General features: G+C 29.5%; 1 protein-coding gene across 1 annotated transcript; it reads left to right on the top strand.

Annotated features, from left to right (window-relative positions):
* Positions 1–3,881: 3,881 nt before the first annotated feature.
* LOC111042125 lies at positions 3,882–33,353 on the top strand. The gene is made up of 3 exons (XM_022326639.1): positions 3,882–4,091; positions 10,678–10,889; positions 31,303–33,353. Exons 1-3 carry the CDS (start codon positions 3,926–3,928, stop codon positions 32,089–32,091), a joined length of 1,167 nt encoding a protein of 388 aa, XP_022182331.1. The 5' UTR covers positions 3,882–3,925; the 3' UTR covers positions 32,092–33,353.
* The last annotated feature ends 30,009 nt before the right edge of the window (positions 33,354–63,362 follow it).

Genomic DNA, 63,362 nt, shown 5'->3' with positions numbered 1-63,362 from the left:
TGCCCCGTACACCATGGCAGACCGCTTTCTGTTTTATAATAATAATTAATGTCTAAGGTATACTTACTTGAAAATCGCAAACACAAGTGCGTATTGGCTAGGCTAATGAGTATCAACAATCAACAACTGTTATACGCGAGTATAGTCACTATAAAAGTATAAAACAAAATTCAAAACGGCAAACGCAAAGTGCAAAACACGTGGAAAAACATTATAAGACATAAGTTATAACATATACCACTCGACGGCGACACCGGTGACGATGTCGGCCAATCACAGAACGCGATCGTCTAGGATGACGGTTAGGCAGCGCCGTAGCGGTGTTATCGGCGTGCGGCGGCTGTCTTCGTGCGCCAAACTGCCAAAGCAGTGAATGCAGTATACGAAAGCATAGACATGATTTTATATTATTATGTTGCCGACAAAATAATACCAAAATAAAATGTTTTCGTTATCACTGCATCAGTAATGCGTTGATTAACGCGTTAACCGTAGGCTACGACTATATTTTACAGTATGCAATATTGCTATTCCGCCCCCCCCTCGACAAAAGCGACAAGCCTAGCCAAAGCCTTTAGCTGGCTGGCTCTCCGTCACCCGCCCACCCGTTCGTTTCCAGACCATTCTATCTTAGTATCTTGGTCCTTTTAGTCCGGATTTACCGTGATCGAGAAATGACAAAAATTGAACAATAATAATAATTATAATGCGCGACACGACAACTGGTGAGCCAAACCCCACCAGTTAGACATGGGTTTTATAATAATTATTAATAATACGCATTTATATTTTAAACGATCACAACACTCGCTACGGAGACATTGTACATATATTTTTTGAATAATTGGTTTTATTTTTGTATATTTTTAGTGTGTGTATTTATTTTTCCACGAAATAAAAATATCTCCGAACGTCCATAACAATATTTAACATTTAACATTTAACTTTCCGATGTATACAGCGCGTTCCTTCAATATACATAGTGATTGAAAAATATAAAATTATTTTTTTTCTTCAAATTAATGAACTTATTTTTAACTATAGTTTTATTTACGTTTATTTATTCTGGTGGTGGTAATTCTTGTTGGTGAACGAACTAGTGTGTACTGTGTATGTCGTATGACAGTATACTTGTAGTTCGTAAAATATTTAGTTATTGTCATATTATATAACTATATAAGTAATAATAACGATTTCACTGTCGACTGGACGACGTATTTTCGGCGAGGCGACATGGGCTACGTGCCAATTATTCTATATAGTGTTCTTATAGTGTTAAGTGTCCGCACAAATGCACTGAAAACCGCCAAACCTTTTCGATGGCCAATGAAAATAGTGTTGCTAATGCTAACCGTATTCTTCTAATATCTATTGATACACATAATATAGGTTATAATAGGCTACCTATAATATGTGTCACATATTATAGGTAGCCTATATAGTGGTTCATTACAAATAAGTTTAAAATGGAGTGGAGGGTGGAGTGATATAGCTCGGTAGTCGGTACAGTTGACTTGCCGTGTGATTCGTGTTGAGCGGGGTGGCGCGGCAAAGTGTTTGTGCTCAGCGCGCGGCGTGTCTCTTCCCAACAATTTGTCGGTCTTTGTATCCCGCGCCAAAGGAAAATTGGTGCGGCTCGTATCATCCAATCTAACAACCCGGCGGTTTTACTGTGCGCGGTTTATATCACGCTCCACACTCCACGTGCCGTGTGATCCCACCTTAACAACAATATTTGAAAATAAAAGTAACCAAAACTTTTTGGGAATGTATGACGAAAAACATTATTTGAATTTATGCATACAATATTACTTTAATATGCCTGTACAATTTTCACTGTAATATTAAAAATAAAACACAATTATAAAACTAAACTAATGTTTCAAAAAACAATATTAGTCTTATAAATATGTTAAAAAATTAAAATAACATTACATTTTAAATATTTAATTTTTAAACTAGATAGAATTTTATGAAAACATTATATGTTCCGGCATGGCTGTCTGGGTGTGAACCAGTCAGTCTATTACTAAATAGTATGGTCGGTAATGTACGAATGATACATTTGTATAAGGCACATAGCAGAGCAAAATATATTTATAGGTTTTTCCTATTGGTATAACTGTGCCATGTGGTTTTCTATATTAGTAATACAGATTTAGTTGGTAAAATTAATTGTTGACAAATATAAGCATTTGTTATATCTTTAGGCTGTATAGTTTCGTCGAATATGAGAGTAATTTTGAAGACAATTGGAGCCGAGAATTGTTGAAAAACAATATTTCGGTAATATTAATATATTATAATAACATCAATGCATAACCCTGGTTATATATGGGTCAGCGTGTGGCATTTACCGGTAAGGGATTTTTGTAGACCTTAGTGACTACCTATCGATAGCAAATTCAGCCAAAACGAGTAAACTTTGGACGATAGAATAATATCATATTCGTGTAGTATTCATAGCGGTGAAACCCTTTGCGTGTTTCACAAACCAGAACAATCGTTTACGTACACAAGTCTCCGTGTTTTCTGAATATTCTGATAGATCTATACATTTATTTATAGATTAAATATGCGAAACATCAATATTATAGATCATAAACAAAACCCAAAAGTTAATGACATACTGAATTAAATAATAAATAAGTAAAATATTTCATTCCAAAATAAAGAACAGGAAATTAGTTAGGAGAATATTTAGTGCGAAATGTATAAGCATTTTGAAACTATGTAGGTATTACATTATACAACGAAAAACAAATTGCTTTGAATGTTGCTCTGTCTTGAATTCTTATGAATAGTTTTTATTTCATTATTTCATCCATTAGTTTAGAAAACCACAATTTCTGTGTTTTCAAAAACCTTGAAGGTAGATAATACCGCAAAATTTTAAATGGTTTATATTTTCTGTAATAGTTATTCATGTGTTTTCTTAATTTTTCCAATAAAACAAACATACCTATCTAATTTTGTATAATATATAGGTTAAATGTGTTTTTTGAAGGTTCTCCTCAAATGAAGTTTATTGGATTAAAATTGACGTCACGATCATTAATTTCAGATTTAAGGATATGAAAAATTCTATTTGGTTTGAACAAAAATAAAATATTTAACACAGAACTGAATAATTTACAGTTAAGAAAAAAACGAGTTTATAAAATTACACACACAATGAAAGAATATAATTTTCCCCTTGAATAGATAATTTTTCACTACATAGCACACGACTCGATGTAAATCATCATTCCCGTCCCGAAATAACCTCTACACTAGAAAACGATATTATTGATCGATTATGTTTACAATACAACGAGGAAAATATTTTCAAGCTCTTAGTTTTTATTAGTAAAAATAAAAAATAAAAAATAATAATTGTTGGCACTACAATTTACAAAACATAATATTTTGTTACAGGAATTACAACAATTCTTTTAATTCAATTAAACAGTTATGTTAGAGATATAAAATCCTTTTTGTAATAGTAACAATCAAGCTATTATAATTATACAGTATCGTGTACTAATTCACTGTAGTTGCGTTTCAATTTTTGTGATTGGAGAAACAAAAAATATGGTTAGATTATCTGAGTTATAGTAGGTAAAAGTACACACTACAAGAAACCATTTAACATAAATCAAATAATACTCTTGACAAAACGTTGGTTGAATGTATCACATAATTTAGTTACTATTAAGGTTTTAAAGTAGTATAAGCTAATTAAGATTTCACAAACTTATTCTGCTGTGAACCTATAACAATTTTTTTCAGTGTAGTGAACAATGATTCATATTCCAGAAGTCATTCGTTTTGCTTATTCTTTAATATAATCTATGTCCTTGTCCTATGGTCCATATAATATGTGTGTTTTTATGTTATAATAAAGAACGAGTTTCTCGTTTCAGGGAAATGATTTAAGCGTAAAATGGTGGATAATGGCAACTACACGGATCCGAACTACGGTGACACACCGTATCCGGACGACGGAACTCCGTGGTTGGATACACCTACGTCCAACCAAGTGTTGGGCGTCGAAGAGACCGATGAGACGTCCACCATACCCTCAGAAATGATACCTACAGGAACCGGAGGTGAGTACCTAATGTACACGTGCCTGCTGAAAGTCGAGTGAAACGATAATAATTTTTTTTTTATAATACACTTAAACTGCAGTTTTAATAGTAAAAGGCAATTGGCAGTAGTTTTCCTGCTACAGCTACGGAATCTCTTTCCTTAGATTTTTAACTACGACACCGGTTGATATCTAAAATAATACTTTATACTCCACTGCCGTGCACGAATCAACCAACGAAGGGGTGGGAAAACCGCTCTGCTGTATACAGTGGGGCGTGTCAAGTGGGTCACTGTAATGGATATGTTAAACTAGATTTCAATGATCTATCACTGTATACGATAACCGATTTTGAGCGAAAATGGTTTGCCGACCTAGGATATATTTTTATTATATTGATATTGTTGTTAAGTAGTAGAAACAGGAACCCGGGTTGAATTAATTTTTATTGCAAAAAAAAATTGCATATGAATAACTATTATCTTAAAATAATCAATGACTTCTTTGTGACAATATGAAGTACATATTATGATTAACCCTGTATATAATTTTCCTTAAAAAAGTATGTCTAAGCACACAGAAAAACACACACATTGATCGTTCTAAAATCAATACGTCTGCTCCACTGAGAATCTAAAATACACATCCGTCTACAAGTCATCAAGGTGAATTATGGTGATCCACAATAATATTATGGTTGTAACTCTTGTATAATAATGTGCACTTTGAAATTCGAAGTGACAAATAACTGTACATTTGTCAATTGATTTGTTTTATGAAATTTTTTTTTTATTAAATCGTATCTTAGCCATGAGCCATTATTGTACGGCTTCTATCGTAGAAACATTTGCATACAGTAATTATATTATAAACAACGTCTCTTTGCCCTCTATTGATGCGTAGCAGTACCGACGGCGATGACGCAGCGTGTATAATGAGATGGGAAAACATTCAGCATATTATTATTATTATAATCTGATGAGAGGACAAGACTACTTTGTTTAATTGAACTATCGATTTTTATCTGTACACCGAGATATTTCATTATTGTTTTCAGTTTCGTCAGCAAAAAGCAGGATTATCATTTATATAAGAGCAACGCTGATTAGGTCTGTATAAGAAACATATATTTGGAAGAAACTTTAAAAATGCGTTTCTCTGTGATTGACGTCGTTACGCCACAATGATTAAATCAAAATCTCGAGGAAATCTTATGACGCACGAAAAATTATACAATAAACTAATTTTGAATTTTTACTTTTTACTTTTTTAAGGACCATCAATTACAATATTATTATTTATTACCATTTTGTACATTCGATACAATGTTTTTTTTTTTTTTAAGATAAAAGAACTTAAATCTGAATAGAATCCATAAAATATAAAAACAACTTGATAGTTATTTAAATAAAAACAAAATATTGATGAATCTTTAGTGTACAAATGTTGATTATATTACAAAGTGTACATTTTTTAAAATTAATTTATTCGTATAATATGACAAAATTTAAATTCCATTCATTGTTTTGTAATATTATTTAAAATATTGAAGGAAAAATGTAAAATATTATTTGCATTTAGCTCTCAATAGACAATAGACAATAATGCAATTAATTTAATATATCTATTTTACCAGTTTATAACCATACAATCGTTGGAATTTGGGCCTTATTTAAGTGATTTATAACTAGGTTTCCGCTTGACCAGAGATACCGAAAACAAATTTCTTCTAAATGAATGTTGATAATTATTTATATTAATTAATTACTTTTTTTTTATTCTAATGATTCGAATCAATTTAAAACAAACAAATGTATTGTCTTGTATCACATTAAAATTTATTTAAATTAAATTATTATTGTATAAAAAAAAATCATGATAGATCGTTGTTAGGAAATAAAACCGTATTGTAAAACTAAAATGTATTAATAAAGTCCAATCACTTGAATAATAGGTACATAAATCCATTCCTAACTTTGACATACTGCTTCGACACTCATGTAATGATATTTTTTAAACTCTTATAAGTTATTTGTGTGTGTCTAGTTAGACATTTTTTTAAACTAATTTAACCATTAACTAGGCAATTTTTCATTTTTATTCTTCATTTTAGATTCTGAGTGGAGCGATAAATGTTTTGATTTTATAATGATGTGTGTTTTGTATTTGTTTATTTATTATTTTTTTTTTTGTGTCTATCATCACGGTTTCACAAATTTTCGAAAACATTGATTTAACTCTAACAAAAATGACAGTAGATACACGAAATTTTCACTGAATATCCGTGTTCGCATTTTCTATACACTATACAATTTTCAAAATATTTTGATTTGTGTTGAACTATTATTAGGCATATGAAATTGTCGATTATTATTTTTTTTTTTTAACTTAAGTCGATAAAAAATGTGTAAATGTAATACAAGGTTCCTGGTAAGTTGTTGTTAGTGGAAATGAACACAATAATTTTTTACGAGCATTTAAACTTAGAATTTTTTCGAAATTCGTAAAAATCATGAAAGTTAGCAAATTATATTTAGTTGGAAATTCATAAAATATTTTCTATTTATATCTAAGATTTAAAATTTGAATACAAGATTCCTTACAAGTTTGTCTCCTTTATTAAAAAAAATGTCTACCGAAAAGTTAAATTAAATTTTTATGAGCGTTCAAACTTTAAAGTATTAAGAATACATAGTCACGATATATTTTTATAAGGATTTAAAGTTCAAATGTTGTCATGTTTCATATAAACACAATGAAGAAAGTTCATAATTTTGTTGTAATTCGGTTCCAACACTACCACATTTTACATAGTTATATTTAATATTTTTCTCACATCACTGATAATTTAAGAATAATATTAATTCAACTTACCGTCTACCGTATTAATAACAATATAAAATATACTAAACTGTCATACAGCCTATGCTCAGAATCGTTTTTTTGTATACAATGATTTGATATAATTCAATTCAAATTTAATACCATCCATTACAGTGACCTCTTAGACACCTTATGTACAGCAGAGCGACATCCACTTACTCGCTTTTTTTTTAAATTTTAATACTTAAATTAACAAAGTTTATGCATTGAAAGTCTGATGTTGCATTTCCAATTCTAAAGATATTTGATTTAATACAATTATTCGACTAAAGTAACAATATCTAAGAGAGAATATTATTTTGTAATTAAAACTTTCTTGTAGATAACATCAATGAATTGTGTTATTGGATTTTATCCAATTTACCGTACTAGTGCATTATTCTTTGCAATAATCCAAGTTATTAATGTAGATTATTTTCTATGTGTACAGTTATTTTTACTGATTCTTCTCAAGGTGATAGAATATATTATGATTTAAAATAATCTATATACAATTTTAATGTAGACTAACCATCCGAGATGCTTTATAACTTATAAGCAGTTTCCATCAACATTACAAATTGTGAAGCTTTTTATTAACACAAGTAATTAATCTCAATCATAAAAAAACGTATTACACCTATATTAAATATTTAATTATGTTTGAATTTAAGATTTTTAAATTAAGAAGATGGTAAACAATCATTTGTTCTTAAATGTGATAAATTAGTTTTTACATTTTTCATGGTATTATATTTACATTTTTAGAGATATTTTCCTAACACCAAATTGTCTATGTTTTAATTTGACAGTAATAATATTTTGTTGAAATGTATAAACGTTCATGTTTAAAATATAATATACAATATACATATACGTAGGTAATTACTAGGTACCTGTTATACATCTGTGTTAAGTATTAACACATTTCAACTGCATAAATTCAACAGAATAATATTATATTATAATAAGGTAAATACGAATCAAATACTGAACGTACGGTTAGTTTATAATGATATGTCGAGTAATACTAGCAGCAGATACAAACATCGTTTAATACTCCTTAAATATTAAACTTCGATAGTTCGATGAATGTATATTCTCGTAATATTACAAAGGAATATTCGTTCACTATTTTATATACGTACCTATGTACGATATGTATACATATCTATCTCGAGTTCTTTTGTTTCGAGTTTATTTCTTTATATTATGTAATTCTCGTTTCCACCCAATCGTATGCAAATAATGTGTAATGCAGGTACTAGCTACATTCAAATCCGCCATTGATTGGTGTGTTGCTCATAAACTGCGTTTTGTTGCCATTGTACTTGGTGGTAGCCTCAAGGAATTACCTAGTCATAGTTAGGTAGGTAATCATAACGATTAAACTCAAAGTTTCTCGATTTATCTCTAGTTGTACTCTAGAAAGTTTTCAGTGTTGTATATAGCACATAGTAGTTAATTCATCGTGAAATAGATAATTCTAATAATTATGTAATATTCAAAAATGAAATCTTGTTTTAAATGTTGATGACCCTTCCACTTAGTCCGTATAAAGGTTTTATACATTTCTTCACAGATAGTGACAATCACGTAATATTCCAGGTACTAAATTATTTTTCATTTGTTCGTATAACACTTAATTATCTTCTATACATTTGCAGTGTTTATTATTTTGTACTTATAAATATTTGTTTCCCCATAATACGATTATGATGAATAACTTATGTATTTTATATAAAATAATAAATTAATAACATATTATTAAATTTAAAAGTAAACAAATATAGTAATATTAACAATTATAGCAACTTTATAACATGTTATTTTTTTGTTTTTAATAATTGAGTCAATATACCATTAATAATTTTACAATGCTACAAAATCGATATTGAAACAATTACATAAAAAAAATCATCATTTAGTACGAGATGGAATTGAAGAAGTAGTGATGTAATCATATTTTTTTTATTTCAAAATATCTTTTGAAATTTTTTTTGCATAGACTTAACAAGTACTTATGTACTTACTAGATATTTATAATAAAATAACAAAAAATAACAGGAAATTACTCGACAGAAAATATCTGGAGACTCACTCTAAGAGACGTTTATATCATGAATCTTATATTATAGTGAGTATGTCTCTAAAGATAACTGTTGACACACCACAGCTGAAACTTCAATATTCTCTACGATACTAACATTTAATTAAATAAATATAGAAGACCGCAATGTAAGAATTTCTGTAGTAAATTTAAGTTTCATTTTAAAACCAAGCAATGCATATTATTATACAATTTAAATTATTACCATTAGGTATGTACACGTTGTTTAAATAATAACAATTCGAGTTGAATGAGGTGCCAAACGAATTTTGAACACTTACAAATAACTACACAGTTCACTACAACATGCCTAAGGCTACATCATATTAAGGAACCTCTCCATATTACTTTATACAGATAAAATTATTATTTTTTAAATTTCTTTTAAATATGTCATACCTATCGTAAAAGCATTTCGACCATTACGTCAATATTTAAGCCAAGGTTTAAAATTGTGCGCACTCTTTAAGAACGATAGAGGGTTTGTATGAATTTCTAGAAAATGTTTCACTTATGTAAAATACATCATAACATAAAGACCATAGATTCCGCGACAACGCTCATCATCTAAAATAGATAAATCCAGTAAACTACACTATAATAATATATTATAAGGTATTTATCATTTTGTTCATCGCATCATACTGGCTGATGAAAAACTTCTAAACTACCTTTTTAAAGAACAGCATCGCATTTTATTGTAATATATGTAATTAATGTTCATGTAATCAAAGTTCTGACGAATAATCTATCCTCACCTATAAAGTATGAGTTAAAGTTCAAATATATACAATACACATTACACATACAACAACTAGTTGAAGAATTTGTATTTGAGTTATTGTTTACAATTTTTAATCATTAAAATAATTTTGAAAACATAGTATATGTTAATTAATAATACCAATTATTATTGAATACTTATTTTAATAAAATGTAAGTAAAATTATAAATGAAATATGATGCTTAAAGTTTTTGTTCTGGTAATAAACTTCTAAAAAAGAGCCTTCTTGGAGATTTTAGAGAATTTTATTTTACAATTAAATAAAAGGAATATTATTAAGTGTTTTATTAATTGTATTACTATAAAAAAAAATGAATCGTTAACATAATTGTTTGAAATATTTAATAAGTGTTTTAACTTTTAATTGTACACGAGAAACTCAATAAAAAGTTATAATTAGTTAATAATTAATCACGATAGTTCACAAACATGTACATCATATACTGAATTATTTATTTCTGATGTATGTATTCTGTAAATTGGAAAAGTAGGAATCATACACCAAGCAAAAAAATACAATATTTACTTGAATTCTCTAGTTGAATAATGTGGATGGCTTGTTATGGGGGACAATTACCAATAACAGCAAACCATCTCAATATTGTCACTTATTACTGATTGATAGATGTAACTATTATTATATGTATTCATGATAGGTCTAACTTCCCACTAAGCTTATTTTATCCATTTCTATTATTCCAATAAAAATTAAAATTCAAATGATAAATTTAAACTATGAAATTTGAATAAGCCGACGGAGCGACACACTTTTTTAAAATTCTAGTTTTATATAGTGTATTATATATTTATATTGATATTGATGACAATCGAAAAACAATCGTGTTCTAGGTCCCATTGTAATACGGACAGAAGAAGCGTTCATTGTCATATGTGTGATGATACTATGGGTGGCGGCCATTGCATTGTTCTTCAACCGATGGGGCAAAATTCGAATGCTTGAACCGTACCAGCCGAAATTCCACGAAGAAGAACACCGTCCAAGCTGTCCAATGGTCGAGTTGGCTAGTGCATCGGGAATCGGCCATAGTATAACCGGAGGGGTAAGTTTAAGTTTTATTATCTGCAACGATATTTTTATTTAAGCCCCTCAAACACCAAAACATGAATAACAGTTGCGAATAACTATCATTCGCAGGTTAAATTTCTTAGGCAAATATTTGTATTATTATTATTATTATTATTATTATGGTAAGTTAAAATTGTTACTTTACTACTTTTATATTTTGAAAGAATAAAGGAGGTAGTTTCCATAAAATCACGTTTACAATATTTTTTTATCAGCCAGATTGTTAGGTTGAATACTAATATGCAAACCTCAAAGCTCTCAACGTCGTTACAAAAACGTGTTTTTCGTTAATTTGTATTTATTATTGAGTAACATATAACGTCAGTATATTATTAGAAATGAAGGCTTCGAAGATGTGTTATTGTCCATATTTACGCATTTAAATTTTAATTGTGACTTATAAAGCCAAATTAAATCAAAGGTAATTTACAGTATGTATAATAACTCAACAATGGCCAAATTCGATGATTTACATTAAAGTTACATGGAAAGATTATGAGTGACATGATTAAGAAGTAAACACGTATTGTGTACCTCATGGACTTATTAAGTTATGAAGTTATTACGAATCCCAGTGACATTGCGATGTATGATATGAAGATATATGAGAAGTTTCTAATAAATATTAAATTCCATTAACGTAGCACCTATTAGATTTATTATACAGGTATGTATATGTTGATATTTGATGTACATAATGTATATTATTGTATGTATCTTATAGTCAATAAAATATACCTATGTCTATGTATTTCAAAACTGTTTAAAATAATTGGATTGAGTTTTAGTTTAAAATTGATTTATTCAAAATAACCCCATAATATATTTATTAATAATAATTTGAAATACCTAGAAATATCAAGTATTTATATATTTTATGTTTAAAAGGGGTCAATACTATATTTTAAATTTTTTATGAGAGGACATCCCATATTTTCTTTAGGTGAAACCGTTTGTACGTTTCTTTAGATAAAATATTTTTATTAACAAGTAAAATATATTATGTTTATTGTACCTAATATCACCTAAATATTGTAAACTTGGTTTTTAAATAAATTATTAAATACCTACCTACGCTTACTTAACTAAGTAAATAAGATTATTTTTTCTTATAACTATTTTATGAAATATTTCTTGTAGACCCTGTGTTTTAGAATCATTTGAAGAATTAAAATATCAATCATGTTTGTTATAATATAATTTGTTCTCAAAAATATTTAAATATCAACCAAGGAGTGATTTATCATGACTAGGTCTAGGTTGTTTATGACTTTTACGTATATATGTTTTCTATAATCATTGCAGACCAAATTACAAATCTGTTAATTATAACACGTAATGGCTGTACGGGTAAAAAAATAATTTAATCATATATTACGGCAAAATAAGTTGTTGCAAAAACTCAAAACTAATTAACTTGTATTTTATATTGATGTACAACTAGCAGTGTTACTATTCTAGTTGAGGTTGAACAATGTTTCATATTATACTCCATTATTATGATACAGTATTGTCTACCATTCAACCCAATTACTTCATATAACAACTTGGATTTTTATTTTTTCATCAATACTATTATAGAACAGAAATGTTATTTTATGTTCATTACAAAATGTACTTTAACCATGTTTTTTAAACAAATTGTAACAATTATAACTAAGCTCTGGGACCTAACCTAACCTACTCAACCAGCAAACTATTTAGGGTAAAATTAAATTGACTTCGTCGTGTTTAAGTGTCAGACTTGACAGTTTTATAATGATATTCTGAAAATAGTGTGTACCCTCGACTTATTGGTTTGTCAAAAGTGTAGAAACTTAAAAATTTTCAGATTTATTTCTAAAAATGTAATACTATCGATAAATAAGTAAAGCATAAAACAAAACTAAAAAAAACCAACATCATATGAATGTGTTTGTTTTATAATGATGAGTGGAAATTTTCTTTGTGCCTGACGTCACCTTTAGAAGTGCTAAAATTTTTTCAATCTCCGACTTCAAGTGATATTTCTGGTAGAAAAATTTATATAGTCCATACTCTGAAAAGGTGAAAAGAGAAACATTTCTAGCACTATCAAAAAATAATAGGGAAAAGCTAAAAAATATGACAAAAAAAAGGGAATATATTTACACAACTGCAGTTGTTAACAAAATAAATTTTGTTTTTTTGCAATTCAATAATGTGTGCTTTGTAGACTATTTGAATCATTACTAGATATTAATATGAGCATTGTATGGTCATGATATAATTGCCATTTATTGTCACTTTCTGTGCTATTTATAAACATAAAGCAAAATTTTAAATGTTTATATTTGTTACCCATGTATAATAATAATAACTAATTTATGCTGATATGATAAATTATAAAATGTTAACTACCTTTTAAAAAATAGTACATATTACTTATATATTAATATAATGGTTGTTAAATTGTTTCAATCAATTAGGAAAAATAAAATGTTTTTATATTAATTATTAGTAGAAAATTGACAGTGCATTTTTTTTACTTTTAACTATCTAATCAAATTACCAAATAGATCTAATCTTGTATCATAAAAATGAAAAATGTCTTCGGACACAAAACTATAAAAAAAAAGTTCAAACCATTTCGCTAAATATCTAAAATATAAATACACAATATACAATATATTGTCTGTGAAAATGATTAAAAAGTCAATAGAATGAGTTTCAAATCGATTTTTTTGGTTGTATTATAGTAACAATGTTGCTTAAGAAAACCTGGTGATTGGTGAGTTCCAAATAACTATATAAGCTAGTAAAAAAAAGCATCAACCGACGTAATGGATGGATAAGGTTAATGGCAATAAGAGGAGTGTCATTTGATGGATGCGATCTTTTAAATGACAGGTCTTCAGTACCAACTAATCCAACGTAAATTATTACTTTATATTTTGAAGAAAGCGAATATTATGTACAGGATATAGTCTAAAATGCAATCTTTCGGCCACAAAATACAGATTTAAAGTTTTTAAAGTTGCTTTTTGAGCAAATATATAGGTGTAGTCTTTTTTTTTTGTTTTCAAAATAATAAAGTTTTAATTGTTGTAAGTATTATGTGTATACATTTATATATTTTGCAGAAGTATAATATTATAATATTTTATTGAATTTATTAAAGGTTTCACCTCAAGTGTACAAATAATAAGCTATTGTAACGATGAAGGGTTGGTTTGATTAAAAAAATAATTTAAATAACAATGCAATTGGTAAGATATTTTTTTGCCACGCCTGTAGTAGGTAAAAACACTTTAATTTTCAATGCCAGTTGACGCGTTGGACAATGACCTTTTTCTGTTCAGCTGACAGTAAAAGTCTTTCTCTGTCTGCTACAGCAGTTGGACAAGCTACTGTCTAAATCAGATTAATATACATGAACGTAACCCATTTGTCAAGTTTAATACATCAAATTCAAGCTGTTAGGGGTGGGTTATTTCTGTAATATTCTATGAAACAGTTTGGCGAATCTATATTGTAGATACCGAGAATGGCAAGCACAGTTTCATTATTACCGTAAATTCAATAATAGCGGCAAAAAAAATATTTATGATGACGTTTTTCAAAAGTTGAGGATATTTCAGTCTTGGGCTAAAAGAACATCACCCGATATTGAAATACTTCACTTTCAAGTATTTTAACTTGTCACCGAATATATTGTACTATTTGTTGAATAATTCGTTAAACTTTTAGTATGTTTATTAATCGGTATGCGTTTTTATATTGAACTTCTGAAGTCACAAATAATTTGTACGATAGGAACTGAGTTATAATCGAAAATGTCTCAAATGTTGTATCTATGTATAGTTCATGTATATTCAAAATAATACCGTATATTTTTTTCACTTTCGACTGAAAATGAGTTTTACGGACCCAGCTGTCATATAACATTTAATTAATTTTTTCAGCCATTTTTTTATTGAATTGGTTTTGTATGAAATGACATGTGCAATATATAATTGAAAACTACAAGGAGAAAAGTATGTTCTATTTGAATGGAAAATGAAAATTATGTGCCAAGAGAACCGTATCACGAGTACATCAAGAACATTAAATTCACATATTGTATAGGTGTATATTATACGGGTAAAAAAAAAAATGCTTGTGTTTTTTAATATAATATATAAACAGATTTTCTCGATGTGCTCGAATGCCAATAAAATGAGATTGCGAAAAAAGAATTATATCATGAAAACAAGAGCGAAACGATGAATATTATGTACACGCATTCTCCATAGTCTGATCGTATTCAGAAAATACGGTTAGCGAGCAATATGATATAGCGTTTAGGTAATATGGCGTTATATTGGATTTCGGATTTGACGAGTACTATTATGGTGGTGGCGACGGCTGCCGTATAGGTTTCAGAGTGCTTATTTGTGTAATTTGCACGGTTCATTTGAGAGACACCTGTGTTTCGCCATTTTGGAAATAGGATATAGTTTAGGTTACACATACAAATGATACGAAAATCAGAGCTTTGTATATCATTTACTCTGAATAGCTGTAGTATGTGGGAGGAACCCTACTCAAGGGAACACGAACGGATCGATAATTCTAAATAAATAATATTGTATACTGTTCATGAAAGGTTACTATTAGTGCACATAAGGATCGTTGGATCTGTCGTGCGTACTCGTATATCTATGACGCCCTGGTAAATTTGAACCGAGTCCAAAATACATGAAATCGCAATCGCAATATGCACCTATTTGCCCTATAGGTAATATATCGTACAATTTATAATACTGCTATTATACTCATTTACGACTGACAAGACCGAATGGAACAAAAACATCTACTGCGTTAAATATGATTAATTAGTATAGGTAGGTACTTCTGCAGGGAATGTATAAAGATAAGTTTAGGTTCTACCTTTTGCTACATAATAGTGTGCATTATACAGAGCATGGAGGAATCGATAATTCTAAATAAATAATTACTATACAAGGTGTAACAGAAAGACCTGAAAAATGAAAATAATATACTAGTTAAACGTATAAAAAAAAGTTATGAACAAATATAGATTTTTTTTTTAAATGCCCTGGGGCTTTATTATTTAAAAGACCCAAAGTTCTCTATAAATATGTTTAACAGTTATAGATATTTTACATACTATGTATATTGTATATATTATATATATTTTACACGTTCGTTGGTGGAGTCACTTCCAACGAAGTATTTTCCGCCTAAATCTAAAATCTTAAACTAAGTCGTATGATTTCGGACGTTTAAAACGTTTGATGTCCTTAGAGTTATCTGATAATTGGATGGCAAATTTATTGACATGGTAATCTAGCATTGTCTCGTGTTTTCGAGCAAATCTTTGGATTTGGTCTGCTATTGTAAAATTATGAACAAATATGGATGGAAAATAATTTAAAGTTACAAGTTATAATAATAATAATTCTTTACTATTGGAATAAATTTAAATTATAAATATTGTATGAATATGATAATTGTAGAGTTATGTAAATGTACATGCTATTTTTAAAATGATTTATTGAATAATATAATATTAAGTAACACACCTATTTAAGTAAAGATATATAATTAATTAACAAATAAAAATAATGAAAAATAGAAAATAGAAAAAACAGAAGGATATACAATTAAATTTAATCGAATAGGTATGTTTATTATAGGTATGTGTAAAAACTAACAAAAAAAATATTTTGAAAAAATGTAATTTGTATTTAATGAATAAAACAACTGAAAAAAAAATTTTTATTTGTCACGTCCTTCTGTTACACCGTATATAATAATTATACTATTATAGGGATGTTAGTTAGGTTACTAATAGTACACAAACTACGTCATAAGGATTGAATATAAGATAATCTAATATAAGATTGAACATCTATCGTTCTATATTTACGACGCCCTTGTAAATTTGATCTACGTTCAAAATACACGAAATCGAAATCGCAATGACTATATAGGTATGTAATATATCGTACAATACGTAATACTGCTATACTTGCGTACAACTAACAAGACCAAACGAAACAAAAACTTGTACCTACTGCGTTAAATATGATTAATTACTAATTGGTGGGTAGGTGAGTCCTTCTGCGGGGTGTGTAAAGGCACGTGTGGGTTCTGCTTTCTGCTGTACAGTGTCTGCTATATAGGTAGTCACAGGTAGTCCGTGTTATTGATATTATGTTAGGTTACGGAAAAATATTAGCTCTCAATAATCAATAATATACCACAGGTATACTTCTATGAAGCATGGACACACTGTTATAAAAGGTGAATGTGCACAAGAAGGACTTTTTAAAAAATAATATTCGTTTGGTGTTTATATTGATTTTGTAAATAAATTCTATTTTACATTAGTCGTAGACACTACTATTTAGTAAATATTTTCCATACAATTGCCAAGTATAATAAATAATAACATTAACACAACATATTATTATATTTTAAAACACCACTATTAAAACGTTTGTATTATACATCTATATTCGTGATAAAATATTAATCTTTATTCACTATTCATATTACATAATACATAATTCAATATTTATTCATATATATATATACAAACATTAGTTGTTAAATTTGTATTAGTTAATTATGTAAATATGATAAAATAGTCACAGTTTCATTACTTAATATTTATTTCAAATAAAACCATTTTTCATTTATTTGGAAGAGTTCGAAAGTAATCCTTATACCATTGAAAAACTCAATGTCACCACTTAAAATATGTGAACTGTACTTACATTAATCAAAACAAATTCGGCAATAAGCCAAGAAAATATCGTATTTTATTTTACCTAATTTGTCTCTTGAGACATGAAAATAGTGCATACAATATGTATAAAGTAATAAAGTAATTTAAAGTAATTATATAACAGTATAACTAGAAAAGTATACTTGTAACATATAAGAATGGAAAATATAATATCAATTTTTAATGTCGTTACAAATCATTAATATCCCGAAAACTTAATTTTATAAAATTATCCTTTGGGGAACTCTAAAAAACAAACATACTTGAAAATTGTTTGTGATCATCATAATTAAACTCTTGTTTTCATACAGAGGATAATAGTTCAGTTAATTATTATTTGTAACCTCCCCTAAAGTATATACATACAGCAGTGTATAATAAATAATAATATAATATAATAATTACACGAAATAAAAACTAATTTATTAGAGTACCTACCTATATCTATAATATAATTAGGTGCCTAATATGTAAAGGTATTTAATTATAGTTACGCTATCATATGAAATACATTGTCATAAAAATGTGTTATCTGACGATGGAGACAAACACCAGTAATAATAATTTTATTTTTATAACTTAAGGTATTAAAAAATAATTTTGTAGTTTAATGGTATAATATACGTTTTATTCATCGTAAAGTTTTATATTGAATTCGACAATACTAAGTTATTGTTTTTAGCTCAAAATATAGTAATAATTGGAGTTTAGTTATGTTTTGATGATAACGTTAACGGTCGTCAAAAATTAAAATTGTATAGTTAAATGTTTGTACTTAATTTGAAATTATTTCTCTGAAAAACAAATAATAGTATCTAATACCAAAAGTCATAACGCATTATATTCTGTTTTTTCAACTGCACTTCTTTGTTTAAAAACTGCCGCACATTACCCATGGATTTATTAACGGTTTTCTTTCTGTTCTTAAAAGTGTTCATCTTACTAAACTTTCTCATCTATCTGTTGTTCTGAATGGTTTCTTTAATGTTTAATTTGAAAAACTCGACGTCATAATATTTTTACAGATTACTTTCAGTTTTAAATCAAATTTTTTTTTTTTACAACGCTTAAACGAAAATGATATGTAATTAATTTTTTTTGTCCAAAGCATTCCAAATCGTTAGAGATTTTACCGTACCCATGATATTCATTAAAATCGTAATGACAAAATAACACCCGAACGAACACGAACAAAATATTGGTTGCACGCACAATTAAGAGGACCATTTGTAGCCTTTATCTATATCCACGCTGATTATACCAAAACAAGCCCTTAGCATTTCTCATTTCGTAATCAAACTATTATAATAATATTATAATCCACTACAGAAATTACTGATATTTTTTTTCGATTTTAAATTACGAAAGAGGCTATACAAATCATTAGGTAGTTTATTGTACACTTCAATCGATTAAAACTTAAACATATGAAAAACAATTCTGGTCAAGAGTTTTGTTTATTAATCTATCGTTCGTGGTTGAAAGATATTTTAAATACATGATAAAATTCTTAAATATGTTTATTTTTTTCTTTCTTGCGTTTACCGTTTAACTTTGATAAACCATTCAAAAGGAAAATCTTGACTTTTTTCTTGTACGATGTTTCAGTATAACACAAAACAAAAAACATAAAATAAATTAAAACGAACCAGCCTATGACGTGTCATTTGGAAAGCTACATGTAAAATAGACAAGTTATTATATTTTTACAATAAAAAATGATTCAATTGATTTCAGCCATTTATACTTCCCAGCATATATTTTATATTTAATACGTGATAAACGTTATAAAATGTAATGTTAGACAAAGTGATTAAAGATACCTCATTTATTATTTATAATAAAGAGGGGTTACTCAAAATAATATATTAAATTTGAAAAGCAATTATTTATCGATATAAAATAAATTCTTATCATTTGTAATGCACTCTTGTATTGTTTTATAATATGCATGTTTTAGGAAAATAAAAATTTAATATTCTTTGAAGAAAATAAATGTTAATGTACAAAAATTAAATTCTTTTACATAAGCTACATTCCAACAAATTAGAAAATATTATGCATATTTGAATCATTAAAAATAATTGAATAAAATAATTCAACAAATTATATTTAATTTGAAAACACGATGGTGATATTGTACAAATTTAATATTTAGCGGTGAACCGGTGAACTTGATTTCATAATATGTTTTTGATTAATTAAATTAAAGACTGTTATACGTACCTAATACATAACAAACTTTACTACATTACATAGAATTCTTTTTAACTGTTATACTAAAATATTAAGCTGTCAATATTTTCGTAATCTAACTATAAACTTCAATTCTAAAAAATGTTGTGTAATGTCTCTAAGATTTAATGGGCACTGAACTTCTTTCTACACTTTTTCTATCCATTTAGTGGTCATTGCCATACATTTGGTAGCTATGTAACAGAAGAAAAATATTTTGTTCTGCAAAAATCAAATCCTTTTTGAGATACTTTTACGAGACGTAAAAATGAAATGGTATTATTATATAATTTCAAGAGAAGTCTTTCTCCGTTATAATTTTAGACTTAGACAATATGAATTCCTTTTAGACACTATAGTGGAATTATTTTTAAATTTATTTTGATTGAAATATGTATCTAGCGGTATTGTTTACAGGGATTATCAAAACAAGTTTAATATTGTTTACAAGACCGATGTAGAATTTTAGTTACCTGTGGAATAAGCTCAATACACATAACGATGTTTAATACGTTTTTCGATATATTAAATTGATAACAATGCTTACGTTTACATACGTGCGCCGTATTTTATTCATTTTTAAGATCCTCATGAAAATATCAAATAATATTATATTCTCTAAATTTTTAAGTATTTATATCTAAGACCACAATTCTGTCTTATTAATATTAAAAAAAATAGCATGTTTTACATCACAAAATAATATGAACAACGATCAGTATGTGTACAATATCCTCTTCTAAAAAAATACACTGTATAATAGACGACAATGTTCGTTTTTTTTTTCAAACGTGTACGCAAAGTAGTTGACATTTTTGGGATTTATCGAAACAATCTCTAAGGGATTCCACAGAAACCGATAAAAAGTGGAAAACTTTCGAATCGTCGTCGTCAACCGTATAGAATATCTGTATTCTCACTATAGTACTTGATATTTCATGGTAAATTACGTGCAAACATTCTTGACAGCCTCTATCAGACTCACACGTTTAATATATGTGTGTGAGTTGTATATTTTCATATGGGCTGCTACGTTAAACTTCTTTAACGATGCAAAATCAACCGGAACAATAAACAAAAGAATTGAGGTGGGGAAAGAATGTTTTTGGAACGCGAACAACTGCATTAGGGCGTGCGCAAGCGTTTTGGGCCTACGCAGCCTGTCGAGTATATTATTATTTACTCAATATCGCAGTCTCAAAAAACACCCATTATCACGTACGCCAAAAGGGGCGTGAGCTATAAATTCCAATACTCGAATATTCCGATTGAGAGTTATACTGCACGCTCTACCCGTCTGCCAACCCCGTCGTATTGTTGGTACTATATGAGCACCGAAGGACTCGATGTCTGCTTGCACTGCTATATTATGCAGCTTCTCTGTGGCGCATCGGCGTCCTCGCTAGGTACTTAACATATTATATTATCATACCTAGTGCGTAACACACACTCACCCAAAACGATGGTTTATACTTCCCAAGAGCTCAGTGTGTGACTTGTCCTTCGCACGAAGGACAGTTCTAGTTTCTAAAAGTTCCAAAGTCCGTTGTACAGGTACAGCGTGAAGACGTTTCAACCAACTGTTTAATATATTGTATACGATTTAAAAAAAGTTTATACACATCAAAGGGACACTGTCTCGTCAATACACCAGTAAATAAAAATTCAACTACACAAACAATTACAACTTAATAACATATCAAATCCGACTTAGAATTATTATTACTTCATCATATTCATGAAAACCCTTAAGCTAATATATTTACAATTAAAGTCTGTATTTTGAGCTCTATAGACTAGACCGTTATACCAGTAGATTCCTATTGAGACTCAGGGATGGTTGGTATCTTCGTTAGCGCCATAAAGTGTCTCACACGGGCATTTTGTTTCACCTCATGGAAAACGAATATTTATTTATTTATATATATATAGGGACTTGCTACTGATTACTGATAGTAAAAATAAAAACTACAATAAGACATCTAATTTTTTTGTCGAATTGTCGTGTTAAGAATTCTGCATTGTCAGTTTGTATAACAATATATTTATTAGATTATCAATAGATTGATTCTCTGAGCAGTATATTATTAAGGCTCAACAGTCAACACTCAACAAAAATATGTTACTATATTGAAATTGTTATCCTTATTTGATCCATCTAAAATGAGAAAATAAATCTAAATGTAAGTAAGTACTTATAATAAAACAATTTAATGATGTGCTATTGTGAATTTTTGTTACTGTATTTACAAAAACAAGAATTAAAAAAATTACATAAACCGAATAAATTGACACTCATAAAAACATTGAATTTATGTGGATACCTTCCCATGTAGGAATAAAAGGAAACGAAATGGCCGACTAAGCAGCTTTATTAACACGTCTGAGTCGTCTTACCTTACCTTAAAATCTTAAATAATAATAAAAAAAATGAATTATTTTATACTTTCATAATAGTATTACGTACCTATAATACAATAACATTATCATATAGCAATACATAAACATTTTTTTAGGGGAGGGGGCGTATTTAAAGGCGTTGGTTGCCTTCTATGCATCTGTGAGTCGTGACGGCGAATAACTATATTTTTAGCCGTTTGTTTATATAATGACGCATGACAAGAACTCGTTCATTTTAAATCGGCTCGAAATCGATTCTCTTAAAATCTTTCTCTTCCTGAACGTATTATAATAAAACCACAGGTACAAAATTGTTGACGATGCATAATAATCACTCGAAATTCCGTATACTAGGAACAAGTTGAGCTTTAAGATTGTAAACTTGTAATTATTGCGTTTTAAATACCCGTGCCTCGTGGCTTAGCGTCAACTCGTTGCACAATTTATTCACTAGCTATAAAATATTACAATTTATTATTATGGTCGGCGAGACGTAACATTTTAGCGGTAGATACACTACGCAATTGAATAAAACCTATTTGCCATTTAAATGTAACAACTGGAACGACTGTTTATTGTATTATTGTTACTTATTATCAAGCAGTATGCACAATGTGCATAATATTATACGATATCGTACCATAATAAGTATTCAAAATGTTTTGTTTTTATGATATCGAGTTATTTCCTCTGAACGTTATTATTATGACTCGTAATAGTGAATTAATATCTCTCGGGATGAATAGTTACGTACATCGGTTTGTTAATTTGCGGCCGTATTAGGTATCCGAGACTTTAATAGTATGTAATATGATTCCGGCGGATGCCTGCAGTCTACGCCGAGAAACACTTATGTTTGATTATTGTTTTCTAAGAAAAGAACAACATTGTGTTGTCTACCTTGTGGTTTAACTCTTTGTAATTAACTTTGGAAGCGGCTATACAGTTGTGCTTTCGATAAATTAATTATATTACAGTAACTAAGTTATTATTATTATTTTGTCGGATGTAGGTACAGGTGAAGTGTTTGCTTTTCCTAACGATTTACACAAATAAACCGAAACGATACTGGTCATTGAGATTTGTACAATAATAATAAAAAGTAATAATATCAAGACAATCGGAAGATCGGCGAAGGAAAGAAAAACATTTGCATTTCGTTCCACTTTGTGGTTTAAGTAGTACTGCTGAATATCGCGTTATTGTGTAAATATTTTTCAATATTCAAAATGTAACATTTTATAATTTATTAATAGAATAAACTAAAACTACGTTGTATTCTTGTATTTCGAGCATTGAAAATAGGTTTTACAATTTTGATTTTATATGCGTATACGGTGTGTATGGATTATGTATAATGTATAAGTCCACAGAAAATTGTGCTACCTATATAATATTACGATACAATATAAGCAGAACCGCTTCACCGAGTATCCTATGTATTATCCCTACTAAAGTATAACAACTACAACACCAACGTCCACTGTTTTTGCTCTTTCGACCTTTTTTACGACGATTAAGTTACAAAAAATAAAAAAACCGAAACGTTTTGACTGTGGTAAGTGCAATTTTCGTTTGATCGAAAATATACAACGGGTGTGACCTTTGTAATTCACCACCAGGGAAACCGGTAGACTACCTGAAAAGGATTCTTTGTACATCAAAGATTCTAAAAATCCCTCTCGCCGTCATATTTGAAATATAATTTTATACATGTGGCGTAAAATGAAATACATCAACTTAATGCAATTACATTCATTAAACTTCTTATAGAATACATCAATAATCAAACAATATCATTCGTCTGTTACTTATTGGATGTGAAACTTGTGTGGCGATGTTTTAATGATAAAACATAATTATAATAATTACAAAGATCGTTATTTAAGGTAAAAAATAAAATAATAACGAGTCATGAAAGTTCTATACAATTAATAGTTTAACTTATCATAATTTAGTAAGATTTTATAAGTTTGTGATTCAATATTAAGTTTTGTCATTGTTGAAACTTGAAATACATATTAAAATAAACAATATAAAATAGCGACAATTAAAAGTCACAATGTAATAAACTATAATAAAACGCTTCTGCTAGAGAACCAGTTTGAAATTTTAAGTGAACAATTTCAGTATGAAAGACTTACAAGTTATAATAGGTAGTTAATTAAATATTTTTGGATTTGCAATTATTACAAACGTATTGATTTGAATCGTCAGTTATGAAACCACAACATTTTCTTCGAATATTTAAGTTCATTATTTCTAAATATTATGATCCGTTGAGCCAATTTAAGCAATTTTGTATTATGCTGTATTTTCTGCAATGCACGACATCGTCGAATACTGTAAACAGTAGGTATAAAGAAAGGAAAACTGTTTTATAACGATAAATATTTATAAAAATATCTCATCTAAAAAAATGTGCATACATATTATATGTACATATATTGTCCTACCTAAAGTATATTTTTGCAGTACTCAAATTTTTTGACGATAGGAAGTTTATTGCAGCTTAAAGTTTAATCAAAAATAAATGTCCTCAGTTTTACTGCAGTAAAATGTATTATTTGTTTTTATTTCAAATTTGTTGTATTAAACATTCCACTTCACAATGTCATACTAAATACGTTATAGCTTAACGGTGACAAATGTAACGAGGTAAACTGTATTTCTCGACGTTTTGATAGTACGATCAGTCCTTTATTTTTGTTTTTTTTCCAAAGCAAAAATGTTTTTTGAAAATATCTATTACAAACCATTTTATCTTGGAAATCAATTTTATTATAGAATAAAATATATTTTTGTGCAAAGTTAATTTTTTTTTATACTGTAATTGTAATAAATAAAACAAAATATTTGTTTGTAAATATAAGAAATTACTGAGAATATTCAAATATTCAAGTCTTTAAAATATTTCTCATATGGGCACATTCAATAAATAAGTGAATTCAAAATAGGTATATAGAAAATAAAAATAATTTGCTTACATCAAAAAAATATATTGCTTTTGAAATGTAGGTAAATTAACAAATATTTTTCGTTTGACAATGTGTTAATAATAAACTATACTACTGATGTAAACAAAAAAGAATAATTGTTTCTTTAATATAACATAGTTTATACTTTAAAAAAAACAATAGCTTCTATAAAACTATCTTACAAATTCTTACTCATGATTTTATTGTTCTGAGCAAAATAATAAAACTTATACCTCTAATAACAAATTTCACAGTTTAGCATACAGTAGAAACATACGATTAAGATCGATACTTAAAAATATATCATTTATAAATGTTAAACTTAAAGAAAGGCTTTAACGAACTTTATTAATATTGTTATAAAGTGTATTACAACAGTTTAAAACTTACTTCCGAGACGTAAGTTTTATTTAAAATAAATACTCTAAAACGTGATAGTATTTTTCGAATTTCATTAAAATAATTTTGTTATAATAGTTGCTTATTAAATTTGGAACTGATAGTTATTATTGTAGAAACATGTATGTTCAAAAATGTTTCAATTTGTCGGAATTGGGCATTTTCTGTAGGTATTATTCTATTATAACAATATAGGTCAAGTGTATCTTGTTACTATCTCGCAATTATCGATAGAAGATAATTGTTAATTTTACGATTACGCAATTTTAAGTGATATACAATAGACCCTCTGCCGATTCTATTAGTCAGTCTTCTTTCGGAATTTAAAATTAAAGCGGAAGAATTGTGTTCAATTTATTGAATATTAAGACATGCGATCCTCGGTTATCTTAACAAAAATCAAAGTAAGATTAACTACCTATGGTCTGTGTTAAATTATTAAACACATCAATTATTTGATTTAAAATATAAGTGAAATTTCTATGAAAGATTAATAATACGTCGGCTCAATGATTGAAAACGGCACTAACTTGAATGTTGAAAAATCGTCTCTCGAACAATCGAATGTAAGCGCCATGAATAGCGCAAATAATTCAGTCGGATGAAACAACCACCTTTCATCAACACGATCCTGTTACAATTTGTGGTCCTAGGTCTCGGCATAAAGGTACGCTATTATATAGCTGGGAGATAGATTTATGGTGTCAGCGTTTTCACACTAATCTATATTAATTAGCTTAGTCTAATTTATAGTCCATTCTTTCAAAAATAATTGTGATTAAAATCAAAATTCTGAAAGAAAAATGCTTGAATAGGTTAAGTTGGGTGCACTATGTAGTATAATATCGTAATAATCAACCTGCATTTATGTCAACGATCTTTGGTTAAAATAATATTTCATTTTAGATTGTGAAGATCTAGCGGCTGTCATCAACTCGTGTTACTTGACATATTATTATATTTCTACATTTAGATTAATTCAATAATGTTAATACTAATAGTTGCAATATCGGAAAGTAAACAAATATTGCACTTTGTAATGAAAAATATAAAATTTGTTGCAGAGAACACATAATATAAATCGGCAAACTAAATACTCGTCTAAATCGCATTCAGATTCATTCAAAATTGTGGAATTAATGATAGTATTAGGTTCACTGAAGAATATATTATTATTATGTTCAGGCTTATCCGAGATCAAAAATAATGTGTCCAAGCGAATTCCGGATAAGTTTATGATATCACACAAGTTGACCAGTTATATTGGATTTTATAACAATCAAAAAATCATAGCAGAATTACAATGCATGCCGTGAATAAGTAACAGTCGTGTATTTATAATTCTTACAATTAACTAAACAAAAACGTATTTCAATAAATCAAAATATTACGCACCGAGTAAAATTTATATCATACGATGTAATATTTAACATTTAATTTATTAATTAGTATTCTTAAATATTTTAACAGCCGGTTCCTATAGCTATGCATAAGCTATAGTAAAAATTTAAAATTAAAAAAAAAAAACTATTTAACGAATAATTGGTTATAAGTAATTCCACAGAGAAATAAAATAAATAATAATATAGGTAATAGTAAATTAGTTTAATAAAATGTCTATGACGTAGCCTTTTAAAAAAACTTATTATGCAGTTATGAGTTGGCTTGTTTTAATAACTGGTGTTTAATATTTCAGAAAGCTTTTATCCCAACTGTAAACAAATAATGAGAATTCATACGCCGACAATGGTTGCATTAATATTTAAACGGACTTATCAGAATTGTTTTCTCCTTATTCAAAAAGTTAAGTCGTGTATTTATAAGAACGAAATAGTTTTTCGTTAACTCCAAATTAACGTAGCATGTAATTTGTAAGTAACGGGTTATGTTATATTTAATAATTAATATTGAACTTTTATTTAAGTTATTAATTTATTATTAGCTTACAAAATGTTATTTTTAGACACTCGAGTATCACAGAACATTAAACTCTTGTTTTAAAATCTACTCTAAAGTAAAAATATAGTGAATAAAAAATTAATATTGAGACAGCTAGTGGCGTGGTGAAAGGTGTAATCGAGAGGCGGCCGCCTCTGAACTTTTTAAGGGGTAGTAGATGGGTGGGTGGGAATCTAATGGTCAGTAGGTAATAATTTAGTATTAACTAGTGTTTTAGTATTCACTACGACAGGTAGTTAAAAATATGACAGTAAATACCATTATTGAGTTTTGGGTGGATTGGTCAGTGTAATATTAGACTAGGCAGTCTGAAAAATGTTCACCAAGCCACTTACACTGAGATAAGTCATAGGTGTATAATAATATAATTATATTATATAATACAATATCTGATTAATGATAGTAATAATTATTATAGTATTTATACAAATTATACAATAAAAAAACGACAGCATCTCATATTCTCATGTATTTTATTTAATAAGTACTTTGATTAGTATTTATTTCTCCGAAAAAATAATACCCACACAGAGTGTACTGGACTACAATACAGACATACACATTACTTAAGAATATCTATTGATAGGTATAGTTGTTTTGATGAACCAAAGTTATTAACTATTAAAAAATAACTATTTCTTATTTTTATATTACAGTATATTACAGATATATTCATAACGTTATACAACTTTAAAGCGTCTAACAAAATAAAAATAATGCTTTTTACATTTTTTGAGTATTAAGTATGAAAATGGGTTTTATTGTTTTATTACCGCCCCAATATAATAATATGATCAATATACATATTATCATGATTATCTGAAATTATTTGTAATTTTTATAATGACTCGTGTATAAATTTCATTATTATTTTGTATTTTAAGTTCTGAAATACTTTTTTGTAAGATAAACAGTAATTATTTGTTTTCATAATTACGGCGTTGATTGATATAAGTTATAACATATTATTTAAATTATATTAAGGTTTAGTAGTAGTGGATTTTCAGATTTTAATTAGGTAAACACAACTCTCTTGTATTTTCTGATATTGTATTTACTCGACTTGTTTGCATAAAATATTCAAAAAATATTGATTTGCCTTAATTTAATAGTTACCTTATACGTACGCCATACATGCACACATCTTTAAGTACATACATATATAATATAACTAAAAAAAAGTGTTTAATTATTAGGCTTAATTTGTTTTAATAATTTCGTATAATAATATAAAATATCCTAATACAGCCGAAATAGCAGATTACACAGTAATCTTTGTTGCAATATTGTTGTATAGTCGTTTCAATCTTATTAAGTTATTAATAAGTCCTACACCTAAATATAATTTGGTGATAAAGTATGTAAATTACATAGGTACACACTACACTGCTCATCGAAATATACTATACAGTAAAGATTTGTGTTTATTCATTGATTATATAATTAGTTTTTTTTTTTAAAATTATTTTGTCAATTAACAATATATTAATACTTTTTATTTGAATAGTATGGACTGTTCAATTATTATCTTACTAATTTACGCCGCAGTTCACAAACGCTAGTCCCCGAGGTTAGGCCAGGACTACTATAATTATTAGGTATTTAAGCACGATGACATTATCAGACGAGTATACATGTGTATTATGTAGCTGTGTGTTTTGTGAAAATAAACTAGACAAAGCACAAAATCAAATGAAATAAAAACATAAAATATCTAGTTTCATCGTTTTCTCTCTTATCGGAAGATCATCGACCATAACTTTATAAGTGGAGACAGCTATAGTCGGGAGAACTACATCCCTCGACGGTAGAAAAGTCCGTTGGAAACTTTCAAAGAACACAGTTCAAATAACTAGGGGAGAGGGTTAACCAACTGGAAAAACTTTATGAGAATAAATCGGACGGGGCGCAATAAATAAAAACGATATACCTGCAAACATACGCACAATTATACGCTGGTTGAGTGTTTTCTGACATATTATTTTACAATTACGTAATATTATTAAATAAAAGCAACTGGGGTTGTTGTTCGTATATTATTCGTACGTATAAAATGTAACCGATTGGCTAGGTTTATTGATTGGTATAACCACGGTAGAATAGTCCCAATAATATTTTCAGTACTTACGGGAATTATGGGGCTTTTTGGCAAATAATATTATACTCCTACGAGTATGTTAACTTAAATCATAACGATAAATGATAATGTGTTTCATGTTTTATTAACGGCGGTAATCGTATAATAAATAATAATAAGTCGTGTGATGGTATTACCTTAACCATTTCAGACTACGGATTCACGGTGATGGTTTTCTCGGTATATTTTAAATACCGCAATTATTATCGATACTATAAGCGCACCATTCCTATAATAAACCAGCAATTTCATCTAAAACCATATAATATTAACGGTTTTAAAGTTACGACGGCCTTAGAAGGCTTATCGTCCAAATGTCGTCTGATGGTTTTACGTATCGATCGATTGAGTAGCTTGTGCATAAATTATTCAACAATTTTCCGCACTCACGCATTATGATATGAAAATTCAAAGCATTTATATAATATATGTTTATATATAAGCTAAGGGGCTCACTCCCTGTTTGGTCAGTAACAACCCTCTTGGCGGCTTTGCCATCGTGGCCCAAAGGTGTACCCTTTGCATCTAGTAGTTTAATATCTGTATTCTGTAATTTAAAATATTTAAAAATAAAATATGCGATTGATATAATATACATCATTCCTGTTTTGATATAGTTCATATTTCTATTGCACTGCAAACCATGGCTTGACTACAAAATCAAAATAAATATCGATAAAAATCAAAATAATAATTAATATCGAAATCAACATTATTTTTAACAATACTCGAATTCATATTGAAATTGAATAAAAATTTATATCAATGACTTATTATATCAAAATAAAAAACCTTTATAACTTTTGTACACAAACTTATTTTAAATTGAAAACAAAAATTAATTTAAAATTGTTTGATGGCCCAGCAAGTTTATAATTTTGTTCATCTGTAGAACATACTCATAATATTAATAACTACCTACTTATATTTCATTTTCTTATGCCCGTTTCACAGCCTAATGTTACGACGTGTATAGAACCCGCGAACTACAGTCCTGCACATATCTTGTAGGTAGAAAACTAGTACATATATCAATAAGTAAAATTGGGATCAAAATCGAAAAATTGTATTTCGATTTCAAGCCATCTTATAATACTATAAAGACAATAACAATGTACAATTTTCGAGCGGTGCTCCACCGACCAATAGTAACCTGTCGACCAGGTCCACCCCTGAGTTTATTTATTTTTATTTATGAAAAATAACGTTTTCTCAATTGTATTGTTTTTCTCAATTAATATTAAGACTAACAAAGAAACTATAAAAACTACAATAAATAAGTTTTTGAAAATAAAAAAATATTGGTAATTTAAAAAATATTAGTATTTTATTTTAAATACAATTACTTTGAGAAATTATTCAAGTACAGATACAAAAACTCATTTTAAAAAGTATTTTAAATGAGTATTTTAGTACTTAAAACGTATTTGAATGATTTTACTCAGATACTTTACAAGACTGTATTATAGGTTACAACTTGATGTGAAAATAAAATAATTTATGGAAATTTGTTCGTTTTCAGCACCGAACGTCATTCTCAAAGTTCAACGTAAACAGCTGTCTTGAACCGTCGGCCATTTTCCAGACGATACAGCCGACGCACCGTGCCTTGCAAATCCGGCCTAGGCAGAACTCCATGTTCGCGGGCGGCGGCGCGCTGCCGGGGGCGTGTGGCCCGTCGCAACTAACCGGCCATTGCACGCTGATGGCCGGCCGTCCACGCAAGGCCAAGTCGGCGGCCGACATCAAGTCGCTAGTGCAGCACGAATGTGGTCCAGCCCGGACCAGCCGGTCCATGTTGCCGATGACGGTGGGCGCAGCCGCGGTGGCCGCGGTGGCCGAGCGCCGAGTGTCGTGTGCCGCTCCCACGACCACGTCGTCGTTTGGTGGTTACGGTTGCGGCGCCGGTGGTGGTCACGGTTACGGTTCGCTGTCCGTGACCGCGGTCAAGGAACGCAGGTCGTGCAGCCTGTTCCCGTCGCCAGCGTCTGACAAACGGTTCTTCTCGTCGTCGTCGTCCACCAATACGCCGCCGGCTCCGTGCCTCTGCGACGTACCGTTTGGCCAACCGTCGTCGTCGTGGGCGTCTGCCAAACGCGATTTCCTCATGACGCCGTCCACGTCACTGGGCGGCGGTTCCGGGTTCAGCGGCGGCGGCGCCGGTGGCCGGCGGACGTCATGCGGCATGGACCACCTGTGCCCGACGTCCATAACGCTAAAGGACCGACGGCCGTCGTTCAACAACGTAATCGCTCAGGTGACGGCCGAACGGCGCCCGTCGTCCAGCATGCTCAGGATCAGCAACGTTTAATTAATGCGGCACGGCTCAGTGTTCATGCAGCAGCTGCTGCAGTTGTTGCGGTTTGCAAATATACATAACTTACTATTATTTTTGTTGTTGTTGTTGTTGTTGTTGTTGTTGTAATGTAGTGCACACGCAACCCCGACCGTCCAGAAAACATACATAATATTAGTATTGCGATGCAGGTCGAGTCTTGAAAACGCTAATATATTTCTGTGCCCTAGAAAAACTCACGATGCGGTACAATATAACTCGAAATTATATTTTTCACCCCCCCTCGAAATTCGAGTTATTGAGACTCGACCTCCCGTACCTAATGTGTATTATTATCATAAATAATATACGGGTTTCGTTTTTAAATATAAGTCTACTACATATGTGGACGTTGTACATGAGTTAAATAGTAGCTATATACATCGATTTAATATAAATTATAATATTCTATGTGTAAGTGTATATATCAAATTATTATTACGTCATGTTGTACCTTTAATGATATAAATTATTATTATGTTAAAATACGTATGCTCTCCCCCACTCTCCCCAAAAAAACCATTATAAAATACTCGCAGATAGTCGATGTAACATTCTAAATATCTGTTACATGATTAAATTTGGAAATATAAATTTAACACAAAGAAAAATAAGTTGAACGTTTTGTTATCAACGGACATGTTCACACCGCGGTGATAGACATTAGTTGAATTACATTATCTACCTATCTACATGATTTTTGCATCATAATAATGACATTTTTGGTCTTACAAAATTCCAGATTTTATTGCATAAATGATAAAAACGATACAAATGTACCCCCATACACCAATAAGTCGCTCACGACGATCGACCCCTTCCACCACCTCAATGTGTCACAGGCCCCCTTGCAAATTCAGTATAAAATGTGATTTTTACCCACCCTAGTCTTATGCTTAAATTTTGGATTTATTAAAATTCTGAATTTTGGAATGTTGGTGTATATATAATATGTATATAGTATACATACACCTATACTCAAAGTCTAGAGATAATATTTTTTTAAATGTGCTTTTTAAGTTTCAATTGCATGAAACTTGTATTCCAATTTAAAATCCAATATATAGATGGATATAATTGATTAAAATCTATAAATCTACACTGCATTACATATTGTAACTATAATATTATTGTAGTTATAATATATTTCCATTTATTTTTATAATAACAATAATAGGATAGGTACAAGCTTTTATGCCAATGTGTGACGGTGTGTATTGTGACGATCTCTAGCAGAACGGTATTGTATAGGCACCTACATAATAATATTACATTTCCGATCTGAGGAAACGTCTCGTTGTAAGTCTCCCGAAGATTACGGGCCGGAGGTGGTGTGTCAATTTAATTACACATCGTGTCACTTACATTATTCACAGGTTCTCTTCATTGTAGATTTATTAAGTTGTTATTCATTTCCCTATACCATCGTTATTGCAGTGGTTTAGAATGTATTGTATTTCAATAACATATTATTATCATTATTTCTATTTTAGTAAGTATATTTATTATTATATATACATAAACTATACAATTTAATGAATTTGTAATATAATTTTAGGGTATAAAAGGGGAGGGAATGGTTTTGAAGCATAAAAACAACATCCTATATTTATATAAAATAAAATAATTATTATTGGATCACCAATTGAGTTCGTTAAAAAAAGGGATACCTAATCGCAATAACCACATCCTGCGATGAGAAAATGCCTGAGAAAATCACAATAACTACCAATTCCGATGTTCAATATTATACTAAGTATTATAAATTATTGTACAAGCGTGTAGTTTAAAATCCAAAATAGTGCCACATCCAATAGTAATAGGTACCGGAAACGATTCCGGTCACAGTTGTCAATGCTTACCCAAAGTTTTCACGGTCTACTCGTTTCGTTAACGACCAAGTAGCACGCTATAATATAATATTATATAGTCATCGAATACATTTGTTCAAATTATTTGAATTTAATTCGTGTCAAACAATAACTGCGGTAAAAACCATTTAACATAATATTATTTTGTTTTTTTCTCTGATGATTGTTTTCCAGTTACAACTATCAGAGAGAGAATAAAGTAATAATAATATATATTATAAAAATGTATGAAAAAATGTAAAAATTTGTGAATATGTCAATTTGCAGATTACACTAAAAACTCTATATTTTCTTACATGATGTCAAATTTCGATATCCCAATATTATTATAGCATAATGTTAAATAGTAGTTATATCAATGTCATCACACAAAAGGTGTAGCTGTGTAGTATGTTATCGTCTGATCGGATGTTGATAATGATTCTGTTTGGGGAGTACGCGTCCACGAGAGTTCGGTCGATGATGATAAAATGAATCGCTTAAATTGTTTGGTTTCACTACAAAGACTATACGACATGTCGACATAACAATAATATTCCTATCTATCAATGACTTTCAAACACGAATATCTGGGATGATAACAAATCAGCATGTACTGGTTCCGGCGTATAATATATTATTATGAAATGTTTGTTATTTGGCCTTGGGTAGGGGGGAGTAGGCTCTCGATATGGACGAAACACGTTCTCCACATCTAGACCTAAACACACGGCGGAGATAAAATATAATATTTATCATCGTGAAACGTTATCTCTGAATTCGCTGTGTACCTAGTGGACCTCTCAGATAACGTCTATCGAAAATAATAAATAATATTATATATTACGAATCGTGTGCACCCGACTTGTGAAGAGCATTTCATTATTATCCTTGGCGGATACTCATTAATAGTACGAAACGATGAAAATGAATGAATGACATTATATTTACAACGACTGCACAGCTGGTATCAAAATCGACTTTAGATGCGTTAGTGCGGGTTGTAAGCGAAACAATTATTTTAATATTAGTTATACGTGTTTACAATACTTATAGGTATAAGATAATAAATAACAATAATATTACTTAACAACGTTATAATGATTACCTATTTAAGTTTGCTTCGAGGAAAAATATAATGTAAGAGGTAGTGTTATTATACAGTATTTATTACGATTGTAGTTTTCGATAATTATTTACCATCTTCATTTATCACTGTCGCAATGCCGTGCACAAACAACAACAAAAACATTGCAACAAAAGGGTGTCTCAACGAATAAGACCAACATTATAATATTGTCGTTCTATCAAATACCGTACTTTTTTATTATTCTAGGTGTCGTTAGTAATCGGTGTTATCGTTGTAACGAGAACTAATTTTATTACCGCTCCATTAGACTTCGACACTACATAATAAAATATTATTGCGTAATATTATGTTTAAGTTTGGTCATACTTTTCACTGTGATCGAAACGCCATTGCTACGTTATTATTTTTTATCATTTTTTTTTAAATCTAGTACGTTTTGTCCCTACGTTAAAACTCATTACCATAGTTAAACAATATTCAACCGGCATGAGTATATTTCTTTCTCATAACGATCTATGAGGAGACTACATAATTGAAGAGTGTGATACTATATTATACAGGGTGATTCACTAAACATACGGCTTTCTCATTCTCACTACCCCAGATAAGTTGTTCACTTTATAATGAAGTTTTTTAAAATGTGATTTTCAAAATGTTGAAATATACCCAAAGGCCATATTTTAAAATATTGAGATTTTTTTTTCTACTTAAGGAGTGTTTGGTGGATATACAAACTTCTGTTTTCCAAATGAAAACCCGTCTTTTTAACTTTGAATTATTTAGCTGATAATTTTTCTGAAAATATTACTGAATCATATAATTAAAGTTCAGTCGATTAGTTTTTGAGTTATTTTACTTCGTGTTCGTTGGATAAAATGTTTACGATAATAAGTTTGAAATATATGAGTTTTATGACAATTTGAAAATTTTAGTAAGTAATATTAGTATTATTTATTGCAAATACTATATCCAATATTACACATATTTTATATTTTTTGAAAACTATTTTGAAGGACTACAATCCTTAGTTTAAATATTTAATAACTGGTTACCCATCAGAATTTTCAATTAGTTACATCAACAATACATTTTAAAATAATTAGCAAGCCGCTTAATATGTTGTTGTAAAAAAGAGATTTTCATTTGATAAATAGATGTTTGTATCTCCATAAAAGTCTCCTAGGTAGAACAAAAAATCACTTCAGAACTTGATAATATGGTCTTCAATTATTATATTTAAAAATTCCAATAATTATTTGAAAAAACGGTTAAAGTAAAAATAGGGGTCAACATGTTTGGTGAATCACTCTGTATATATAACCGGATATCACTGTATAATATTATCTATACGATCTACAATCCAAATATGGGGAATACGTTTTTTCTCAAATTCATTCCACGAGTCAAAACCGTTCGTCCAATTAATAATAATACATAGAGGAGCGACAATAGTGACGAAGAATATTAATTGTCAACAGACAGTTAGAGTTGTATAACGTGGCTCTAAGGCACAACGAGTTTCATTTTAATTGATTTTATTTTTTGCTCGGCACCATAATAATATTATAATGTACATTTTTTACATAAGGGTCTGCATTTCACGTTTCTTTTCGTTTTTTAATTGTGCACCTTCCCTCTAAGAATTCAGGACGAGGGGTATAATAATTTAACGTACGATAGTGCACAGCAAAAAGAAACTCCAGCAGACTAATGTTTTTTAAATGTTCTATATCAAACGTGGAACGTTAAAAAAGTAGTGTAAGAGTAGGCATTGGCAAAAAAACTTACTCTTAAGTCGTTCAACGAGTAATCTTATATAGGTAAAATTTAGCCACCAGGAAAAAAACAATAAATTGAGAGGCCTCCTAAGTTATATCCCTAGGTTAACGATTAATGATTTCAATTCGTTTGACTTCAAATGCGTCATTTCAGTAATGTATTGTAAAATGTGGGTGGTTATATAAATTGTTATTACCGTTATTGGTCTCAATGCAAGTGCACACCACTTTCTGTATCTCACCTGAGTGCATACCCATGTCAAATCTGACGTAGTTTGCGAGTAACGGTGTAAAGTTTTTGAATTGAAAAAGTAAGCGCCCACCATGCGTAGAACTTTTCTGGTTTATCGGCCATTCACGAGACGGGCACTTCGTTTTTATTTATTTATCAAATCCCACTCGATTATTTAAACATATTATACACAAATGGCGTTCTAAGTTCGTACGAAAAGAATCCCGTATACACTCTAGGACTATTACACGGTCGTTAGACTGTTCGATGGAGGCGAATGGTACGTCCGTTATTGGTATATCACCTATTATTTCTATTCCTCTCAATACATTTTGAAATAAATTTGATACTTATACCGATTACTCGAGACAAAATAATATTAGCCAGATAAATATCGGTAAATGAACGTTGTTTGGAAGAAAAAGATACTGTATAATCAATATTAATAAGAAAGGACGAAAAACACCATCACAGAAACATTTCAAATGTACCTAATTTTTTAATAGTCTTTTTTACACTCTAAAATTAAAAATGCATTATATTTTTCCCTTAACATTGCCTGATTGCTAGACAATCGCTTTGTATGATAAGTTTGCAAATGATAGCATCCCCATATTTTGCATATTGTAAAATAATACTGAATTATAGAAAATTTCAAATAAAAACATATTCCATGAACTCTTTAACTAAATCACGTAACCAAGAGGAATGAGAAATTTTAACTTGTCTCAGAAAAAAAGCGGGAAAACGTAAATTGTAAATTGCGCCCTATTCGTTTTAGGGGTACATTTTTATGTAGTAAATGGCGCTCAATATATTTCAAGAAAAAATGTCTACATTGCGCCCTGCAGGGGCTATTTTTAAATAATATGTTTCGTACGATAGCCATTTAGGGTTACTCAGAAAACACCACAAAAATGTGACTGTTGCTGTTTTTTAGAAATTGATTTTTGCTATAGTCGAAATGAGAAATGAAAAATGATTTTTAATCAAATAATATGGATGGATAAAATAAATAATAAAAAAAAAAATTGTTTGGACAAATTATATAATAGGCTATACAATAAATAATAATAATAATAATAATATAATAATTTATTATACCCTTATAACTATATAGCAATGCGACATTTTTAAATATATATTGATGAATTCGATGTCACTAATAGATACTATGGGCGCAATTAACTATACTCTTTTTATTATATTTTATACTATATATTTTTACTATATTATTTACAATCACCTAAAATAGCAAATACCTATACAAAACCCGATCTCTGAAGATGATAACACTTGTGCAGTGCGCTATCGGGAAAACGTAATATCAAAATATAGTGTACCCAACTGCAGATGCTGATCCCACTCGGAGCTAATGCTCTAGCGTGTAATCTCCTCGTAAAAACGGCACGCGATACATTTTGAGAGCAATTATTATCGAAAACCACTCGGACATTTCGGTCGACTTAATGACGCGTGTACTGGCTGCTATAAATACAGGCGACGTTATCGGAGAGTGTTATTTACTTCCATTGTGTTCCGTTTTATTGTTTTTTCGCCCATTTTTTGAAAAATTTCCCGTACCATCCGTCACACGCCTCATAAAATTTGACCTGGGAAATGTATAGTGCGTAATAAAAATAATAACAATAAAGTCGAATTGGACTAGCGCAACACACACACTTGACCAAGTATTCTGAACTAGCCAAGGTCGTATCATAATATTTGAGAAATCTGAAGAAAAAACTTTTAATTATATTTCATGCTTAATGCGAAATGTGTGCTAATCTCAACTCGTCTCTTATGGTATCGCATTTTTTTTCAAACAATTATTTTGGAACATGAATTTAAATTTACGACTAAAACACACATTTTTGTTGTAAAATTAGAATACAAAAATTTACTCGTATAATGAAACAAAGAGCCGTTGGAGTTTCTTTGAACACAATGCAGAAAACGGAAAAAATATTGAAAAATAAAAACCGAACTTCGACCCATAGGTATATGGGCGCTTAATATGAACTTGGCACTATGCCGCTTTTGCATTCATCTCTCGCAGTAAATAACACGTGCCATGACTTTTTTTTCCAGTGTTGTATGTGTGTGACCGCTTATTCCTAACAAAAAACCTTGTAATGGTCGCTCATTGGCAATCGCCACCGATTCATCTACGACAACTTTAACCATGGTAACGTTTTATTCTTTTATCAATCACGAGATCCACGGCCTTAGCACCCAACGCAAGAGTTCTCTCTTGACGTTAATCATAATATATCGTCTTTTCAACTAACACTATTATTCGATCATTTGACATGCGTCCAGCAAACCAGTGTACGAACTAAGCCGAATTTTTCATGCTCCAATCATTACACATTTTGAAAGCAAAAATCGTATAAATAATAAAATATTATATAACACATAATATCAAATACAAAACTTATTTTTTTAACTTCTTTAAATAGTTTGATATATTTAAAATATTTTAGTGTTAGAATCTTAGAATGACTTTTATCTTTTGTTAGTCATCCATAACTTTACATAATTTTTTTTCGATGTTTTCGTATAAGACGTATACGTATAGTTTTTACTGATAAGTAATAATTGTATTCAAATTGTAATATAAATGTTATAGTGTGTACATGCCTTCATTTTGATGTCTTGAGAGAAAACAATTTCGTCTGAACATTTATGATAATGAAAAAACATATTTTATTTAAAAAAAAAATATAAATAATGGTTCTTACTTGAATTTTAAAAATATATTTAAAAAGTGCCAAAATTGCTAACCTATTGTAATTGCAAAGAAATTTGTGTAAAAATGTTTTATTTCTGTCACTGACAATTATGTATAAGATAAGATAATAATATTTGAAAAAAATAGACCTAAATATATAAATTATATTACTACATATAGAAAGCGAATACATTTAATATTTACCTTAATTATAGCTTTTTTTTATGAAATACTTTATTTCAATTTTTTTATTTTTAATTGTAGAATTAGATTAATTTTAAGGATGAAAAGCGGTTGCCGGACCACAGTAAACTTAAGCTCTATTACGAGGATAAAAGAGATAAAATAATTTTTTTAAATTAAAATATACTTAATATAATATTATAAGTCTTTATTTTAATAGTAATTACTAATTAGAATTAGAATTTTATGATAATTTGTTTATAATATTAAGAATAAGTGTATGAAATTAAATTATAATAACTATATTATATTCAAAGTGTATTAATGAATATGATGTTAAAAAATGTAACTTGTTGTATTAGTAGCCTTTCATTTATCTACAGTTTGTTTGTTTAATGTAACATATATAAATATATATAGAATAATCAAATGTAATAGAACTTCATTTATATTAACGATATATCAATAAAATAAAATATGTATTATTTCTTTAACTTTGAATTTGAATATTTCTTTTAATATTTACTGCCAGTTGGTGAGTATATTAAAAAAAATACTTTACATCTTAAGTTCGATATTTTTGAACAGTTATAAAAACGGATTATTCATTTCGACGGTAAGTAAATTTAAAATCAACTGATTACATTGCAATCGACGTGTAAATAATATCGTATAATTTATGACTGAACACAAATTGAGTATCAGCATAATATTTTAATATTTTTAATCTATTATTTGTTTAGTATAAAACTGTATTAGTTTTCAAACAGCAGAAAAAAGTGGAAAACAATAATAACGACTCGATGCTTTTAAAACTACGCTTAACCGACATATGGAGACATATGGAGTAGATAGAACTCGGATGTTTTTCACTCAATGTGCGTTGACCAAAAACAGTTAAGTACTCACCACATATTATTCAGAATGTTTGAACGTAGTGTGTACTAAACGACGACTGTTAAACAGTCGAATACCAAAAAAAAAAAACTAATAACTGCGGTCATCGACTACAATAATTATTATTGTCTGAGTATTCTGCGCCGAAACCATTAGCGAACTAAATTATAAATTCCCATTAAAGACCACGCCCACTGCCGTTTATATTATTATTATTATTATTACTATCGCAGTACTCGGCCGGTAGGTCAGATGGTCAACAATTAATGAGCTGTGCATTGTATATAGGGGTATAACAGTATAGTAAGTTTGCGTAAAATAATATGTTGGTATGTCCCTTACTATACCACAAGCTGGTGTGTGTGTGTTCATATTATATCTATCCATCTTCCGTTTCACCGCAACCGGGCGCAACAAAGTTTACGGTCAGATCATAGAAACATCTTATACAGTCACCGCCACCTCCCACGCCGATGCCGTTTTATATAGTAATTTACTCGATTGGATTTTGTTTGTTTTCAGGCTGTGTGGCGTTTTGCACACACGTCAACGATCCCGCGGGCGGGTGAAGGCACTCCGAAGGCCATCGGCTCAATGAAATTAATACACTGCTTGTCTGACCTACAAGTGCACACTTCACCACGGCGACCGATCGAATTACGTCCGTTGGGTTCTCCGTGCAGTGATAGTCAAGAGGACTTTGGGCTTTATAGTATAATAATGTGTAATATTGTATAGGCGGCACTTTGGAGCAGTTTAAAGTTATATCGTATCCCTATAGTATACCACCAATAGCCCCTATAGGTTCGCAGTATCATAATCGTCAATCCGGAAAACGCTCTTTCTGAATAAAATAATATACATAAAAGTATCGCGTGGTCCACGCCCGGCATTTGTGCTGGAGATTAACTATTTTACAGTTTCGAAACCACCGTGTACGCTAATTTTCAGTGTTGTTCATATTTCGTAATATTAATGAGGACAAATTTTAGCTAGAGTAGAACTCAATGACCCGTGGACACTATCGATCGTTTAACAAGACCACGATCGAATACGACGGTTTTATAATATTATTGCTTGTGATCGATTTGTGATAGAGAGAGCGCAGTGACACGTCTTTTAAAATTCTATTCCCGACATACTTTCGACATTGGAAAATATCCGCTCTTTTATTTATTTTTTAACTTTTATTTTACAGGACTCCATAGCCAATAGTGCTGCTCATGATTGGTGTCCACTCCACTTTTCATTTTGAACTTTAATTTGCTAGGACTCTCGAGCTTGTAATTATTGAATTCTAGTCACACCCATGCCCCTGTGCATATTTTGATGCTTGCTTAGATTTTTTGCTTAACGATTCGCAACAGGAGAATAAACCAAATAAATTACTCAATAAAACTCACGGGATTCAACGATGGTAGTAGGTAATAATATATAAAAAAACCATATTTAGTCCGTTTTGATATAAAAAATGTATAACATTCGACTCTGTGGTAGTTTATAGATAACACAAGACTTACCGAAAAGTACAGGCCAAATCGGAACATCTGCACGAGCTCGTTTTGTACGTCGTCAAATTATGACACCGGCGTAGCGAAATTGCCTATTCACGACGCCGTCTTACCAAACGATATTTGTAGATTATTATAATAGATGGAATATAAGAATATTATAGTGTGCAGCAGTATAATAGCAATATTATAATACGCATACCTAGAATATTATAATAGTGCCTACTGCCTACATTGTATGGGTTATTGCATATTGCGCACTGACGATGATGTTCTCCACATTGTGTGCATCGTATATTTGCGACAATATTATGCAGCTGCACGATACGGTGATACTGTAATATAATATGGTACCTATATTAGGGCGATAAAAAGAATATACCTTCTATTATATACCAGCACATAGTGTAACGTATAATAATTATAATATATGTTATATTATGTGTGAATGGCTAAGGTGAAAAATATTCCATACAGAAACCGCATATTTTGTGCATGTGAGTGTGTTCAGATAGCGGTTCCGGACGTTGTCGGAAAATAGGAAAAACATCGCTAGACGATGACGTATAAACGGTATACAGTAATGCGCGCGTGACTAACGCACAATGCACCGTCCTAGGAGCCAGGCTTCGCGTGGTAAGATTGATGACGCGTCGGTTTGACAGACCTTTTCGCGTAGGATACGTGGCGAAGAGTTCGTCGTCTTAAGGTGGGCGAGTGGGTCGCGCTTGGGTGGGTGGGTTTTGTGTGTGAATGGGTAGCGGCAAGGGGCATAAGGAAAAACGTCGACCCACGATCAGAACTGTATCCTTCTACCCCTCGCACCACCTCCCCATCAGTCATGACCAAACCAGATCACAAGTATGATATAACTACAAGTGGTGATATTTCATCGGGGGGGGGGGGGGGCGGCAATCACGTAGTGTGAATTTGGTAACGTTTCCTATGCGCATCGAGAACTTCCTGTACAGGAAGTGATGTGGCTTCCCACTTCCACATAATTATTTTACTCGTATCACGTGACTGGCAGTTGTCTAACATAGTAGATCTGAATAACAAACAAATAAGTCATAGTAACAAAAAATTCGTCCTACGACGCACGTCATATAAATGAATAATAATGAAAATTTTACTCTCATGTACCTATACTCGAATTTTACTTATACTAATTATGATATGTGATCTTTAATATAATAAACATTGGTCCACGAACTTTCAACATAAATAATACACGTACATTTTACTATCAATAAATAAAGAATGATTTACGCACAGTAAATATTACAATAACCAATCGGTATTTGTATTGAAATTTTTTTTCTCAAAGTCTCATATTAGGCCATCACTCATCTGTTATATATTATTTGAATAATAAGTTTAAAAGATGGTAATAAATAAAAAATATAATATGACATAGAATAACGTTGGGAAGAAGACTCCCAGTGGAGGTACTTTTCATCGTGGGCATTGAAAGTAACATAGCTTTTTTCTGGTTTGACTCAATTTTCCTTACGTTTGTAATGGCCTGCAATATTTCAATAGTCCACAAACTGTTGTGTAGGTATATCGTGTATATATCTTAGGTGTATAAAAAAGTGTCATCAATTTCATTTTCCACATAAAATAACCGCCACGGCAACCATTTAAGAAGTAAGTCATAATTATATTTAATTAAATACGAAAAACTGTCTATTACCTAAACATTTTTTGTATATTTGTTTCCAAATATTTTATTTTACATTATTTTAAATTTCAAGATTCAAAGGCTTGTATTAGTATGTTACCATCGAGCAAAGTTGAAAGCTAGTTAATTTCTTAATCAACTTATGAACTTAACTAGGTAGTTTAAGTATTGACAGTCATATATCTTAGCTTTTCTAAGTTGACTTGATAATAATTCAACAAATCCAACATTTTTTGAAATTTTTCATTTTTATGGTTTTGTAAGTAAATATTAATATTCAAATACAGATAAAAATAATCCAACACTTCAAGAATACAAACATTTCTGTTATTTTTCTTAATAAAATATTTTGAATACAGATACATTTAATAGATTAGATATGTGTAGTATCATATTCCCTTAAATTATGATTTAGTATTTTTGATGTAAACAAATTAATATTTGTTGAATTCTTAATTGAGCTGTGTATTGTTTAAATATTTAATAAACATGGAAAGTAAAATAAGAATGTACACTTTACATTACGATAAAAGTTCAATAAAATTGTTCATTATAATTTAGGATATTAGAAAGAACTCAGTAGCTCTTTACATGATCCTCATATTAATTAAAAAAGTAGATCCACTTATTTTAAACTGAGTTACTTTTTCCATATAAACTTGTTACCTAATCTAGTTAAATTTATTATTTGGTAACTTTTAACTTCTAAACTTATCGAACTCGTGTTCTCTTAATTCAATTGAACTTGAATTAATTATTTTAATTTTAAACACCTTGGACAATTGGTCATGGGGGTATTGATCCCCAGGAGGCTGGTGAGTTTAGCGAACAGGAGTTAGAGAGCCCTAATGGTCTTGTAAATATATTATATTACAGTGTTTATTGGTATAGTGTTATAATTAAACACATACCTGATATTTTATCGATTGTTAATGTATATCACCGAAGGCATAACTAGGTACAATATAATATACAATACACAATATACAGTACAATAATATTATATCTTCCGGACTCTTGTAATTTTGTTAAATGAATAAATATAACTCGTTTAGGTTATAACTCGTATGCAGCTAAGTACTTTATTACACTAACGGTTCACATAATACACCTCAAGTATAATATAATATAGTGAAGCACTCGTATCGTTAATAACAAATAATGGTACCACGTCGTCGTTTTGATAATAATAATATTGTGCGGACGTGACTCTGGCAACTCTGGCGGCCAATCACCATCCACCGACCAACTCTACGGCCCCGCGGCGGCAATAACAACAACAAACGCGAATACAGCCGAGCCGGTCTTAGGGGAGGGTGTTTGGGACGTCGACGGTGTACGTGGATCGCGCGTTACCCCTCGCATGTGGTAAATAGATCACAGCACTTGACGTTTCATGAAAATAATACCTACGATGATATACTATATGGTTAGTCAGCGAACACGACAAGTTACATAATATAATATGCCCACACACACTCACACATGGTAACGTATTGTGAGCGAGAGTATATCCGTATCATCAATAGCCTGCGAACACCGCTGTCGCGCGTTCATCAAAACTTACCGTAACATAATTTAATAATGTAATATTGTACATCAATGCCGTATTCAGAACACTACCAAAAGGGGGAATATATTAGGTGAATAAATAATGTGTAAAGACTAAAGAATAATATTATGAAAACATTTATTAATTTAGGTATAACAAAAAAGAAAAAAGTTAATTCTCGTTTTTCTTTTCAGAATTCCAACAATTATATAGTCAGACTTATTAATGTATAATATTCTGTAAATACTATTGCTATACAATTATAGCCAATTCGCATTCAATCTCTCATAAAACTAAAATTAAAATCAAACAATTTTATCTAATAGTTGCAAACAAGAACATGTACATGTATGATTTAGTAGGACAGAGGTGAATTCAGTGGGTATAGAATACTATAGATCGTTTTTCAGACTGGAGTGAAACAAATGAGTATTTAAAATTTAAACTCGCAAATAATATTAAGAAATCAATAAATTATAAAAACATATTTAAAAAATAATAATAAATAAATGCTTTTTATAAATGACATATCTCCCTGAAATACTCCACTGTAGTAGATAAATAATATTTTAATGATACAGGTACTCGTTGTCGTTCGTAAGTACCTTCTGCATGTCAATATAGTATAATGTATTCCCCGCTGCTGTATGATGTTATTATTACATTTTTAACGACGTTTTCTGTTCGATCATAGTATAACAACAACATGATATTATGACACACCGCAAAAACGCCATATATTTTATGTAATTTCAAATCGATGAAAATATTATATACCCAGTATACCTATAAGAGCGTAATTTAATATTTTATAATATCTCTAGAATCGACTACAATAATATTAAATTATGTATGCAATTATATTAGATAGGTATTGTATGTCCTCCATACGATTCGATGGTCCGCTGTCACAATATAAAAACAAATTTTTGAAACCGAAGTTTCAAAACGCGTTCAATCATTAATTTTGTTGTTGTCGTCTTGTCCTGGTTGATTTGCCTACCTCTTATTTAACCGCACCTAGAAGTTGCGTGTAACTTAATTTATACACAGTATAGGTAGGTATACAAACTATAATATTGTATAGCGTTGCCATTACATTGAATAACCATCTAGCCGATGACATTGGACCCGCATTTGTACTTATGATATTATAATATTAGCATACAATTATTTATTTGGTAAATATTATTATTACGTACTCGTGGAGTGTGTATACGAACATGTCCGGCCTGCAGCTGTGTAAACTACATATTATGGTGTCCGCCGTATTTGTCCTAGCCCGACCCACCCGATTCATGTAGCCGCCAGCAGCTAAACTTTAAGGATCGCATAACTATTTGGATACTTTATATCAATATATATTATGATATTAGTATACTTGATGCGTTAAATAATAATATTACATTTATGAGTAGATATAGATCTACAACTCCGAAAATTGGCTGTACTCTTGGGATTATTTCGAGTACTTACCTACCAAAAGTAAACGAAAACTACGGACCGTACAAACAACTGCAACAGCTCGCTATAATATATACATAGTAACGCGATAATATTATGGATCAAAGGCGCTATACATCAAAATTATTGATACAAATATAAGAAATTGGTCATCGACCACATACGATCACCTTATGATAGAATACTCAGTAAATTATATTTGCCTATATTCATTATTATTATATGTGTGAAACACAAACATTGCTGTAAACTATGCCATAATATTAAAACACGAGAATTTGTTACCGTACACTTAATAAATGAGTCGACTCAAGTTATTTTATTAATTAAGCTCACCGCTGTAACTGAAAATAATTTGTGACGTTGTGCTCGCGCCCGTCACACCCGCACTCCGTGATTAATGTGCTATATTTATTTATTTTTATTTACAAATCGTTTAAATTAATACCACGAATTTAAAACGGTATGCTCGTACCGCTTACCCGGTGCATTAGATATAATCTGGATTAAACGTACAACGAACGTACGCGTACAGAATACAAATAGTGTTATTATATATATCATAAGAAATTGTGTTTATTTATTTGTATATTTTTTTTTTGTGGTAAAGCAATTCACGAGGTATTAAAATAATAAAAGTTCATATGGTATTTAGGAACAGATTAAAGTAAATTACATAATTAATTTAAATCACACACACATTGTAATAGAAATAACTAACAGTTTACATATTTTATTTTAAAAATAAACTTGATTAGATGATTACTTCATTGTTCTAATAACGCTGGAATTTAAACTCTATAAACTTAAATACAATAGACTATTTCCATTCAAGAGACAGTTTTCCATGCTACCGTTTTTTTTTGATGAAAGCTTTAAAAGTTTTATAGAATCTCTATGGAAATTAGACACAAATGCTACTTAAAAATGTTGTTTTAGCAGATTTTAGAAGATTTCCGGAAAAAAAAATACCGAAAAATAGCCAAGAACTACACGATTTATCTTTAAATAAACTTTCTCGTATCATTTTATTTTTGAACATTTTGGTTTCAACTTTTTAAGCTCATGATATTTTATTTTTAAAAAAAGAGCTGTTTCTAGACATTTTGCCCTATCAACAAATCTAATCACCTATATTTTAATTAATATTTTTTATTTTTTCTGAATGAAAGCAATGTATAAATAAAAGAAATCGAATTAGAGAACTAATAGATTGCAGGTAATTAAATATATCTTTGTTTGTGAAATTATTGTGAAACGAACAAAGCACGCTTTTAATTTTAATTGGTTTTGACACAAAGGTTTTATTGTAAGGTTCAATAATTTGCCAGGGTCTATTTGCAATAAGGATTGAGCAGAGTTTCAATAATTTATATGTATATATATTATGTATATACTACCTATGTACATGAAACAAATGATCAATCCTATTAAAAATTCGATTTTTAATTTATTATTTATCTTGAAATTATTCTAATATCTTAACTCGGAAACTTAATTAAACTCTTGTTCATTTGACAACTAGAAATGTATACCAAGAGTAAAACGCATACACAACATTAGTATAGATGACTTTCGAAATGGTCACGTACGAAAGGTTATTGCGAATGCTAAATGTACGGATTCTAAATTTAATTTACAAACTTTATTGTAAATTTACTAATAACTAACTACAATAAAATTGTTTTCTTGAAGTACCTACGGATACGTGAATAAAATGATTTTAATTTTGATAAAAACAACTTTAAATTAACCTCTCAGTTCATAACAAAATATGAAAATTATATCCGTTGTCCAATTTTAGAAGGTAATGGGCAACAACAGTGAATATATTTGGTCTTTTTAACCAGAAAATAGGAACAACAATATAATATAATTTATTATTTTATTTTATTTGTGTTTGTTATTTTTGCATATCTGTCAAAACGTGTGTATATGTTACAATGAAATATTAGTTTTCCCGGTAAGTTTAGTAATAAAAAAATATTCATGTATAGATATATATATATATACTAGATAGTTAGATAATCAATATATTCGTTACAATGCAGAGCATTATAATTTTTTTTTAATTTTAAAACACGCTAGGCATAGTCGGCACGGATCAGTTGAAAGTACTACTAAAACATAATATATTCCTTTAATATCTAAAGCTGCACGTCATGTTTAGTTTACTATGCTCTAACAGCTCATATTCATAAATTTGACGATAGACGTCACAATAACATGTGAAGTGATAGTTAATAAGCAAGTGATAAAACGATGTTATTTTTATATTTTATAAAACCATTTAGTTTTATTAAAACATTACGACGTGAAAGTACCGGAAAAAATTTAAAATGTTCAGATTGTCAGTTGGTTTTAAATATTAAAAAATAATTAATTTAAAGTTATAACAAGTTAATAGATTAATGAGCGGCAATGCGGTTGTAATGTATTTCGTTAAATTAAAAAAAGCAATAAGATTGTATAGGTGCAAAATTATATCGTTATTGCTTAGTCTTCATTCAAAAATGACCGACTCGATGAAGGCGATAAAAAAAAATTACCCATAGGTAAACCACGTGCGTAGGTACAAATCGCTTTATATTATCATCATCGACTATTGGGTTTTTCATAGTTATTTTAAACGTCAGTTGTACACTTGTATAAAAATAATAATAATTATTATTATTATTATTATTATTATTATTGGTGTATAGTCATTAAAATTCATTGAAAAAAAAATACTGACAGTGGTTTATGTGGAATACGTGACAAAGTGATGCAAGCCCACAGCGCGGCGACTGTAACAATACACTCGTTTATTCAAAACTCAATTTCCACTTTTCGCAGGACTAGAACATGTATACCACGTTTAAATCCTACCAAAACTATTATGTTCGCCCATCAGGTGATGATTGATGTTCAACGAAACTGTAAAATTGCGTTCTGAATAAACGGTCCGTCGAACTCCATTAATACGGTCCATGATTGTCGTATAGTAATAATATATATTATACACTCGTTTTTTAATCATCCATCAAGCGAAACTCGTCTCCTTCAATTCACCCCACCCCCACAGCTCCCTTTCGTCCCCTCGTCAAAACATAATATCATTTATCAATACTATTATATGTGTACAATTTATAGTATCGAGTATAATAATAATATTATTATTGTTTTTTTTTTTTTTAATTCGTTTTCCGTTATTGTTTTGTCCTTGGTATAATATTTTATATTATGATATCAAGTAGCGAAGGATTTCCGTGATAGGATTGATTCTTAGAGTGTGACGATGCCACCTCTAACTAATGACACGGCACATGCACAGCTTACGACTTCAGTCAAGAATCTCGTTGAAAATGTGCACTACGGGGCGACTGCGGGGAGCTTGTTTGCGCTCTGTTGAAGTTTTCAAGTGTTTGTAAAAAGAAGCTTTCACGAGAACATCGCAGTTAAGTGTACCATGAAAATTCTGGACGAAAAACATAATAATACATATATGCATCTTTATACTCATTCAACTTTCAGCGTAGACAGCTTGTTCTTCAAAATGAGACTATATATACCAACCTACTTGGACAAGGTGAATAGAAAAAGTTATTTAACTTTATAAAAAAAAAAATATATGTACATAGTTAAATACATAAAATTATAATCTGTCATAGCTGTTTTCCTACTAGTCATATTGAAAAATTGAAAAGATTGTAGAGATGATTTATAAATTATATTGATCATAAAAATAGTTTTAACTACAATTTTATTGTGTTAATGATTTATCACGTTTAGTCTCAATTTCCAACTCCTTTATGTATCCATCAAGAACATATGGATCTTTCCTTTCTTTCAAAAATAATAAATGGATCGTTTTTTAAGTACAAAAATAAAAAATTCATGTACATAAACAAACATTTTACTTATGAAAACCTATAGTTACGGTTAACTAAACAATTATGAACGTTCTTAAATTTGACACTGCAATTTTTTTTTTTCATTAAAACCTTTTACTATTATAATATAGATTATAATTTACTATTTTTATTCAAATATAAGTACCTTATTGTTAAATTATTTTTTTTAATTAATTTAAACATTTGTATTTGTTTAGGTACAATCCTTAAATTTGTCAAAATTAGAGACTAAGACAAAACTAAGACTTTAATAAATAAATATAATAATATTTAATGATTTATGGCAGCCATACTCAACCCTTTTTTTGGGGGGGGGGCCACTCAAAATAATTTAAAATATTACGCGGGCCTCAAGTTAAAATGAATGGAACGGAAATTTAAAAAAAAAACCTAAAAATAAATTTATATATTGTGTATATTGTATAACATTTGAAAATGTATTATAAAAAAAATTAAACTAAATATTTATTCTAAATTAGTCTGACACCAACGCTATTACACATCTACAACGTGACTAACCGTTCTTAATATTTCATATAATCCTAATGCATTCCTACCTTCGAGCTACGGCCAGTTAGCCGGTAAGATAAAATACATACAAATCGTTATAAATAGAAAAAATACCAAAAACATAATCATCCTTATTGCAAGTGCGTGCGACACACTTTGATTGTTTTGTTATATTTTAAATTTATAATAATATATTAGTTTTGAAATTTATATTTTTTTATCAATTCAATAAGTTCTGTTCGGACCACATATAAATCGTTGGAGGGCCGCAGGTCGAGTATCGCTGATTTATGGTTATTTATTTTTACTAATTAAAAAAAAATGTTTTACTACCATTCTGTTTCAACAATTATGTATCATTATAATTATTAAAATAATAAGCATTTCTATAAGCATTTTTAATTTATCTTAAGAACCTCTGAAAACAAAAAAAATAATATAAATTTAACGTAAACATTTACAGTCTGTATGAAAAGTTATCACACTAACTTTTTTTGTTAAAAAATAATGGGCCTTGTTGTATTGAAATATTCCCTATATGACCTACCCATAAAAATAAATGAATAAATAAAATAGTATATGAAAAATTGTCATGTGACCCTTTATTTCGTTTACTTTTATGAACAACAAAGCCTCTTTCATTCTGAACACTAGTTGCTATGTAATTTATCATAATTATACGTCAAAAAATCAATTTTTCAATACCATGTCTTTTACTCTTTAATATACTGTATTTCATATACAGAGTGATTCATTTAAAATTACTAATAGTTCATGTTATAATAGAGGCCACTATTCCATTGTGCCACTGATAAATATCCTAGTTAGATACTTAACAAATCATTTTGTGCGCACATTTCGAAAATTTTATTTGTCTTTCACCTGAAAAAACGATTAATGTTTTATTTCTATGGCCTTTAAACTGGGTCTTTTTATAATAAGTAAGTCTATACAAGGACCATATGTAGTACAAATGTCTTATAACACTATATTTGCATACGCGCTATTTTATTACATATTTTATTTTATATTACAGTGATAATATTATTGTAGTTTTCAGTTCACTGAACCATAATATTATTATTATTGCTGGTAAATAAAATGTTAACGTTAATAATTCACATATTATAGGTCAACGCAATATACCGTATTTGAACACTTTAGAATGAGATTTATGTAAAAAAATTAAGCATCTCTGGTTTCTCGTAGATAATTTAATCCCAAAAGAATTAACTTGTCCCGTTATCGTTAGGTAGTTTTCGTTCAACAGTGAGTGTCCAATCGCCAATTAGGACTATCTCTTGAATATGAGGATTTGGTTTTGGACACAATTCGTTTATATATTAGTTATGATATAATTTCATATCTGAGTGGAAACAAGATCTGTGTGATGAATTCATATTATTTTATAGATATTATTATAGCATAACCATTATTTTATCTGATCACAAATAGGTTTTATTTGCATGAGTTGCAATATTCGTTGTACGATTCTTTTGAAGGTTAAAGTCTTAATAATTAATTATTTCATACATCATTAATTTATTCTTCTAACTTTTAAATATCAATAACTCAATTATATTTGTATTAAAGTATCTAACTGTTCACTTCCATCATTAATATTATATATACCCTATTTCACATTATTTGTCCTTGTCAAGTTTGTTTATTATTAGTCGTGTTGTTCAAATGTAGTTACATTTAATTTTCGAACAATGCAGTACATATTTCTTGTTCGTTTACTCGGCGAAAATCTATATAGTACGTTATAAATTACTAATTATTAATTAAAAGATCGTAGGAATTATTAATCTAATTTTACCTTGTTTGTATAGTTACACGAGTTGTTGACTGTATATAATTTTAAAATTGAATGTGTATTACAGTGTAAGACACTTACAGTTTACCATTTTACATACAACTCAAAATAATTTGATAGCTAAGATGGGTTTCATATTTAAGTTCCACAATTTCTCTCAATAATATACTAATTAATTTCTTATTAATTGTGTATTTGTTATTTTACTAAAAAGTTTATTAAGTTTAACTAGAGGGAAATGGGGTTTTTCTACCACATCAAGCCTGGGGACTTAACCCTTATTATAATACGTTAAATGTGAACGAGACTCATTTTTAACACATTAATTTGAGTGGTTAATCCAAATATAAAATTCCGGTCTAAAATGATGTACCTATATAATTTTATTTTCTGTAAACAATGGCGTACAAAAAAAATTAGTTTTGTGTGAGCTCACAAATCCCCGTTTGAGCACCTCTTTAAAATAAGATTTATACTTCCTTTATACAGCTATGTCTGATCCAGAACGGAGTTACCTGTGCCTCCTCAAGGTACTCCTTGGCTTACATGGTGGCACATTGGCAGCTCGACTGACTGACATCTGTCGTACAGGTTTTCAACCAACCCGTCTAACTGCACTATAGTAACGGTACTTACTTCCCACGTTTTTAGGTGAACCCGATCCCTGTGAAAATGCAGCCAGCCCACCACGACTATCTCCAACGTGAAATCTAACCTCACCGTTAAGGTCACTAGCTGTCGACTGTATTGTCGTCCGAGTCGAGCAAGGTAGATGAGTTGTAAAAGCTAGCTCCAAAACCAAGCGTATCTGCTCGAACAGCGCTCGTCGAAAACTGAAGCTGGTTATTATTCGAAGGATACGATACGGATTTGATTACGGACTGGCCGTTGGTGGTTCCAAATAAGGGATAACCAAAATCGTTTAATAATAAATCGTCGTGTTTTCAAGTGAATATCTAATTTTGTCAACATCTACCACAGACAATGTTTTCGGAATTATACTCAACTTTTTTTTGTAATATTTTTGTGATCAAATTTTAAATGTACATTTTTAACTTTGGGAATTAAATACCACAATGGTTTCACTCTTGTTTAAAACCCTTATTCTGTATATTTCAATAGGTATGTATAATGAAAACATTATAATAAGGTGTACAATTTAATTCGTACACTTAAAAATATGTCTGTGACATAATAAGAATAAAATTAATTGGTTTCGTTGAACAAAAAAATATAGGTTTCACATACGTTACTGCAATGCGACTCCGTTAAACGATAATTTACTGGTATTAAATAATATTTTATTTCGCCTATATTGAGAACCCGTATCACTACCTGATGCACAATATTTAAAACTATTGATAGTTATGAACCGCAAAAATAGCATAAAACAATTTATAGATATAATAACCCCTTTTTCCTAAATATTTAATGCCGGAGTGTCCCTAAAATTATAAGAAAACATAATTCCTGACTAACATATTTTTAAACTTTTAATAATTATAAAATGTAATGCTTTCATTCCACTTGCGAGTTATTGCAATAAATCCTCGGTGGGCTAACATTATTTAAGTCAAACATTAGATCGATAAACAATAGATCGATAAACAAAAAATAACCGATCTAGAATAACTAATAAGTCTAAAATTCACTACTAAACCGAATAACCACAATTCATAATTTAGCAAGTTCGTTGAGATACGAGGAGTTATACTTAAGACCGTATTCGTGGGTACCTATTGCTATTATACTTGTGTTTCATATAACATTTACCTTATCAATCGATTTATTTATTTTTTTTTGTATCAAATTCAATTAACTTAATTGCTCAAGTATAATCGTAAAACTGATAATATTATGTTCTTTAACCAAACAATAAAATTAAAACGGTCGTAAAGAGGTCCCTGGTCAGCCTTACTAAATATTTTATGGCTCAATAACCAGTGTACCTATCAGTTTTAGAGCAACAAAAACATTTTTAATTATAAACGTGCGACCTATAAATGAATTGAATTTGTGATTTTAGCCAAACCCTTCTCAACATTTAAACTGTAAGAGTAAATTGTAATTCCGATTTGCATAAATACGCGTACCGTTGAAAATAATACGGCCAGTTATAATTTTATAGCAACCTCATTTCAGATATCTTCCACGCCATTTAATCCTACCCGGTGAATCCGCTCTAAGGGTTTGGACTGAAAAAATAAACATTAACTAACCAACCGTGACTAAGATGACTAAGATGACTAAGACGTGTAAGCCAAATGGATTTTGAGCAATTTGAATTCAAGCCGTAGGCATTATTTTTTTTCGTTTTGTTTAAAAAAATAGGCTTTATTCTATCACGACGAACGTTTGGCGTTAATAAAAATTCGTCTGACGGCCAACGGATTAAATTTGTCTAAACAAGTCATCCGAAATTACTTCCATATGTTATCCCTTGCCGTAGCTTTACCTAAAAATAATTTACAGTAGTCTAACAAACGTCTCTAAATAAGATCTTAACATATAAATCAGTGTTCCAGTTGAACATTGCAGGATAGGAACAAAAAAAAAAAATGTTAAGGTAAATATTGTTCATTTCGGACGTGCGCATTTTTTCTTGAACAATACGTATGGAAATAATTTTTCTGGTTGGCTTAGCCTTATTTATTTTCTAAAATATACTTTATTTTCATGACATCCCTCACATAAAAATGTAATTTGAAATACACAAATAGAGAAAATAACTAAAGAAAAATAAATTATATGTGGAATAATAAAATGACTAAATATTTTTGTTGAATGATTATTAATTTTTCTAATATATATAATTTGCGAATTCAGATGAAAAAAAAAACAACTTGATAAACATAATAATATTATCGACACGTTACAAGTTATCTAGAAAAATTAATGTGTTTCAAATATTTAAATTAATTAATTTCCTAAATGTGTACATTTTTTGTATTTGTAAATTTCGTCAACATTTAAACTTCGGACGCTCATGAAAAAAATTGCATTAATATTCCCGTTTTTTCGTGCATTTCCTTTTTTTTAAAGTACTTCATGTATTTTTCATTTGACCTCCTATTCCTCCTCACTCTTAGTAACAGCAAGATCCAATTTTCAGCCGAAACCACCCATTTATTGAAGATTGAAGTAATTTTACTGTCCTAAAAGTCAAAAACTGACACAAAAATAAACAACACATAAGACCAATACACTCATCTCCCAGCTCAGGTTAAGTTTGAATCCCGAATAAAGATTTTTATATTTTTCACAATATGTTTATTTAAATACATGGGATTATGAGACAGCGCTCAATGTTAAAACCTACTTTTATTTTAATGCCCTCAAAAAACGTTTTGCTAGAAAGTCACGTTTTAATTATTTTTACGGTAAATTATAGACATTCATAATGAACTATTATAACCTTCTCCAAGAATAATGTCTATAGATAAACATAATTTATAAGAAAAAAAACTCGTAGTTAAAAATATTTTTATTAGGGGTCGTATGGGTTAGTGCTGCATATTAAATATAATATCTTCCTATAAATTACATTGTAAAAAAAATTATTTCAAATGATACTATAATATAAGATATTTTTTTTCTTTTTACTGCAGTTAAATATTAAGGTTTAATATTTGTATTCTGTTTATTTTTTTCTTATTTAACATAACCTTCAGCGACAGTGGCCAACAGTTTAGATTTACACACTTATTATATTTATTTGTATGAATATAGTTTGCATAAAAATGTATAAACGGTTAACAAATACGACAGCTAGTTCGATATATTATAATATGATTTCACCAATATTATATTTCATATTGACTTGAACAAAACATGTTTTAATTATCTATACATTTGCACAGGACCTTAACAAAATATATTCATTAAATATGTATACTATATTTAATGCATATTATAATTTATATACTATATACATAGTAAATTATAATATACTCCAGGTCTAGGCAATCAAAATTAATTTTTGAATGTATTGATTTATATGTCATTGCATTATTACCTGAACATGGAATGTTATGGGATAAATTTTAAACATTATCATATAGTTGCTCAAATGACAAGCCCGATCCCTGTATCAGGTTTTTGCTTGGTTATTTACTATAATATATTTTCAAGGGAAATTATTATGCAGCCACTTTGGATTCCTAAACTATACATACTGCAGAATACCGTTAATGGATATATAATGCGTCTCTTATAAAATCCATTGATAGGTTTTTGAGCAAAATACACTTTGTTAGTGCATAATATACTGAATTGGCCGGATAATGTAGGAAGTTTTGTAGTTTTCAAAACATCTCTTTCACAGTGTTTGGCCACAATATATGGTTATTGTGTACAAGTCCTACATCAGAATTTCCTGTTTAGCTACTCACATCTTAATATGAAAATATTTGTTTAGATATGATATAGCGATTATAATAAACGTATAATTAATCAAACAAACTTTAAAACATAAGCTTCTATTATTTTATTTTTCAAAAAATACTACAAGAGTTCATCGAACAAAACCATGTATTATTACACTTATGATTAATGTATTATATTTCGTTATCCAACATGAACATGTATGTGTAAACTGTTTGTTGATAAACCTAACTGAAATCAATAAGTCTTTAAGTCAAACATTACCAGTTCAGTGTATTAAGTTTTGGTCTATAATTTCTTAATGAAAACTTTGAATCTACAAATCTACTCAAAATAATATTATTATTTGGTGTGTAAAATTTACGTTATTTGAACAATAATTTCACATCTCTAATTGACTGGTTTTAATATCACTGTATCATGTAAGTATTACGTATTTTCATTGATTTATAAAATGCTCGGAAGAAATATTTTTACCATTTTGCAATATTTCATCGATTGACACTTTTCTTAGAAACCCTTAAAATATATTGTACTTGAACATCATTCGCAGGTGAAAAAAAAATATATAATGTATTATAATATCAAAGGTATAGGTACCACCATAGCTCTTTACTTGGTTAATTATGTATTACGATTAGGTAGTCAGTAGGTAATACACAAATATATTTATTATTGATTTAGCCACATAAATATTAGCCAGGAAAATTATTCATAGATAAAAAAACACGTTATTTTTGATTTTCAACACAGAATTATCCCGAAAACAACCTTGATTTTAATTCGTCGATAGCCATCAATAATATAAATATAAATATATTATTGCAAGTTCGTAATGGCACCTGTGCTTGTTTATTATTTAACATGTGTGCAGTAGATATCCTACACAAATGGGCCATTATTAATGAAAATGCTTCGTACGGACCACCGTTATAGCCTTATAGGTTTATGGGTATACATATATTATATTATGTATGTATCTGCACATCTCTATAGTCGCGCAATGTTCCAAGTGTAATAATTTAGAGTTTTTGAGACATTCGCGATAATATTATTAACATATTATACTGAAGTGTTTTTACTTAATGTGTAATTTTTATTTTTGTACATGCGAAATAAACCATAACTTCATACAATTTCAAGTCAGAAAATAACTTTTTACCTAGATAAAATGGTAACTACCTATACAAAATGAAAATATTAGACTTCGTTATGGTGGTTTTTACAGATGTATACTGCATAATTTCTAGAATATTAATAGTGGGTCTTAGACAATGCATACAATAGATTATTTATTTTTATAGTATTCAGTATTGAATCAATGTATTACATTAACAGCCAAACGTGCTGTACGTATTATAGCCAGGGGCTATTCAATGTTTTTTCTAGAAGGGAAAGGAGAAACACATAATTTTTTACTTTAACCTAACGTGCCCAAAGATAATCGAAATTCAAGATTTTACAGAATATTCGTGTCAATTTTTATTTTTTACGAAGTGTTTGATTTATTTCAATTTCTATGTTAAGATTAACAAATAAATCATACTTTTCATATGACATAATATCACAAGAAAAACAGACAAATAGAGGCGATCGTCTCGTCACAAATCTCCAATATGCACCTGGTATGCTGCTAGCACTGAGAAACCACCAAATTTCAATTCCTTTCACGGGGTTGAAAAATAAGGTAATCGAGAAATCCAGAATACTTCACAAAAATGGTAAAATTAAATAAAGTTGCAATTAGTAATTTATTAAGACATCAAAAATGTAAAAAGGTAAAGACAAATTAAAGAAGTTCCTCGTAGTGTGGAGATCTTTAAGCGAGATCCAAAATATCCTAATAAAGGGTGCTAAAATAAAAAATAAGTTTTTAGTAAAACTTTTTATTTTTGTTATTTATGCAGAAAAAATATTTGGATAATTATATTCAAAAATAACTAACATAAAAATGATAATACTTGGTGATTATAATATTATATTATAACTTATTCAAAACTAACCTTTATTTATACACACCAACACATAGGTATCATATTCAAACTAAGAATAAAATTGAATACGAAGAGACAACAAACAACATTATACACTTAAAATTACTCGCTGTTAGAATTTATATAAACCTTTAATTCTTTACATGTACACAATGCAACTGAAAATTTACTGTGTGCATTTTATTAAATTCTTCAATAATTTCCCCCAGAGAAATTTTAATAACCCTATGAATATTAATAGACATGCGCCCATTTAATCTGTCTTATCTTATTGTTTATCTCACATATGTTTTATACATCTGAGAGGGGAAATGTTCTTTTTTTTGAGGTTCAAATTATGATCACTGGTATGATGCAAGTAATTTTAAGGCATATTTGTTATTCCCATAAAATCATTTGTAAAATTAAAACTTTATGGTAGGTAAAGATAACACCAATTTATAATATACAATTTAAAATTCTGTATATAATTTTCTTAAAATGTTATTACCTACTTAAATGTGTAGAGTTGTATTATAATTAATATTATAATTGGGTTAATATTTTATTTTAACTTTCTTTAACTCATCAATACAAAGTACTAATAGTACTTAACAGTAATGTTACACTAATATAATAAATAGTTAATACAAATTATCAATTAAATATTATTTTAAATGCGTATATTTAATGCGTATGTACAGTAGATGTACACTTTGTCTCAGTAGTGACATGTCTTCTACCGATAAGTATAAATGTATAGTAATATGATTTATAAATGTATGTTTGGCTCTGAATGTTTCAAAAAATCAAAAAAGTTATTCGAGTTCCAATAGAGTGATTGACAGTGACGTTACAGCGTTTGCATCAAATTTCAAATTGTGTCCGACAGATTTGATTTTTGGATATTTTGCTGTGTGCGCGTTTTACAGAAGTGATAGTCGATTTTATGCATCCATCGGTAAATATGTACTGCAAAAATTATTATTATACACACATGTCGGTGTATGTGCGCCGCCATGCTTGTAAGCTTGTAAGTAGTATACAGATATGTATAAGCACGCACGCACGACCGAAAGGAGACGCTTTGCTATTAACTTATTAGAATATATATGTAATAATATTACGCTAAAAGTTCAAACAGATTTGGATGTGGCAACCACTTTAAGTCTTATCTTTTTTCTTACGATCCGATCAGATATTAATAGCGAACTAAATATAATTTAATTAATAACTTACACGCAGTGTACATTTGTTCAAATATTACGCAGCAGTGACTATATAATATGCATACGGTAGTTTTGCAGTTTTTGTTCGACTTTTGTCGATGCGCAAAGTAGTTTTATTTATATAAAAAAAAAAGGTGTTTACATCCCACAGGAATGGCCAAGAACAAATGAGGTCGTAGACAAAACGAATCGCGGGACCATTATCTTACCACCAACCACGCGCATATAACAAATCGGGAAAACGAAATATCCGGACGATTTTTATTTTTATTTTTTTCCCAGAAAAACGATTAATCTCATCTCTGTGATTTTTTCACCTCAGAACGATTTCCCGACGTTTGACATGACCGGAAGTCACGATGGAATTCGTATTTTAAAAAGGAAAAAAAATGTGCCCTCTGCCGAAATAAATTCGTATCGCTTTCCCGAAAAAGGGTACCTAATACGTAGGTACCTGCAGCTAGCAACGGAAACCACTTTATACCAACCGAATGCATTTTGTCTGTGGAGTTTGGACCGCAATCACGGTATACCTACTCACTGGGCCACTGACGTCCAAATCGGATAAATCATACACACGGTCGTATTATCTCGTTTGACGGTTTGTTTTTCTCGGGCACGTGGGAGTGCTCGCTGCAGTGCAGATTGCATTTTTCAGTAAACTCAGTTATTTCTCCTCTACGCCGTCGTCGTCGTAGTCGGGACATACGACCGTAGGTCTCGAGGTTAAATAACCGCGAAAAATGATGCTTGGCACCAAAATAAAAACATATATATTGCCGAGGAATTAGTCTCTAGGGTGCAGTACGCAAAGCTTTATGCTCTTACATCGGCCCTCACATGTATATAATATGTATTCATTTCGCCCGAATCTGAAATCGTCAACCGCTCCCCACAGACTGTGTGAAACGCATATTTTCAGCGGCTCCAGACGAGTGTCGCAGTAGTCGTGCACGCATGGTGTTTACGTCGTTGTAAAATCTAAAAAAAGGCAATTTTGGTAAATCCATTAGGCGAATGAAACGATGACGTACACTTTTAATAACATGCGACTATATGATTCACACGTTATAATATAGAATATATTTATGTTCTTATACATTTTCATTTACGGTTTGACATGCGAACCAAAAGGTATGTTTCTTTAAATTTATTACGTCTCGTAAAATATCAATAACATGTGATAATATATTATATTTGTAGTACCGAACAATGTTGTAAGTAATCCGAATCTAGTTGAATTTCTACGTCATTTCTGGACGTAACGTATAAATCATTTATTATTAATTTACATTTGTTGACATATTATTTTGTTCAGGACAAAAGTGATTTATTATTTTCTGCTGGAATCCATTGTATTAAATTTCAAGATGCTCAACCAATTCCTAAGTATCTTGAGGGTATATAATATACATAGACTACCCCGAAATAAACACTTAACTTTTCAAAGCTTTTGTGCAAATATTCACAACAGTAATATCGTTTTACAATTTTTTCCGTCAGCCGATACAAAAATGTTGCCCCTTTTACAGGGCTCACATATTGAGTGATCTATTGACCTAATATACTAGTGTTCTTAGTAATTTTTTTTTAATTTTGATTAAACAATTTTGCAGCATCTCTGAAATGTTTTGTATGCACAGAACTATATTTAAAATATTTTTAAATAAAAAAATAATATTTTCTTCTTATAATATATTTTATTCGTGATTTTTTTTCAAAGCAACACATAATTTTAATTTCTTACTCTAAATATTGATAAAATTTGTTAAAATCGCGAACATTTTAAAACTATATAGTAATTGAAACTTAAAAATTAACACAAGTTTTCAATTGAAATGCAAAGGTTTGTAATTTAACATTTTCCTATAAAGATCCAGAATTATATAATTGTATTGGATTTCTACTGGAATTCAAAATATCAATTCACCCATATTTTTTGAACGTGCTTAAAGTTAAAATATTGTAAAAATTTATTTAATTTCAGTCTACAAATTTTTTTGACCTTACGGTACCAATTTATTTCTAAATACGTCTCAGAGTAGTAGGTTCACATCGCACAACATGACATTTTTAATTTAAACTTTAAATAGGTACCTTTAACTAAACCTATTGTGATGATATTTTATATTCAATACATTTAAATTTAAAATTAAACTGATGCATTCATCATTAACCCATTCAGCTTTAGATTATAAAAGAAAACAAAAATACGTAAGTTGTAATATGACTGTTAAGAAACCTTAGAACTCTCAATAAAAAAAAAAAAACAATACAATTGGATTATTTTGCTAAAATGTAGTATTATGGTTTATAAGTATATTATGTTTTATAGTAATGCAGTATACAATTAAGAACTTTAAAATATGAATGGCGTGCTTTTAAAAACCACACACGCTCACTGATAAAACTAGCAAATACTAAATAAAATTGACACGCCGATCTATTGTATTCGATATAATTTA

The sequence above is a fragment of the Myzus persicae genome, unplaced genomic scaffold (assembly GCF_001856785.1).
Source record: "Myzus persicae strain clone G006 unplaced genomic scaffold, MPER_G0061.0, whole genome shotgun sequence".
Taxonomy (NCBI): Eukaryota; Metazoa; Arthropoda; class Insecta; order Hemiptera; family Aphididae; genus Myzus; species Myzus persicae.
The sequence above is the reverse complement of the archived record's forward strand: the minus strand, read 5'-3'. Positions and strand labels throughout refer to the sequence as shown.

What these genes read in the sequence shown, in the direction of transcription:
- LOC111042125 (XM_022326639.1), top strand. Translation starts at nt 3,926, where the DNA reads ATGGTGGATAATGGCAACTACACGGATCCGAACTACGGTGACACACCG. An exon ending in GATACCTACAGGAACCGGAG is followed by an intron (nt 4,092 to 10,677) that starts GTGAGTACCTAA and finishes ATCGTGTTCTAG; the next exon opens with GTCCCATTGTAATACGGACA. An exon ending in GCCATAGTATAACCGGAGGG is followed by an intron (nt 10,890 to 31,302) that starts GTAAGTTTAAGT and finishes GTTCGTTTTCAG; the next exon opens with CACCGAACGTCATTCTCAAA.